Raw genomic sequence first — 72,089 nt, forward strand, 5'->3', positions numbered from 1 at the left:
GATTTATGACTTTAATCATTTTTGAGTACCAGAATTTGTTTATTTTGACTTTGGAGAGGAGAGGATGTTGTTTCCAACTCAATTTTTATGTAGTGAGGTCGCGATGTCATCTTTGCAAAGAAATTCATAATCTTAAATCTGAAATTTTTGCTTTAAAAATTCAGGTTGAAAGGTTAGAGAAGGGAAAAAAAAAATATTGCAGCAAATCCATTTGAAGAATATGATCCACTAGAATTCCATGGATCAAATATTCAGATATTTGAAGGCAAAAAGGATCCTTCTGCGGGTTTTCAAGAAATGAGGATACTTGCAATAGAGTATCAACAGCACCATGTGCAGGTAAACATATGCATCCAAGGAGAAATGTTTTGTCTAACTGCTGTCATTGATTCAGGAGCAGATGTCAATATCCTAAGCACCAAAGTAATACCAGCTAAGTATTGGATGTCTGCACAAAGAAAAGTGATTGGTTTGTGCAACAAAACACTTAACTATGAAGTCCCCAAGGCTTCAATTTATTTTGATAATCATTGTATAAAGTTAAAATTTTTAGCTGGTGACATCCCAGTAAATTGCATTTTAGGTAATATCTTTATAGCAATAGTAGAGCTTCATGGGTCAATCAGGTTGAAGAAAAACAGAGGTGGATATTTCATTACACTTCCAACTTCTAGTGGAATTCCTAAAAGGATCGAGATGCCTTACATCTCAAATCCCAAAGTCTCAACAACGGTACAAGCCATGAAAGAGTGAACAAAGCTGAATCAAAATTACTAGATCTTAAAGATCTAAGATCCATTATTCAAGTTTAACAACAGCTAAAACATCCAGACAACCAGAAGAAGATTGCTGCAATCAAAAAGCAGATTGAAGAAGAATGTTGTGCTAAAGAACCAAATGCTTTCTGGCATCGAAAGCAGTATTCACTACAACTACCATATAAAGTAGAATATATAGGGAGGCCATGTAAAAGCAAAGCCATACCTATGAATAAGGAGTATCGTGATCTCTGTGAGAAAGAAATACAGAGGCTGTTGGAGAAGAAGCTAATTAGAAAATCAAATAGCCCTTGGAACTGCTATGGGTTCTATGTAAATAAAAGAGCCGAACAAATCAGAGGCATCCCAAGATTGGTAATTAATTACAAACCTCTAAACTCTGTTTTAGCTAAAAATACTTATCCGATCCCTCATAAAGGAGATCTTATCAGAAGAATCGCAAGTGCTAAAGTATTCTCCAAGTTTGATTTGAAGTCAGGGTTTTGGCAAGTTGCAATTTCAGAAGAAGATAAATTCAACACTTCCTTCAGTGTGCCAGCAGGGCACTATGAGTGGAATGTGATGCCTTTTGGTCTCAAACAAGCACCATCCAAATTTCAAAAGGTGATGGATTCCATTTTATACCTTTATTTGATTGGTTAATTGTATATATTGATGATATTCTTATTTTTTCCAAGAATGTCCAGGACCATTTTCGACACATACAAATTTTTGTAAATACCATTAAAAGAAATGGTCTTGTTCTCAGCAAAAATAAAATTGAAGTCTTTCAAACTTCAATTTAGTTTCTTGGCCATTCAGTTTTTAATGGCCAGATCTCTCTACAAAAACATGAACCCATACACGAACCTACTAGCACATTTCTCGCTCTGTCGACCTTCTTCAATGACTTCCTTGCCTTACATGGTCTAGTGTCCCTTCTGTGCGTTGGTGAACCTCTGGCGAACTTCTGGTGAACTTCAATACAGAGTAACTCAAGTAGATACTACCTCAACAGATCATTGATAAAGCACAAGTACTCAGACGCAGAAACAAGATAACACTCTTTTATATTAATTCAGAAATGGATTACAATATGTTCAATCCTGAGATAGACTGTGTTCGCATTTACCAGACTTTTGCTATTCAACTAGGAGATAGCTTACTAGAGGTTACCTAGTGAGATCATAGACTCAATCTTTAAACAATCAACACTTAACACCCATATAGATAGACTCTCTAAAGATCTAGCCACTTTAGGTTCTCACCTGTGCCGAACACACAGATGCACAGGCTTCTCAGATCACCTAAGACTTCGAGATCTATTCGTAATGCAAGCAGATCAAACCGAAGTCTACAGTTGCAGAGCAGGAAAATTTCTCAACTCTTGAACACAACCAAAAATATCAAAACCCAACTCCGAAATCCTTGAATGAGCCTTACCCCTTTCTTATATAGGAAAAGGAGGGGAAAATCATCCGACACTTCGACAGACAAGCTCAGTACTAAATATTTTGTCAGTCTATGAGATGTGGCTCAAATCACACCAAAAGTCAGAGAAGTGCTCCGAGTCTTGTGACTGAAGAATCTTCGTACTATATTTACACAGAGGAGATTATAGTGAATCCTCAAAAAATCATATATTTTACGAAGCGAATACTTTTTGAACAGTGAAGCCCACAAGAACACTGGTCACATTCAGTCCGTGACTGGACATCATAATTACATTGTGGATACTTTATGGGAAAAGCCCATGAGAACCAATTATGTAATGGGAATACCAAGAGGGGTAATCCCTGGAAAGCGGATTCTAGGATATATCATCCCATCCCATGCTTTAGTATAGATTCGTCTGACAATCATGGGTTTATTGAGTACATATTGGTGTTTTATTTTAGTCATGACTAGCCATTCATCATGTCTAGCCATGAATTGTTGTAAAGTTGCATGGTCAGGATATTGAAATAAATCTCTGACCTTTTTACATGGTATATGGAAACATTCTACAATATTTCTTTCTCGGCATTTGTCACACTACATTTGGAAGTAACTTTCATAGAAAACTGGATCAATTGCAGTTCTATTTACTCCATAATCTTTCCACCAGTCTCTTAGCCATTCTGCTTGTTGATTTCTTTGCATGCTTCCTGTGGATCCAAATTTAAGCTTTGTGAAATGAATTTCATCTTTTCCATCGACATTTAAAATATCCCACCATAATTTCTTGTAACTGGAAAAATTATAAATGGTATCTGGAAAAATGAGATTTGGATCATTTTTTGGCCAGAGTGCAGCATTATTTCTCATGATTGGCCAATTTGTATTTCTGGTTCTGTTAATCGAGAAAAATCGATGAAAGATTTTTCTTTTGTCTCCTCCTTCTGACCATACCATTGCAATGTCATGGAAGGCATACTATAATGCTTCTTCAGCCTGGTGGGCTATGACCATACTGTTGTTGTACACCATATCATGTATCCACCGATTTCCTTTCGGAAATACTCTTCTTTCAGGAACAAGGTGTAGGATGTCAGTATGAGGCTGCAAGTCTGCATCTAAGACCTTTGTATTTCTGAGCTGCCATGTAGGTTTCCAATTATTTTTGTATTCATCCCAACTCTGATCTTCATTGATTGTTCTCAATACTTCTTGTTGTTGAGCTGGGTCCCATTCTGTCACAATGATCATTACATGTTCTTGATGTTGGTTCTGGATATGTTCTCTACTGAGAAAATCTGGCAGACAATTTTCATCTCCTTTTATATGCTCAACTTCAAAGTCGAAGTTAGCAAAGAGAGCTTGCCATCTTGCAAATTTTTCTTCTCTTGGCTTTTTGATGTCTTTGGTTAAGACTTTTTTGAGAGCTGATGCATCTTTTCTGAGGAGAAATGGCTTATTGACAAGATGTATTTCAAATTTATCTATACATTTCCATACTGCCTTAACTTCTTTTTCTATAGTAGAGTCGTTTCTTTCAACAGTATTCCATGTACCTGAAACAAATTGTACAATTTTCTCTTCATCATTCTTCTTTTGCTTCAGGATTCCTCCCCATCCGATGTCACTGGCGTTAGATTCAACTATCTTATATTCTTCATCATCGAAGATGTGCAAAAATGGGAGGGGATTTAACCTTGACCTTTATATTTTTAATTACTCTGGTGTGTGCATCAGTCCAAGGTTTTGGATTCTTCCTAAGACGCTGATTCAAAAAACTTCTATCTTTAGAACAATATTTATAGAATTTTATAACATAGTTTAGGTATCCAAGGAATCTTTGGAGCTGTATCTTATCTAAAATAACATCTGGAAATTTGCTGGAAAATTCCAGAGCATGTTTTTGCAGAGAGATCTGGCCATTAAAAATTGAATGGCCAAGAAACTTAATTGAAGTTTGAAAGACTTCAATTTTCTTTTTGTTGAGAACAAGACCATTTCTTTTAATGGTATTTACAAAAATCTGTATGTGTCGAAAATGGTCCTGGAAATTCTTGGAAAAAATAAGGATATCATCAATATATACAATTATCCAATCAGAGAAAGGTTTAAAAATGTAATCCATCACCTTTTGAAATTTGGATGGTGCATGTTTGAGACCAAAAGGCATCACATTCCACTCATAGTGCCCTACTGGCACACTGAAGTAGTCTTGAATTTATCTTCTTCTGAAATTGCAACTTCCCAAAACCTTGACTTCAAATCAAACTTGGAGAATACTTTAGAACCTATGATTTTTCTAATAAGATCTCCTTTATGAGGGATCAGATAGGTATTGTCAATTAAAATAGAGCTTAGAGGTTTGTAATTAATTACCAATCTTGGGATGCCTCTCATCTGTTCGGCTCTTTTATTTACATAGAACCCATAGCAGTTCCAAGGGCTATTTGATTCTCTGATTAGCTTCTTCTCCAACAGTCTCTGTATTTCTTTCTCATAGAGATCACGATACTCCTTACTCATAGGTATGGCTTTGCTTTTACATGGCCTCCCCGTATACTCTGATTTATATGGTAGTTCTACTAAATACTATTTTTGATGCCGAAAAGCATTTGGTTCTTCAGCATAACATTCTTCTTCAATCTACTTTTTGATTGCAGCAATCTTCCTCTGCTTGTCTGGATGTTTTAGCTATTGCGAAACTTGAATAGTGGATTTTAGATCTTTAAGATCTAGTAATTTTGATTCATCTTTGTCCAACTCTTTCATGGCATGTACCATTGTTGAGACTCTATGATTTGAGATGTAAGGCATCTCGATCCTTTTAGGAATTCCACTGGAAGTTGGAAGTGTAATGAAATATCTACCTCTATTTTTCTTCAACCTGATTGACCCATGAGGCTCTACTGCTACTAGAAAGATATTACCTAAAATGAAATCTACTAGGATGTCACCAACTACAAATTTTAACTTTATACAATGATTATCAAAACAAATTGAAGCCTTGGAGACTTCATAGTTAAGTGTTTTGCTGCCCAAACCAATCACTTTTCTTTGTGCAGACATCCAATACTTAGCTGTTATTACTTTGGTGCTTAGGATATTGACATCTACTCCTAAATCAATGAGAACAGTTAGACAAAACATTTCTCCTTGAATGCATATGTTTACCTGCACATGGTGTTGTTGATACTCTATTGCAAGTATCCTCATTTCTTGAAAACCTGCAGAAGGATCCTTTTTTCCTTCAAATATCTGAATATTTGATCCATGGAATTCTGGTGGATCATATTCTTCAAATGGATCTGCTGCAATATTTTGTTTTCCCTTTTCTAACCTTTCAACCTGAATTTTTAATGTAGAAATTTCAGATTTAAGGTTATGAATTTCTTTACTTACCTCCCCCAAGGTAAGTGCACGAACCTTGTCTTGTTGTTTTTGCCTTTGAAAGGATTTTGCATTGCATTCAAATGAGGCGTCAATGAAGAGGGGCTTCTTTGAAGCTCCTTTACTGTGGCTGGAAGATTTAAGCTGGTCCATGAATGCTTCAGTAAGATGAGTTTTCATCTCGCCATCTTCCATTGCTCTTATTTGTGACAGGATTTTCATTTCATCCTCTTCTGTCGTGGCCATTAATACTTTTTCTTTTTGTGGCTTGTCTTCTGGTTCATCATCAAAAGAGTCATCAAAAGACTCAGAATCTGTGTTTGAAAAATTACATTGAAATTCTTCAAAATATGAACAATTACAGGCCTGAGCATGAAGATTTAATTCCTCATATTCTTCTTCTGATGTGTAGACAAAACTGGAACTAGAATTTTCAGCAAAAGAATAGAGTAATTGTTGTTGTTGAATCTGAGGATGATCTCTGATCACTACATTTGGACAGTGATCTGTTTTATGTGTTCTAGACCCACATTTCATGCAAAACATTGGGGTCTCTGTTTTTTCTGTTTTTACAGGCTTTTTCTGTGATAGAGGTTGAGACTTTGTACCTCTATTTTTCTTGGACTCTTCTCCTACTGGACATCTATTTGCAGTGTGTCCAGTTTTACCACAAAGCCAGCATGTTAATTTGTTCCATTGTTCTTGCTTAGCACTATGCAAATGGATATCTGATGGCTTGTAGTAGTGAGTCTTAGGGACATACATGTAATATCCCTTTCTTTGTTGCTTCTTAGGCCTGGCAGTTAGGCCTTTTCTCTTGTAGTGGTGCTTGGTTGTATTCTTCATTTCTTTTTTAGCTCTTCTCTTGATCTTTCTTCTTCTGACCAATGGGTCATCAATAGATAATCCATATTTACTACAAATAGATTTACTGTCTGGGAGCTTAGACAGTTTCTCAAGAGATTTGTTCATTTTTGAGCTAGCGCATAGGCCAAGCAAAGCTTTTGTTATATTAGAATAAATCTATCCCCATGTATAAGACTCAATTGGCATTTGAAAAACTTCTTGTAGGTGAATGTAATCAACAAACCTTGAAGGTAAGGCTGCTAGATATACCTGCTTCTAGAGAAGATTCTTTGAATCTTTTACCTCATATATGCGTTGCATCCAATCTCGATGGAAATCTTCAAACTGGGACATCTTATTGCATTTTAAGTTCATTAAGATGACTTCATGTTTATCAGCCATCTCTGCTTCTGAGCCACACCAATGCTCTACGATCATGGAGGTCAATGCTCCAATCATGTTATTCTGAACAGTCCCATCAGTGTTGTGTATAATATTTCCTTGCTCATCTTTGAGCAATTGTTCTTCCATCTTGGCTACTAAGTCTGGAGAAGACTCAGTTTCCCACCACCTTAATAGTGTTCCTGTGAAACATTGGATTATTGTTTTACAAGCTTTTATTTCATTTTTCCCTCTTAAGCACATGAGCTTATACTCAGTGAACATCATGTCCACCATCTGCCTAATTTGACCAACACTAAGGTTGTCAATGTTCCACTCTTTATGAGAATCTGCAAAGAATGTGTGGGAATCTGGGAGTTTGCCTTTGCCTCTTAGATCTGGAGCAGAGTATCTGTTGTACTGGCTTTCTAAGGGCTCATATATTGGAAGTACTTCTGCTTCCTTTTCTTCTTCTTTGAATAGAGATGCCAAGGAAATAGGTTCTTCCGAAGTAGAGGCTTCAGTTTTCTCTTTCTGTGTAGGTGCAACTTCTTTGGGAAAAAGATGGGGAAACCTATCAACAGGTTTGACAGGATCTTGTATTTTTACACTTCTTTTGTACAAAAAGGAGGATGGAACTGGTTTATCTTCTTTTGATAAAGACATTTTATCAACTTTTCCTACTAGTTCATTTATTTTTCCTGAAGTGGAATCAATATGTTCTACAAATTTTTCTTCCACATTTTCTAGTTTCATCAGAGATTCTCTGACATAACCTCTGACCACTGTTGTGGAATACTATACATCATTCAAAGATTTATTTATATCATTAATAGAAACTTGAACAGTATTGAACTGTTCTTTTACTTCTGCATATTTGGCTACATTCATCTCTAGCCCTGTGACAGCTGTGTTAGTCCAGTTTAGTTGTTCACTAGCTTTTTGTATTCTGCCATCAATGCCTAGAGCATTGTCATCTTTTAATACTAGTGGAATGGCTTTAGCAGAATTCTGGCCTTCTCCTAGGACTATTCCTTTGTAAGGAGGGAATGTGGTTGGAGTTTCAACCTTGTCACCATTTAGTGCTGACCAGAAGTGTTTGGATGATGTAGTTGCTTCGGAATCAGTCATCATGATTATTTCTGACTGTTTCTTCTGCATCCATGAATAGAATGAAATCCAGGTATTGGTGTCTTCCATGAACTGTTTCCATTCTTGAGACAGTCTGATCTTATCTTCAACAGAATGACTTAGACCAAATTCTTCAGCCCTTGGATGGGTAAATATGTCCCAATTGAGCATAGCCTTCATCCATTTAGCACTAATCTTGTGCTTTGGACATCCATCCATTAAGGTAAAGAATTTCTGCATTTCCATGACTGCAGGCTTCTTACAGTCATCTGGTATTTTGCCAAATCTTGAATCTGGAATTAAGCCATTGGCTTGCTCTAAGTATCCTAGCCCATATCTAGGCTTTGTTGGCCTCAATGTGCTAAATATTGTTGTTAACCTTGGATCTTAATTTTCCAAAGAAGTTATCTCATGCATCATTAGAATATGCTCAGACTCATGGGGAAATGGAATATCTAAACACTTAGGATTTGGACAAGGATTTATAGAAGTAGATGGTGAAGCTTCTCCTATCCTAGGATGATGATTCTCATGCATGACCATTTCAGCAAGATGGCTAAGATTTACAAAGCAATGGCATTTTGGACATTTTACTTCAAGTGAAGAAAAATTTACTATTTGTGCAAACTCACATAATGAAATATGTTTACAATAATTTGAACTGGAGCTAGAGCAGGTTGTATCTACAAGCTCAAGGTTTCTGTACAATGATGAACTTCTGCAGATCTGGTCTATTCTTCTTCTATCAATAGTTGATCTTCGAGGGAAAGAAAGAATAGCAGAAGAAGGTTCTTCTCTAATATCAGCAGAAGTAATTTTCTTTATAGCTAGAGGCTTGGGATTAGATACCACCCAGTGTTCAGGGAAAGTGAGATCTTCCCATCTTATAGTTTGGTGTTCAATCTTTTGATTTCTAGAATCTGTTAACATCACTACACTTGCTTTTGAATCTTTGTTGGGGGCATGTAATACTACAGGATAGAGGGTGTTGGTATGATGGAAGAAACCTTTAATTTGAATAGAAATATTGTGTCTCCTTTTGGCCATGTCAAACCTAGTTGTCTAGATTTGTAATTGAAGAATTCTTTCAATTGTTTCATCGAAAACATATATAGAGAAACTAGGATAACAATTGAAATAAACAGGGCCATTAGATAGAGGAGCTACTATCCCACCTATCAATGAATCAGTATATTTGTTATGGGTCAATTCTCGGAAAGTGGCTAAAACAAATGTGTTTAGACCCTGATGCGTTAAAGCATGAATACTAATGCGTATGCATCCCAAATAAAGATACTGAGTTTTTAATATTTTTTCCTAGGTCTGGAGTTGTTTGGAATTTAAAAGAGGAATGAATGTACACAGTCAAAATTCTCTTGGATTTGACTTGTAGATTCCTTAATAGAAATTCTAGTTGCGGCTTTCAAATGAAAAGCAGACAGGTCTGAGTAAACTTCAGATGCATTTATTTTGGGTAGCTGCCATCTAGCAGAGGGCTGCATTTCTTCATATTCTAATTTAATAGAATTTAAAACACGGCTAGATGCTGATGTGAACATATCCATAAGGGGATTATCATGAACAAATGATTCTTTCTCTTCTATTTCGCGGAAAGAAATAGACTTTGAATTTGGAATTAAGCCATTGCCTTGCTCTAAGTATCCTAGCCCATATCGAGGCTTTGTTGGCCTCAATGTGCTAAAGCTTTTTGTTAACCTTGGATATTCATTTTCTAAAGAAGTTATCTCATGCATCATTAGAATATGCTCAGACTCATGGGGAAATGGAATATCTGAACACTTAGGATTTGGACAAGGATTTACAGAAGTATACGATGGATCTTCTCCTGTCCTAGGATGATGATTCTCATGCATGACCATTTCAACAAGATGGCTAAGATTTACCAAGCAATGGCATTTTGGACATTTTACTTCAAGTGAAGAAAAATTTACTATTTGTGCAAACTCAAATAATGAAATATGTTTACAAGAATTTGAACTGGAGCTAGAGCAGGCTATATCTACAAGCTCAAGGTTTCTGTACAATGATGAACTTCTGCACATCTGGTTTATTCTTCTTCTATCAATAGTTGATCTTTGAGGGAAAGAAAGAATAGCAGAAGAAGGTTCATCTCTAATATCAGCATAAGTAATTTTCTTTATAGCTGGAGGCTTGGGATTATATACCACCTAGTGTTCAGGGAAGGTAATATCTTCCCATCTTATAGTTTGGTGTTCAATATTTTGATTTCTAGAATCTGTTAACACCACTACACTTGCTTTTGAATATTTACTGGGGGCATGTAACACTGCAGGATAGAGGGTGTTGGTATGATGGAAGCAACCTCTAGTTTGCATAGCAATATTGTGTCTCTTTTTGGCCATGTCAAACCCAGTTGTTTGGATTTGTAAGTGAAGAATGCTTTCAATTGTTTCATCGAAAACATATACAGAGAAATTAGGATAACAATCGAAATAAACAGGTCATTAGATAGAGGAGCTACTATCCCACCTATCAATGAATCAATATATTTTTTATGGCTCAAATCTCGGATAGTGGCTAGAACAAATGTATTTAGACCTTGATAAAACTAGAAAATGTGGAAGAACAATTTGTAGAACATATTGATTCCACTTCAGCAAAAATAAATGAACTGGTAGGAAAAGTTGATAAAATGTCTTTATCAAAAGAACATAAACTAGTTCCATCCTCCTTTTTGTACAAAGAAGTGTAAAAATACAAGATCCTGTCAAACCTGTTGACAGGTTTCCCCATCTTTTTCCCAAAGACGTTGCACCTACACTGAAAGAGAAAATGAAGCCTCTACTTCCAAAGAACCTATTTCCTTGTCATCTCTATTCAAAGAAGAAGAAAAAGAAGTAGAAGTACTTCCAATATATGAGCCCTTAGAAAGCCAGTATAGTAGATACTCTGCTCCAGATCTAAGAGGCAAAGGAAAACTCCCAGATTCCCACACATTCTTTGTAGATTCTCATAAAGAGTGGAACATTGATAACCTCAACGTTGGCCAAATCAAGAAGATGGTGGACATGATGTTCACTAAGTATAAGCTGATGTCCTTAAGAGGGAAAAATGAAATAGAAGCTTGTAAAACAATAATCCAATGTTTCACAGGAACACTACTAAGGTGGTGGGAAACTAAGTCTTCTCCAGACTTAGTAGCCAAGATGGAAGAACAATTGCTCAAAGATGAGCGAGGAAATATTATACACAATACTGATGGGACTATTCATAATAACATGATTGGAGCATTGACCTCCATGATTGTAGAGCATTGGTGTGGCTGAGAAGTAGAGATGGCTGATAAACATGAAGTCATCTTAATGAACTTAAAATGCAATAAGATGTCCCAGTTTGAAGATTTCCATCGAGATTGGATGCAACGCATATATGAGGTAAAAGATTCAAAGAATATTCTCTAGAAGAAGGTATATCTAGAATCCTTACCTTCAAGGTTTGTGGATTACATTCGCCTACAAGAAGTTTTCAAATGCCATTTAAGTCTTATACATGGGGACAGATTTATTCTAATATAACAAAAGTTTTGCTTGGCCTGTGCACTAGCTCAAAAGTTAACAAATCTCTTGAGAAACTGTCTAAGCTCCTAGACAGTAAATCTATTTGCAGTAAATATGGATTATCTATTGATGACCCATTGGTCAAAAGAAGAAAGATCAAGAGAAGAGCTAAAAAAGAAATAAATAATATAGACAACAACCAGTATGGGAGAAAATGCCTAACTGCCAGGCCTAAGAAGAAACAAAGAAAGGGATATTATAGGTATGTCCCTAAGACTCACTACTACAAGCCATCAGATATTCATTTGCATAGTGCTAAGCAAGAACAATGGAACAAATTAACATGCTGGCTTTGTGGTAAAACTAGACACATTGCAAATAGATGTCCAGTAGGAGAAGAGTCCAAGAAAAATAGAGGTACAAAGTCTCAATCTCTATCATAGAAAGAGCTTGTAAAAATAGAAAAAACAGAGACCCCAATGCTTTTCATGAAATGTGGGTCTAGAACACATAAAATAGATCACTGTCCAAATGTAGTGATCAGAGATCATCCTCAGATTCAGTAGCAACAATTACTTTATTCTTCTGCTGAAAATTCTAGTTCTAGTTCTGTCTACACATCAGAAGAAGAATATGAGGAATTAAATCTTCATGCTCAGGCCTGTAATTGTTCAGATTTTGAAGAATGTCAATGTAATTTTTCAAACACAGATTCTGACTCTTTTGATGACTCTTCTGATGATGAACCAAAAGACAAACTGCAAAAAGAAAAAGTATTAATGGCTGCGACAAAAGAGGATGAAATGAAAATCCTGTCACAAATAAGAGCAATGGAAGATGGCGAGATGAAAAATTGTCTTACTGAAGCATTCATGGACCAGCTTAAATCTTCCAACCACAGTAAAGGAGCTTCAAAGAAGCTCCTGTTCATTGACATTTCATTTGAACGCAATGCAAAATCATTTCAAAGGCAAAAACAACAAGACAAGGTTCGTACACTTACCTTGGGGGAGGTAAGTAAAGAAATTCATAACCTTAAATCTGAAATTTATACATTAAAAATTCAGGTTGAAAGGATAGAAAAGGGAAAACAAAATACTACAGCAAATCCGTTTGAAGAATATGATCCACTAGAATTCCATGGATCAAATATTCAGATATTTGAAGGCAAAAAGGATCGTTCTGCGAGTTTTCAAGAAATGAGGATACTTGCAATAGAGTATCAACAACACCATGTGCAGGTAAACATATGCATTCAAGGAGAAATGTTTTGTCTAACTGCTCTCATTGATTCAGGAGCAGATGTCAATATCCTAAGCACCAAAGTAATACCAGCTAAGTATTGGATGTCTGCACAAAGAAAAGTGATTGGTTTGGGCAACAAAACACTTAACTATGAAGTCCCCAAGGCTTCAATTTGTTTTGAAAATCATTGTATAAAGTTGAAATTTGCAATCGGTGACATCCCAGTAGACTGCATTTTAGGTAATATCTTTCTAGCAGCAGTAGAGCCTCATGGGTCAATCAGGTTGAAGAAAAACAGAGGTGGATATTTCATTACACTTCCAACTTCTAGTGGCATTCCTAAAAGGATCGAGATGCCTTACATCTCAAATCCCAAAGTCTCAACAATGGTACAAGCCATGAAAGAGTTGGATAAAGCTGAATCAAAATTGCTAGATCTTAAAGATCTAAAATCCACTATTCAAGTTTCACAACAGCTAAAACATCTAGACAACCAGAAGAAGATTGTTGCAATCAAAAAGCAGATTGAAGAAGAATGTTGTGCTGAAGAACCAAATGCTTTCTGGCATCGAAAGCAGTATTCAGTAGAACTACCATATAAAGCAGAATATACAGGGAGGCCATGTAAAAGCAAAGCCATAGCTATGAATAAGGAGTATTGTGATCTCTATGAGAAAGAAATACAGAGACTGTTGGAGAAGAAGCTAATTAGAGAATCAAATAGCCCTTGGAACTGCTATGGATTCTATGTAAATAAAAGAGCCGAACAGATCAGAGACATCCCAAGATTGGTAATTAATTACAAACCTCTAAACTCTATTTTAGCTGACAATACCTATCAATCCCTCATAAGGGAGATCTTATCAGAAGAATCACAGGTGCTAAAGTATTCTCCAAGTTTGATTTGAAGTCAGGGTTTTGGCAAGTTGCAATTTCAGAAGAAGATAAATTCAAGACTACCTTCAGTGTGCCAACAGGGCACTATGAGTGGAATGTGATGCCTTTTGGTCTCAAACATGCACCATCCAAATTTCAAAAGGTGATGGATTCCATTTTTAAACCTTTCTTTGATTGGTTAATTGTATATATTGATGATATTCTTATTTTTTCCAAGAATGTCCAAGACCATTTTCGACACATACAGATTTTTGTAAATACCATTAAAAGAAATGGTCTTGTTCTCAACAAAACGAAAATTGAAGTCTTTCAAACTTGAATTCAGTTTCTTGGCCATTCAGTTTTTAATGGCCAGATCTCTCTACAAAAACATGCTCTGGAATTTTCCAGCAAAATTCCAGATATTATTTCAGATAAGACACAACTCCAAAGATTCCTTGGATGCCTAAACTATTTTAGCAACTTCTATAAAGACTATGCTAAAGATAGAAGTTTTTTGAATTAGCATCTTAGGAAGAATCCAAAACCTTGGACTGGCGCACACACCAAAGCAGTTAAAAATATAAAGGCCAAGGTTCAAACCCTTCCCATTTTGCACATCTCCGATGATGAAGCATATAAGATAGTTGAATATGACGCCAGTGACATCGGATGGGGAGGAATCCTGAAGCAAAAGAAGAATGATGAAGAGAAAATTGTACAATTTGTTTCAGGTACATGGTATACTATTGAAAGAAACTAATCTACTATAGAAATAGAAGTTAAGGTAGCATGGAACTGTATAGATAAATTTGAAATACATCTTGTCAATAAGCCATTTCTCCTCAAAACAGATGCATCAGCTCTCAAAAAAGTCTTAACCAAAGACATCAAAAAGCCAAGAGAAGCAAAATTTTCAAGATGGCAAGCTCTCTTTGCTAACTTCGACGTTGAAGTTGAGCATATAAAAGGAGATGAAAATTGTTTGCCATATTTTCTTAGTAGAGAGCATATCCAAAACCAACATCAAGAACATGTAATGATCATTGTGATAGAATGGGACCCAGCTCAACAACAAGAAGTATTGAGAACCAATGAATATTAGAGTTGGGATGAATAAAAAAATAATTGGAAACCTACATGGTAGCTCAGAAATACAAAGGTCTTAGATGTAGACTTGCAGCCTCATACTGACATCCTACACCTTGTTCCTGAAGGAAGAGTATTTCTGAAAGGAAATTGGTGGATAAATGATATGGTGTACAACAGTAGTATGGCCACAACCCACCAAGCTGAAGAAGCATTACATTATGTCTTCCATGACACTACAATGGTATGGTTAGAAGGAGGAGACAGAAGAAAAATCTTTCATCGATTTTTCTCGATCAACAGAACCAAAAATACATATTGGCCAATCATGAGAAATAATGATGCACTCTGGCTAAAAAATGATCCAAATCTCATTTTTCCAAATGCCATTTATAAATTTTCAAGTTACAATAAATTATGGTGGGATATTTTAAATGTCGATGGAAAAGATGAAATTCATTTCAAAAATCTTAAATTTGGATCCACGGGAAGCATGCAAAGAAATCAGCAAGTAGAATGACTAAGATACTTGTGGAAAGATTATGGAGTAAATAGAACTACAATTGATCTAGTTTTTTATGAAAGTTACTTCCAAATGCAGTTTGACAAATGTCGAGAAAGAAATATTGTAGAATGTTTTCGTATACCATGTAAAAAGGTCAGAGATTTATTTCAATATCTTGACCATGCAACTTTACAACAATTCATGGCTAGAAATGATGAATGGCTAGTCATGACTAAAATAAAACACCAATATGTACTCAATAAACCTATGATTGTCACACGAATCTATACTAAAGCATGGGATGGGATGATATATCCTAGAATCCACTTTCCAGGGATTACCCCTCTTGGTATTCCCATTACATAATTGGTTCTTGTGGGCTTTTCCCATAAAGTATCCACAATGTAATTATGATGTCCAGTCACAGATTGAATGTGACCAGTGTTCTCATGGGCTTCACTGTTCAAAAAGTATCCACTTTGTAAAGTATATGCTTTTCTGAGGATTCACTGTAATCTCCACTATGTAAATATAGTACGAAGATTCTTCAGTCACGAGACTTGGAGCAATTCTCCAACTTTTGGTGTGGTTTTTGCTACATCTCATAGAATGACAGAATATTTAGTACTGAGCTTGTCTGTCCGAGTGTCAAATGATTGTCCCCTCCTTTTCCTATATAAGAAAGGGGTAAGTTTCATTCAAGGATTTCAGAGTTGGGTCTTGATCTTTTTGGTTGTGTTCAAGAGTCGAGAAATTTTCCTGCTCTACAACTGCAGACTTCGGTCTGATTTGCTTGCATCACGAAGAGATCTCAAAGTCTTAGGTGATCTGAGAAGCCTGCACATGTATTTGTTTGGCACAGGTGAGAACCTAAAGTGGCCAGGTCTTTAGAGAGTCTATCTATATGAGTGTTAAGTGTTGATTGTTTAAAGACTGAGTCTGTGATCTTGCTAGGTAGCCTCCAGTAAGCTATCTCCTAGTTGAGTAGCAAAAGTCTAGTAAATTCGAACACAGTGTATCTCAGGATTGAACAGATTGTAATCCATTTTTGAATTAATATAAAATAGTGTTATCTTGTTTCTGCATTTGAATACACAAGGGATGTTTTTATTAAGTTAATTTAATTATAGTGATTTTGGAATGTTTTTTTTTTTCTGTTTTTTTATCACGGAAATACGATTTTGAAAAATAATAATTGGACTCTCTTTTCTTGAAGTTGGATAGACCACATTGATCTTAGTAAATTAAATAATTGCTAAATACTGATAGGTATCAATTCATGATAAGCATCAAAAAACTTATTTTATTATACATCTTGCATTGCCTAAATTATAAAATATATAAAAGTTAACAAATTTATAACTTTATTTTAAATAATTATTATTAATAATAATTATAAAGACATTAATATTTTTTTTCCTTGGAAAGAGCATAATTTTCATTAAAAAGATAAGAAAATTACATGTTGTATGATACTGCAAATATGAAATGTTGTCAGCAAAAAGGGAGTACTGTTTAGAGCTATTATAAACTTTACAAAAACTATTATGATGCTTACTAATAATAAACTTCTGAGAAGTCCAGTAAGTTTCTGAGAATATGAGTTTTGTCCAAAAATATACTGAAAACTAGTAAGTTATATACATAGAAGGAGAAAGTAAAAGAAAAGTTGTTGAATGATCTAGCAATCATTCTGATAGGAACTAATCATGTCCATAAAAGGATGATGATAGTAACTATAGAAATTGTTGCTCCTGTATTCCTGTATCTGTCATTGACCTCTGTTCAGCAGCGCTGCCTCTTTGGATAAACAATCATCGATCTCATTCCTTTCCCTGTATATATGTGAGCATGCAAATGAATCAAATTAGGACTTTAGAGAAAGGATATCAGTCAGAATATCTCTAATCGTGTGCAAGTGACAATGATTAACTTCATTTGTCCAATTAATTATGAGTTGTGAGTCTTCGAATATCTGAAGTTGTTAGCAATTTTGTTCTTTTACAAAAAGGAGAAGGTATTTTAGACTGCTCAATTCAGCATAGTTGTTGGTGTCGCTGCGAAGGCTGACATTGATTCTATAAGACACTATATTATCCATAGGCAGCACCACCCCTCCACCATAGCCTTCAGCTTGTGCTGAGCCATCAAAATAACCCCAGGTGGGAGTTTATGTATATGGATTCCTAGGTAATGATCCAAGGGGGTCAGATGTCCTGGTCCTTCGGGAGTGAATTTTATAAAGCCAATAGTGAAATACTTGAGGCGTCCCAATCTATTTTGGCATTCTTGAAAGTGGATTTGTTCCTGTTAAGAAAAATTCCCCAGCAAATTAGCAGTGGAAGGCATCTAGTTTTCTGAGAGTTGGCTTTTATCCACCATCTTTGCCAAGCCTCTTCAATATCTCATCCTGACCAATCAATATGTAGATATAGTGAAGTGAGGGTCCTTTGCCAGAAGGCTTTCAAGATAGAATAGGTAAAGAAGAGATGAGATATTAAAGAGGCTTATATTACTTAAGGATGTATATATTTTTAAAAATATGTAACAATATTCTTAATCATGGAGATTTATTCCTAGTTAAATGTATGACATTTTTTTAATTAATTAATTTGAGATCCTTGATAGTGGTGTTAACAAGGGGGAAGTAAGGGGCTTTAGAAGTAGTGTCTACTACCCCACAGGATGTGATGGGTAATTAAGAGATGAGGATGCAGTTTTCCATCGACATGCAACGTTCTAATTGGCATCTACTATTAATTGAGGTTGCATGGAGGGTATAATATATGTTGTTTAGGGTTCGACTGGAGGCAAGGTTTGGTCTTCAGCCTCATGTTGCGTGTATTTTGTTTTACCTGTGTCATTGAAGAGCTTGGAATTGAAACTTAAGTCAAGAATTGTGGCAGAGAGAGGTGAAGGTATTATTGGCCTACAAGGGTGGTGGAAGAAATGATGAAGATTCTTTGGCATTTTGGTCCGTGTATTGTTTTTGCGAACTTTAAAGTCTAGTGGGTTAGTTTTGATTTCAATTTCCCCTTCCTTCATGGAATCTCAGGTTGTTTTCTTTCATTACTTGGTTATTCTAGTCATTTTGTTTATTTGTAGTGTTGTGTCTAGGTTTGAGGTCTTAAAGTATTTGTATTTGTGGTTGGAGCCTAGAATTGATCAAATTCTAGGGAGTCTCTTATTGCATGGATTTAGGGCATTACCATGTTAAGCTTATAGTGATGTTGGAAAGACCTCGGTGGGTGTTGTTTAGGGGTTTTGATGCATCAAATAGGCTATTGGGGCTACAGGCTACATTTGTTTCTCTTACTATGTTTAATGGTGTCAGGTTTGATTCCTTTGTAAAGGCTTCTAAGCCCTTTTCCTTTCATGATGGAGTTTATGCCAAGTTTGAGGTTTATGTTTTGAGGCTTCGGGGATGATATATTAGGGTGGCATCTTGGTATTGTTACTGGTGGATCTGGTTTATTTTCTTATTTATTTGTAGGGAGAGGAATTCATAGCAATTTTTCTAGGTGTACCCCTGAAGTTATAACTATGTCATCAAGGAAAAGAATGTGATGTAGATGGGGTGGTGGGGGTGGGGAGGTGGTAGTGCTCCTCGGGATCAGAGAGTAGTGAGACTCTTCTCTCATGACTCAGTTTCCACCTATTTCAATTCAGTTCCACCATAAAATAGGAAATAAATTTGAAAGCTTGAAACTCAAGTAGGGATTGAATGGCTGTCTCATTCGGATTTTGAGATCATTGAGGATATATTAGCATGGATTCCTGACCCCAGGCACACAAGAGGTAAGAAGAATCAATACTTGAATTATATGGATTTTCATTGGCAGCTGAAGACCTCTTGGTTCTAGTCTTGAAAGATAAGCAAGTGGAGCAGTATAATGTCTTATCCTCGTTAGAAGACATCAAAAGGATGCTTAGAAACCAATGTTTCTTCCTAGACAAGATTGACTCCCATTAGGTGCATGTGGAAGGCCATATCGTTTGTGAATCAAATAGTGGTGATTTAATGGACCCTTTCGGCTTTGGTACGAGCGTCCTTGCAACAATCTCCTGATTTGACAATGATCAATGAACAAGAAAGGTGGCTTAGAAGTTTGGTGGATTATGCTTCGATATGCATCTCAAGTAGCAAGTGTAGGTTTTAACCTTGTGCATAAATTACCTGCAAATGAATTCTTAAAAAATAGAAAATATACAATGGTGAGAAAAACAAAACAAATACATAGAGATTTTCCCATGGATCCCAAAACTGGGACTACCAGATTGATTTTTCATTATATTCCTTTCAATGTTATAATACATATATATACACATTGAAGCATTCATAAACCCCAGTCCATTAACCCTGGATTAGAACATAATCATAGTTCCCTTAACCGGATCTACAAAATACCATGGGAAGAAAACCATCATTCCTAAAACCATATGCTAAACTCATGCACAAAACCATAGGTAGGTACGCCCACCTAATTGGGGATCCAAAAAAAAATTCGTGGGGCACCAGACCCTCTACAAAGGGGCTACCGCCTGCCTAAAACCCCCTGACAAGGAGGGATACACCCTCCCTTTGACCCCCCTTTGTACATGGCACAACGAATAGGAGGGGTTGTCACCCCCTCACGCATGTGACTAGTAATGGAAAGAATATAAAACACACCCAACAATAGGGTGAATGTTTAATATTTTGAAGGTCTTGACTTTTGTTTGTTTTTCTTGCTCATCTTGGTGTATTTTTCTGTGACTTGTTTATTATTGTACCAACTATAGCTTTTACATGGGTCTATTTTGATAATTATATTTTGGTAGAAATGTAGTGTTTGGTGGGTTAAGTGTTATATTGCCAACCTAGGTGCTTTGTGTTATTATTAGCAAGGTGTTAGCTATGGCAAATATGTGGGTCCTTTTTGATAATTTTATTTGCTAGCAATGTGATGTCCTATGCTAATGATTTTGTCTCTGTCTTGGTTACACAACTATGTATGGGTTCTTTTTTACTTGGGATTGAATGTGGACTTTCCAATTTAAGTCTTGTCAGTCGATGTGTGTCAAGGAGAACAAAACTCCTAAGGGAGTAATCTAGAAAAATTATTTATCTATGTTTTTTCTAGTATTACAAAATCCTTAATTTACAAAAAATAAAAATGAGATAAATTAATTAAAAGAACATAATTATCATGGAGATAAGTCTTAACCCTTGATTTATGAATACTACTATAAATATTCCAACATATTTCATGGAAGTTAAATTTATACCATCCACCTAATAATTACAGATAATTAAATTAAGATTGTGGAAGACCTGTTTTGAAATTAACACATCTACATAATTAATGATAATATTTTATTAATATAATAAATGAATCCTTTATATTATTTTTGCGATTAAAAATTAAATATGTTAATTTGAAAACATTCAAATAAAGACCTTTTATGCCTCATGGGAATTGGTTAAATTATATTAAAAATCAAACTAGTTACATGGAAATTTTCAATGGGTTACTTTTTCTAGAGAAGAAAAAACATGACCAATATTCTATTAAACAAAAATTGATTACATATGCAAAAATATAACATCTGAAAATGAATAAAAATAACTATATGTAGCTAGTTCACTATATGTATCACCGCTGCTCAAAAACATATAATATGACTGAATATTAGGGGAAAGTTCACTAAAGAGAAAATAGTATAATGTTAAGAAAGCCAAAATTGAAAGTCTACAATAAATCTGAAGGAACAAGAAATTTCAGGCATAACAATTGAAATCGTAAGATGGAAAAGGTGTTGGAGCTATGAAATGTGTCACATACCATTACTCGGAAATGCATGATTCCAACTATACAAAGTAGGAACTGCTTGGAGAGTTCATTTGCCACAATATTTTGAGACCTGTACATATGAGAGAAGCTAATCTCTTTGAACCTAGAATTCAATTGTTTGACTCGACACATCTGACTGCAAAGTTGTAGAGGGGTGAAATTGGAGTGCTCATTAATCCATTCTATGACAACTAGCAAGTATCCCAATCTTTTTGGCGGAGTGTAATAAAACCCACAAAGTGGTGATCTTAGCCCATGAGTTGGATCCCGGGCCATAAGAACAATTTAAATATAGTTGTATGTTTTGCCGTAGGATAATGTGCACCCACATCCACTGCCCAAGGCATTTTCTTCTCCATCAAAATAACCTGCAGTAAAACAAAAATTATGAGAAATATGCTTATGCACACTACAACGAGGTTTGTCTGACGATTGATCATACTCCGCGAAATGTGAACAAATATTGAAAAACAAGTAATCAATATCAGATGGCTAGTCCTCAAATAAAGTAGTGTTGTGAGAGCGCCAAATAGCCTACCATATGAAAAAGAGGATTTTTCTAAGAGATCTATAATTGGACTGCCATTAGATGATACATGATTCAATAGAAGGATAAAATTCAAAATTGATTAAATGGAGAAATGAAGAGTGACCTTATATCATATATCCCTAGAGATTGGGCATGTGATGAAAAGGTGATAAGTATCTTCTCTAGAATTCCCACAAAGACAACACCTACCTGGTTCGTGGAATCCTCTTCTACGAAGATTGTCCCAGGAAAGAATTTTCTCCTTCAAAACGAGCCAACAAAAGATATTAAATTTGAGTGGCATGTTCCACTTCCAGAATGACCTGTAAAGACATGTTGACTGTGATAAAGTTGTACATAGCGAGATGTAATTATATATTTCTTTGACCAAAATATTGGAATGAATGGATCAACCATCCCATTGAAGGGAGATAGGAATTGCGTGAATCTAAATATTGCCCAAATATTGATTGTTAATATAGTCCTCCCAGTTAGTCACCCAGTTACCCTCCAAAACTAGGATCGAAGCAAGTTTACAATACTAATGAGAAGAAAGAATATTTGAAAGATGATACATATGCTTGATTCTCATATCATGTAGCCAACCTATGATTTCAGCAGGCAAGGTATGGACTCCTAAAAAACCACAAATTGGATCTAGACCAATCTCAACACATGTCCCATTGTAAATTGTCGAAGAACCATACCTTATTTTTTGTGAATCTTGACCAAATGATTGAAATAATGTTTGGAGAAAGGCCTCCCTCCCGAATCCATGATATGGGATTCTAATTTTTTAAATACTTATCCACTATGATTTGTTGCCAAATTCCTCTCCCACAAATGGCATGCCACAACCTCCTGATTAATAAAGGCCATATGAATTTGTCCAGATGCCTCAAGCCCCATCCCCCCCATTCCTTCCATTGGAATATTTCATGTTATAATCCTATTTTCCTCTCCATTATAGTGAGAGAAACCCAATATCAACTTACCCCAGTTGTTTGGCTAAAATGCATCCCCTTTTCACCTTTTCTTTTACTAATGTGATATTTATCCCATGTTAAAAGGGTTAAATTACATAATTCAACAATTTCTCTTAAATAATTTGCCAAAATATTATAATTATGAGATAATAATTATTTCATAATTGAGAAAAAGTTCATAATTACGATAAATGTTTCTAGATTTTTCCATTCCCAAGGAGGCCAACTTGACCCACTTGTGTATGAGTTGGCTAGGGTTCCATTATTGTAGAAGTTTCCTAACTTCACAAGCCCCTAAGTGTCTAGATACATTCTCACAAAGGATAGAATGAGCATATATAATCTCACCAAGAGGAAAGGGGGCTAGATCTAGTATCCACACTATAACACGAGAGCTCTGCTGTATTGGGAGAGGAGACCATACTACAAGCCTTAGTAGAGGATCACCTTTACTAGAAGGTATACATTTTATTTACTTTCATTTTGGATTAATAGACCTCTTCTATGTCCATGTTTTGAATATTTTTTATGCTTGCATATGTTGGTTTTAAGCTAATAGGTCGTCTGCAAAAGGGCCATTATTTGCTTATTCAGTGGTTTTGTGTGTAAGGTCTTATTTTATTACAGGTGTAACACTATCTTCAAGAGTAAGTGTGCCTCCTCTACATCAAACACAAGAGACTTCACCGATTTGCGAGGATACCAGGTTGCAGCTCCTCATATCCATCTTATCATGTGCAAGTGTGGAATGTATTTGTTTGCATAGCAAAGAATTAGGGTTTAACTCTTTGATATTTTTCATGATCGCGCACAAATATGGGTAGATCATTCTCTTATCTACTAGGTTAAAAGTAATTAGCTTGCTCTATTAAAATTTTCTCATAACATTTCATCCAAACTAGCCAGATGAAATTTCTGATTTCCCCTTGATCTTAACAAAATAAAGTTTGAAATGATGGCGTGCCTAATTATCCTAATTATAATATGAGGCAAAGAAAATAAATGGATTCAATAAACTATAGTATTTTGTAGAACTACTTGAGTGAGAATGAACATGCCGTCACTCATTAACCCCCTGTGCGACCAAGAGGTCAAGCTGTCCTCAATTTTTTGACAATCCACAACCATTCCTTAACTAAATATATGTTTTACCTTAGGAAGAATCCACGATATTTGAATCCATGATCCAAAGGAACTATATCGGTTCCAAATATTTCAGCAATATTTAAAATTTGTGATTGATCCATGGAGGAAAAGATAATCAGAGATTTTGTTTTATTCATGATCAACCTTGAAATATCACCGAATTTCTAGATAATGTGAAAGAGTTTGTGTCATTGGTCAACTGATACCAGCCCAATAAGGAGGACATCATCTCTAAATAGTAGATATGAGACTGAAATGTTTCTAGAGATCTTTAATCCCAAAAAAACATCATCCACCTGTGCCCTATTTATGAGTCGACTCAACCCATTAATTACCAACAAAAATAAAAGAGGTGAAAGGGAACATCCCTGGTGCAAACCCCTTTTTGTCGGGAAAAAATTCAAAGGAATGTAACACAGGGTTATCCCTACTTTACCCACAGTATGCATATAGACCTATGCATAAACCATTTTCTACCCAGGAATTTATATGACCATCCGGTCAAACATTCATTATAACTGAACAATGGGTTAAGGCCCCCTTAATTAGAATTCATGTGGACTGATTTATTTATTAACTACATAATCTAGCCCTTCCAATCCTTTCTATCGGGACTTAATACATCCTCATAAACCTTTATTAATTCATATGGCCATACATATATCCAAACCCCGCTTTATAACTTTGGGTTATAATTGGAAAACCATTAAAACCCTTCTATCGGTGCTTTAATCCATTATAATTCTCCTATAAGAGAATACATGTAAAAACATGCATAACATACCTTTTTTTTCCTTTAATCAGCCTTTGCACATTTCCCAAGAACTTCCTTTATCACAATCTCTCATCGCAGTTTACCATGGTCATACCACATATATGCTCTTATCACCGCTCCGACTCTGATATGAGACTATTAGAAGTGTTTAAATAACGTTTAAGCCTTAAAGGACCCGAGCATAACACTTTAGCAGAATACAAAGGAAATACATGAAATCACACTCTGAAACACATAATCGGATCTAAAAATCTATACACTCGCATTCATATTTATCGTTAGGTCCACCCCTCTATATTAAACCTTCCGCTATGCTACTCCTCCTCCTCCTCCGATCTATCATTATCGACTATCGGTTGATCCTTGCACTTGACTCTTCCACTTTAAAACTCTGATCCGACATGTATTTCGGAACCGATGGGGTTCTAGGTTACATTTGATAAGGTTTCAGGTCTGGCTATGCATTGCATGTCACAATTGCACTTCGCTTCCTCTCTTTGAAAGATTGCAATGCAATCCCAATTTTTCCACTCTTGTGATTTAATCCTAGCCGTTGATCTATGAGATCTAATGGTTGTTGTACATTGACACTTTACTCCTCCGCTATTATGTTTGCTTATGATTTTACACTATTTCTTCAGTGTTTCTGTGGTTCCGAGTTTCTTCAAGGTTCTGATCCCTTGGCTGTTTTACTGCACACTTCCTCCTGAGCTTTGGCTTTGATCTTTCTAATGGATTCAACGACCCATTATTATCCTCCTCTTCATGTATTTCTCTGTGTAATCATCGAACTTCGCTTGCAACTCTCTGTTACACCGAATATGCTACTTCATTCATTCATCATTCAATATTTGATAACATACTTATACGAATTGGAATTTGAATCTTTGTGCATATATATATATATATATATATATATATATATATATATATATATATATATATCAACAAACAATTACATAGTGAGACTCTCTGTCTCTCCTTGGCCTGATCTTCTAATTAATGGCCTCTATTACATCATCTTCCCATAGGCTTACAAACACCTCTATCTATATAATTATTTAACTTTCTCTCTCTGTCTCTCTCTCCTATCTATGCATTTTAGGCTTACATTTATACAAAAGGGAATTCTAAAACCAATTCTTGGTTTAGATCCATAAGCTTCTCAACAAAATCCTAAAATCTCTTTCTCATCCCTAAGGATTCTCTCAAATCCACAAAATCATGAACTAACTCCTAATTTGGATTTTACAATCAATTTTCAAATCCCTCAGTTCTCTCAAGTATCCTAAATCTCTCATATTCTCCTACGTTCGAAAATATTTATAGTTATGCCTCACCATATTCAATTAAATCCTATTCTAGCTTCTCTCATTAAAATCACTCAAAACTTTTAGTAATTAAATTAATTCAATAATTAGGAAACCAACTTCCTTGAAACACAAGACCCCCTATGTCTACTAGAATACAATAATGATGTTGAGTTGAATGCTCCTGCATCAGACTCCCCAAGTAAGAAAATTTATGACCTCCTGGTCATAAGTCTAGATAATTGATTCCTCCTGGGTCCGAGACTTTATTTTGTAACTTGTCTTTTCTTGTCCATTGCTCTATTGCAACTATTGTTTGTTGCTGCTCTCTAGGTCTCCATACCTTATGCTGCAATGCTCCACTTGCCCTACTTTCATAGTCTGTTGTTGTCTCCCTCTTGTTGTTACTCCTCTCTTTTCTTACTATTGTCTTCTTCTCAAACACTTTCATCATTAACCTTCTTATCAATTCAATTTCTCTATCTAGTATATCCTCAGTTTGCTGATTGTTTTCATGTCTTGATTGATGAACTCTCCTTTTTTCTTGTTCTTCACTTATTTTGATTGCCTCCTTTTCATCCTTACCCTCTTCTTTACTGTTATCTTGCACCTTTTCAGCTGCTACTATATTGGCTTTCAGAACAATTTCCTTCTTTTGTTTTCTTTACTTGTTAACTTCTTCTTGATTATTATTTATGACAACTTCTTTGTCATCCTTCTTCAACAATTTATCCTAGACATTTATCCTCTACTCTTCTAGCTTCCTCCTTTGAAAGTCTAATTCCCTATATAACTCAATGATTTTACTTGGAGTGAACTTTGGAAATTTTACACAATCTCCCATTTCTTCATTTGTTATTGGTCCATCATCACACGGTCCTTCTTCCTCTGTTAAATCTTTATTAACATCCTTCAGTAGATGTTCTTCCTCTTCTTCCTTGATTTGGTTGTCCACCTGTGCCAAATATGTTCCAGTTTCTGCAACAAAATCTTCAATTATAAGACAATCATCATAATAAAAAATATAAGGCCTCTGTACCTCTTCTTCCTTTGGAAACACTTCAGTATGTTGTTTTGATCTCTCTTCTTCTATCAACATATCAAGATCCTGATTCGAACTCAAAGAACTCTTGAGAATGTTAGCTAGTCTCTCCTTCTCATCATCTGTTTCAATGATGTCTTTCAACACTTGTCCACTATAGTGAACTAATTCTTTTCTAGTCTCCTTGTCATATTCTGCTTCAAAACTTTCATCTTCTAGAAGGTATTCTTTCATGTTTTTGACAGCTTTAAAAGACTGCCTATCTTCTTCCAAACCTGCAATCATACAAAAATCATTAATTTTAAAAATACAAGACCTTCTGGTCTCACTTGATGCTTCAGTCATCAAGTCTTCTAGCTGCTTTGAATCATTCATATGATCCAACTCCTCTGGCTCTTCATCACTTTCAAAAAGTAATGGTCCACGTTCTAGTTCACATATCGAAACTTCAACATCTTCTTCAGCATCTCCCTTTTTCTCTAGCTCAACTCTTTCGAGCTTATCTATCTTCAATTTGGCATCTATAATCTGTTTAAGTTCCCTTAGCTCTTTTATTATCTGAAAATTCACCTGTTGTTCCCTCTTCCCTTGTAGCCTCTGTCACTTCATTTTCTTTCTCATGACATAACCATATTTTTGGTCCATCTCATTTCTCTACAACATTTCCATTAATACTTCAAGATGAACTGCTATCTCAGCCTTCTCCCTCTCATATTCTTCTTTACTTAACTGTCTCTATATGCCATTTGCCTTGGCATCTCTTTTCTTCTGTCCTTGGCTGTGGTTTCTTTCAGAACCTCTGTTATGACTATCACTAGTCATCATCCTCTTTATCTCTATGAGTTCCTCACTTACTCACTATGAGCTACATTAAATCCTCTACAACAGCGAGTCTACCCTGCTACCTCCTACCTCACCAAGTTTTCCTCTATACTCAGTCTTTTGGAAAGAAATTGGTTTTCTATCTTTGGAACCTCCTTTGAGCACTCTTCTCTGCTCCTTCTAGGCTTCAACACATTTTCACCTCTCAGGAACACAACTGTCCTCTTGTATTTCAATCAGCATGAAATACTTGGTTCTGATCACTTCTTCTTTCAATTAGAAAGTCTTACCAGTTTTCCTTCATTCCTTAGCAATTCTACCCACATCCTTTGTGGAATTGCCTTTGTGATCTGCAACAATACCTTTGCAGTAACAAGTCTCCTCCTTGCTACATATGCCTCACTAAGCTTCTCTCTTCTGAGCTTAGTCTGTTGGCATTTCTCTGGTTCTTTCCTTTGGAACCAATTGAGCACTCCTCGCTCTAGGTTGCTGCAATCTTCTCACCTTCCTCTGTTGCTATCTGTGCATCAATATAAAAACCACAACTCCCCAATTTTCCATTCAAATTAAAATAAGAACATATCTCCTCACCTTTAAGATCTTTGTCTGATCTTGTCCTCCCATTCACCTGCACTTTTGAATGGATTGTTCTTTTCACTAGCCTTCAGCTGTATCTTCAAACTCTGTTACTTTAAGAACTTACAAAGTCCCTATTACAATTTAACTATTGTAATCCTGCTCTAAAACTTCACTCATTCAATATCTGCTAATCATTAGACAAATTTGCATACCGTCACCTACCTTCAAGATCTCACCATTTCTTCAAATCTGTTTCAGCAGATCTTTATGCTTCCATTGCACAAATTCTCAATATTTAGCTACTCTCAATCAGATTTAGAATCTGATTCTTTCTTCCAATCTTTCGGCTTTATCTTCGCAAAGCTTAACTATTGACAACAATTTCTCCTTTACTGAGTTTTCTTCCACTCAGAAATCCTTACCAATTTCTTTCATTACTACTTCTTAAGACTTGATCCTCTTTTGTTGAGATACTTCATTAGCTATAACTATCAATCTTCAATCTATCTCTTTATCCAACAAAACTCAAATCAGAGTTAAATAAAACAATACCTGCATGATTTCACAAGCAGTCTCCATCCACTCTTCACATTCGAGTGAATCTCCATTCTTCAAGACATCGTTGTGGATTCTTTATGTTTCAATCTCCCAGCTTAACTCTAGTCGCTTAACTGTCATATTAGAATCTAGTCTCCCTTGCCCGCATACACATCTTTCCACATATCTCTGTTCTAAATTCTTCCAAAGAAACTTTCACACATAATTTCTTTGTTAAGCTCTGCTACCAAATGACGCAAGGTTATCCCTGCTTTACCCATAGTATGCATATAGACCTATGCATAAACCATTTTCTACCCAGGAATTTATATGACCATCTAGTCAAACATTCATTATAACTAAACAATGGGTTAATGCCCCCTTAATTAGAATTCATGTGGAATGATTTATTTATCAACTACATAGTCTAGCCCTTCCAATCCTTTGTATTGGGACTTAATACATACTCATAAACCTTTATTAATTCCTATGGCCGCGCATATATCCAAACCCTGCTTTATAACTTTGGGTTATAATTGGAAAACCATTAAAACCCTTCTATCAGCACTTTAATCCATTATAATTCTCTTATAAGAGAATACACTAGAAACATGCATAACATACCTTTTTCCGCCTTTCCTTAGCCTTTGCACATTACCCAAGAATTGCCTTTATCGCAATCACTCATCGAAGTTTACCATGGTCATACCACATATATGCTCTTATCACCCCTCCGACTCCAATATATAACTATTGGAAGCATTTAAATAACGTTTAAGCCTTAAAAGACGTAGGCCCCCCTTTAACATAATACAAAGGAAATACATGAAATCTCGCTCCGAAACATATAAGCAGATCACAAAATCTACACACCTGCATTCATATTTATCGTCAGGTTTGCCCCTCCATATTAAACCTTCCGCTACGCTACTCCTCCTCCGATCTCTGATCTATCGTTATCAACTATCGGTTGATCCTTGCACTTGACTCTTCCACTTTAAAACTCCAATCCGACATGTATTTCGGACCCGATGGGGTTCTAGGCTACATTTTATAAGGTTTCGGGTCCAGATATGCATCGCATGTCGCAATCGACTTTGCTTCCTCCCTTTGAAAGATTGCGACGCGATCTAGATTTTTCCACTCTTGCAATTTAATCCTAGCCATTGATCTATGAGATCTAACAGTTGTTGTGCATTGACACTTTACTCCTACGCTATTCTGTTTGCTTATGATTTTACACTATTTCTTCAGCATTTCTATGGTTCCAAATTTCTTCAAGGTTCTAATCCCTTAGCCGTTTCACTGCACACTTCCTCCTGAGCCTTGGCTTTGATCTTTCTAATGGATTCAACGATCCATTATGATCCTCCTCTTCATTTATTTCTCTGTGTAATCACTGAACTTTGCCTGCAACTCTCTATTACACAGAATATGCTAATTCATTCATTCATCATTCAATATTCAATAACACACTTATACAAATTGGAATTTGAATCTCTGTGCATATATATATCAACAAACAATTACATAGTGAAACTCTTTGTCTCTCCTTGGTCTGATCTTCTAATTAATGGCCTTTGTTACATCATCTACTCATAGGCTTACAAACACCTTTATCTATATAATTATTTAACTCTCTCTCTCTCTCTATCTCTCTCTCCTGTCTATGCCTTTTTGGCTTACATTTATACAAAAAGGAATTCTAAAACCAATTCCTATTTTAGATCCATAAGCTTCTCCACAAAATCCTAAAATCTCTTTCTCATCCCTAAGGATTCTCTCAAATCCACAAAATCATGAACTGACTCTTAATCTAGATTTTACAATCAATTCTCAAATCCCTTAGTTCTCTCAACTATCCTAAATCTCTCATATTCTCCTACATTTGAGAATATTTACAATTATGCCTCACCATATTCAATTAAATCCTATTCTAGCTTCTCTCACTAAAATCACTCATAACTCTTAGTAATCACATTAATTCAATACTTAGGAAACCAACTTCCTTGAAACACAAGACCCCCTATGTCTACTAAAATACAATGATGATGTTGAGCTGAATGATCCTACATCAGAATGTCATTGATGTGAACAATGTAACTTACCGAGGTAACACATGACATGATCCATTCAACCACGTTAGTAGAGAGACCTATTTTGTGTAGAATCGAGTGGAGAAAATCCCATTCCACATTGTTGTATGCCTTATATAGGTCTTGTTATCACTCTAAAATTTCTCTAGAGTTGTTATGGAAGAAATAATAGAGGTAACCACAAGCCTACTTTTAAGATCAGGATCTAGCCTTCCTAATGCTCAGAGACGGCTCTCTCTTTATGATTTAACTTTGTTTAATCAATTGTTTTTAGGCTAGTTATTTAAGCTTTGATTGGGTTTTGATTTTGATTTGGTAGTGGAATCACTGACATAGATGGATAGAGGGATGTCTTTTACTATTGGGCTATGGGGTCACATGTCAAGAATCCAGGACTGAATCAAGTTCTAAAGATAGTGTTTACAGGGCAAGGTAGCTAAGTAAATTCAAATCTTTTAGGCTAGATGGTGAAGTGGTTTTCAATCGGGGTCAAGGAGAAGTTAAGGGTTCCTCAAACCGGATAATGACGGAAATGGTAGGGGTCAATCGAAACGAGGGAGCAATGAAAGATTCCCTACTCTCGATATCAGAAGAAAACACTAAAATGATTAACTATTCATGACAGAGTGTACTTAAACAAATTTTGTAATAAATTTCCAGTTATTTCATTCAATTTAGATAACATGCAAGTTTGTGAAACACTTAAGAAAATAACAATTTGAAAAATAGAAAATACTTCACTGAAGTGGCCCAACACATGAATCCTATAATGCAATGTCTTTATTACTCAGTCCAGTCTCCTGACTTGAAAAATGGTACAATGAACCCTTAGGTTTTAGATCAATACAACTATAGAAATGTCAAGCAATCCACACCCTACACTTCTAATTATGAAGTATTTATTCAAAACTTATTACAAAATATCCCAAATTGTTTTGGGAATTATTCAAGGAAACAAAAAAATCTTCATGAAAGAAGATAGAGATAGATATGTAACTGTTGCAAGTTGTCCTGTTTATTAGGCTCTGCTATCAGATATTTTGCTGCATTTTCTCATTTGCTGTTTGTCTTCTACGCTGGCTGTCACTTTACTTTGCTCTTTGACTGATACTCTTTCATCTAATACTCTATGACTAGCTGATCTGTTGCTTTTCTTTCACTACTTTGTATTTACTATTTACCTTGCATATTTACAGTAGATCTTTTAATTTTTCCCAAGTATTTGTATCTGGTAATTTAATATTTACCATTCTTCTGTAGGCTTCATCTACTTCTATGTATTTTGCAAAGGTCGGATTGTTTACAAAAAGATGTTTTACCTCATGCTTGAGGTAAAAGAGGTTCTCAAATGTCTAGTACAAAACCTTTCCTATAGGAATCCCTTTCATAGATGAACTATTGGCCTGTACTCTTGTCACTTCTCTAATTTTCCTGTTATAGTCTTCATGTGGCATCAACTTGCCATTTATCACCAATGGATTTGGCAGACATTTCTACCTTAAAGCATCAAATTTAACCATGAACCTGCCTATAGCCAACTCCATGGTTTGGCATTTGTCCTCAAGCTACATCATTAAGTTCCTCTTGGTGAGTACTTTCTTCACCTCTAGTATAGTGCTAGTCCTGTTAGCTATGTCCAACTCCTTGGAGTTAAGGAATTGGATTATTCTTGAGGCTTCTTCTGGCATATCTCCAAGTTCGGCCTTAACTCTCCGAATTACTTCAATAGCCTCTTTGATTAAATCATTTTGTTCAAATATGACTTGTATAGATGGCCAAATATCATTGACAGAGTCAATGATATTGGCCCATAGATATTGTTTAGCTTGGGCAAGTGTCTCCTTCAATGTTAACTCTTTTTCCAAATTCTTCATCCTCTTAGTCAACCTATTTGACTTTTTTACTTCATTTTTGTGCATAATTTGGGCCAGTTTCTTCTCATCCTCTAGACTCCTTATCTATTCTTTGAGTCTATTTATTTCAGTGGTCTAAATGGACATGTCCTCCATGGCTTTGACTAGTTTACTTGCCTCATCAATTGGCCGAGCTGCTACTGTTGTTGAACTTGTTGTTGATGTAGTTATTGTTCCAGCTGCAATTGTTGTGGCTAGTGGAGCTATTGGGGCCAATGAAGTTGCCAAAGTTGAAGGAACTGCTGTAGTAACTGTAGGGATAGCAGTGGCAGTAGCTATCTCAAGGCTGGCTTGTTTCAACTAGATTAAACTGTCCAATTCATTCTTCATTTCTTTCATTTGAGAATTTAGTTGAAGAATGAGATCCATCATTTCCTCCTGCTGGGTTTGGCTCTCTAGGACCTCCTTGGTTTGTGGATGTTCTGAATGAGGCAGCTTCAGTTTCTTCTTCAAAGCAGCAATATCCTCATTTTTCTTCTTTATTAGTTTTTCTGCTGCCTTGATGTCACTTGGATTATATCCAATCTCAATCACCAAGTCTTCTAGTGACTTGATTATGTTATCCTTGGCCTGTGAGGATGCCTTTTCCAGCTTATGTTGTGTTTTGATGTTCTCCAGTGAGCTTTGAAGTTTTTGCATAGTCATTGCTTTGTTTGTCATGGTGGAATAAATCATTTCACCGGCCTGTTTATGGAACTCAATTTGGTCAATAGGGTGAACATCCCTAGCCAAAACTTCAAAATATGTTTTCATGTAGTCTGTTGATGATCTAGGTTGCTGGACTGTAGGCTGCATAAAGTTCATTTGCATCTTACTAGTCTTAATGTCAAAGGCTGACATTAATCTATTTTGATTGGCAGGTGTTTGTTTGAAGTATTGGGCATAAATTTTAGCCTTTAATGCCTCATTCCTCAACTTGATTTCCTTGTACTTTTCTTTTATATCTTTCTCTTTATCCACTGGTTTGTTGGATGAAGAGACTTCAATGCTAAGCTGTTTTTCAATAAGTTGAGTGTTTGAGGTAGAAGGCTGATGAGTTTCCTTTGAAACTGTTGGACCTTTACTCCTTCCAACCATTGTGTCAGTATGAGTGATTTCAACTATCTCAATGGTGTCTTCTTGCTCAGTTACAGGATTAAGCCTTGGCCTCTTCTTGTAACTGATCTCAAACCTGTCATCTGTAGTGTCCATCCAAAATCTAGAACCTTCTTCCTTGGTTCCTTTTACATTTCTTTCCTCGTTGGCTATAGTCTATAGAATGGGAGTAATACCCATCTATTCTGGTAGGGTTGGAACCTACAAAAAGGAACTAGTATCAATCTACTTTTCCACATCTATTAAAGTATTCTCCACACTTATCAAAGTATTCTCCAACCATTCTGACTAGTTGGCATATCTTTCAATGTCTAGCTTGGGCTCATTTATGAAAGGATTTAACTTGAATTTGAGCCTTACTTTGTTTATGACTCCACTGGGGTCATACTTCCACATGACACTGCTTTTGAAGTTCATTTGTTGTAAGATTTTCTCTGCCTCTTTTCAAGCTTCTCTATTAGTACAAATAAAAGGGCCCAATTGGTTTTTGATCTTAAACTAAGTTTTCTTCCTAGATGACAAAAAATTAACCTCATCAGAGTTTATGATCTGCCTGAAATACTCTAATGAAAATATCCTCATGGGGAGGTATTTGGGCAGCTTGTAGGGAGTGAGGTGGCATCCATATATCCTGATTTCTATGTGGTCCTGGTATAGATACCAGTCTCCCACTCTATTGTTCTTAGCCAAATGTAAAACTCCCTTAATCTCCTCATTGATCCTGGGATGATAGCTAGTGGTTAGCATGTTTATAACTGGATGAACAAATGAATCAATGAACTCTTTATAACTAAAAATAGGGGAATATCTTTGGATCAATGGTGTCCAAAAGACGATAGATCTTCAATGGCCCTTAGTGTCTAACTTTTGGATGCTGACTGGAAATTTGTCTGACTGAACATATAGGAACATGTGAAACAATACAGATGAGTATTTGAATACTCTCTCATTTGGTAATCTGATAAATTGTTCATGGATTCTGTCTGCCAAGAACTGAGAAAAGTTGTAAACTGTCGCTAGAGGCTTGCCTAGGCAAAAGATACAAAGGAAAGCAAGAATAACCTCATCCACATACTCATTAGTGGTGTATCTTAGAATTCAAGAGAGCATGGTTATAATTCGTTTGCCTCTCTCAAAGAAAATGGTGGCAGCATATGGAGGACTATCTGTAGGAGTATGAGACTCTTCTATGATGAAAGTCTGAAAGATTTCAGCCTTCTTGGGAAGGTCTAGCTTTGTGTAGAGTTCAAGTAAAGCTTCAATGGGAAGGGGGATCTCATTTGGGCTTGGTTGGATCTGCAACATTTGATTTATAGACTCTACAGTAATAGTGAATAAAAATTGTTGGTGAGGGGAGACTATGGCTCTTTGACTTGGGGCATAACAAGATTGATAGAAGTGGATGATTTCTAGGAATAGGTGTACCTGTGGGAACAAGTACTTGGGAAAATTTGACTCCCATAGGTGAATGTCATCATTCTGGTTCAGGAACTTATCTTTACTCCAGCAGTGGAGGTTCAATAGGTAGATAGGGAAAGCAGTGTCTTTAATTTGAAATTCTTTGTCAGCTAATGGGAGGTGGTCAATATCCAAGTGAGTGGTTTGCAAGGGTCTTACATCCAAAGAGCTTTGGGAAGCCATAATTTTGTTTATTCAATTGAATTACTCTTTTTGTGGCTTAGGAGTAAGGTCAAAAGGTCTGGAACAGTAGGGAGGGTATTTATAGTTTGTAGAAAAGGGGTTTGGATGCATAGTAAGTTTCTCTTCAATTTAGCAAGGTTTTTTTAATTAATTTAATTAATTAACCTTTTAATAAGTACAATTCCTAGCTCAAATTTACAGGGTTGTTTTGGTTCTTTCAAGAATACTTGGAAATTAACGATTTGGTGTGCAAGCAAGGTTCAGTGGTGGTAGTAGAGGTTTCTGATGCTTCAATTGTCTAATTGCTGCTTCAATTTGGTGTCTGCAACGTCTTCTGGTTGAAAAAAGTGGCTAAAAAGGTTGCACAGAGGTTCAAAGTTTCGGAATTGGTTAACAGAGGTTTGCAATGAAAATGAGTGAAAAGAGCAAAAAGGGGCGTTTTTAGCCTTTTAACCAATAACAATTAGATTTTGGCGCGAGATTTAGTAAATGAACAGTGGGCAATTTTTCTTTTACGTGGGGAGGCAGTTTTGTACCATCTCACACCGCTTTTGGGTGGGGAGCAATATTTTTTGCGAGCACGTGATATAACCTGGTGCCACCACTCGGCCAAATAGTGCTCGGCCAAATCCACGAATCTTGCATGCTTTTGGACTGTTAATTGTCAGATGATGAAACTGCGCAATATGGATATGCACCATTGGATCTAAAGGTGGGAGATTAGAGGGCTATCACGTGGTGAAGTTGCACGAAAAGAGTTGGGATGTGCTTGGCAAGGCCCAGGGTTTAATTATAAGGAAATGTGATTAATTAAAAAGTAATCACGGGATTTTAGTATAAGCAATGGGTTAATAAAAGGTGGCGAACATGGGATATATGGCAGAGGTTTTAACTATCCACCAAGGTTACGTGAGTTAAAAGGGTCTCAGGAATTATAACATGGGGTACTTTAATTACATAATGCAGGGGTATAGTTTAGGAATTAACTTAGGATAAAGGGGTTTAGTGGGTTTTTAAGGGAAAAGGGAAATTATTAAGGGGGAATGGGTTTCACACTATGGAAAGGGGTTTTGGGAAGGGGGAATGACTTTTCAAGGGCAATGTCTAGGGAAATGTGTGAAACCAAGGGGAAGAAGGTCAAAATGAAGGGAAAGGGTTTTTACAAGTAATGAAGGGGTAATGAGGGGGTTCTAGTGAGATGAGGGGAAATTAGTAAATAAGATTTAGTGAATGTTCTTTCTTTTTGACAATTCTTCATGCACATGAAACATAGGATTAAGCATGATGAAAGTGCTTTTTGACTTAGCAACCTTGTGCACTTGCAAAACTTCTTCTACCTACCCTTTATTTACGCTAGCATTTTCTCTTCATTCATTGGGTGCATTTGAGCTTGCTGACCCCTCATTTCTTTTTCTTTGACAAAGAAACTATCTAAGTCTAACCTTATAACTTCCAATGGCTCAGATTAAACTGATGAGCTCATTATTATTCTCTACCTAATTACTAATCTGCGAGGATTAAACAATTTGGCTAGATCTTTATTCTCTATCTATCAACATGAAATTTGAAGCAAGAATGAATCAAGATTAAACTATTTGACCATCATCGTTTGTGGCAATTTTGACAAGCTGCACACAATATTATTTTTCAAAGTAAAGTAAAAGTAGTGGCATTTGAATTTGCACACTTTCATGATCTGTTCTTATCTCCTTTTGTGGGGTTCATATTTTATACTTTTTTTATCTTTTTCTTTCTTTTAGTCCTTTGATTATTCTTTTAGGACTTATTCTCTTTACATTTTTTATTTTAATATGGGAAAAGTTTTTGCAGAAAGCAAAAGTATGTATAATATTACAAGACTAACCATAGCCAATTCAAAATTATGAATCCTATTATTATAGGACCTTAACAGTGGCTCCACATGGGGATGGCATTTCCTGGTGAAATTTCAAGAACTTTAAGATCAGTAGCATTTGAAACTTTGACTATGGTTGCCTTGTAACTGCTCCTTTGTAATCTGCTTTATTCATACAAATGATGGTACACCTTTCAAAGCTCAGGGCCTTCTCTTCCGGCTTCAACCTCAAAAGATTACCATCCAATCCAATCTAAACTTTGCAATGGTATATACAATGAGCAAAGTAAACAAATGAATTAATGTTAATCTATGGATAGGTAATGCTTCAACATTCTACCATTGACTAGTCCTCCTAGCAGATCTGTTCCATCTAACTGCCTCAAGAAAAATGCATTGTTACCTATGTAACCATAAATGATACAAGGGCCTTGCCATTTGAGCTCAAATTTACCATGTTTACCCTTTTCTTCTCTTCTAGAATCCCATTTGAGTACTTTGTCACCTATGTAAAAATCATCAGCTTTGGTTTTCTTATCAAAAATGTTTTTGATTTTATCCTGGATCACTTGTGATTTGACATAGACTTGTTCTCTGGTTTGTTGCAAATGTATTGTTTGAATTATGGACGTTGGGATATCATTTTGTTCTACTTGCAACTGTTGAATCATTTTCATCATTGGTACTTCTAAAGAGGATGGAAAAATAGCATCCATTCCATATACTAGTTGATAAGGAGATCTACCAATGGATTTTTTGGTAGTTATTCTGTCTGCCCATAAGGAATTAACCAAATTTTTTTTCGAGGTCTTCTTGTTGTCTTCCACCAGTTTCTTGATGATATTAACAAGGCTTTTGTTTGAGGATTTTGCAAGTCCATTACCTTGAGGGTAATAGGCAATGGAATGGCCAAGGGTAATGTGATATCTATTACAAAAGTCTACCATTTTCTTGGATTTGAAAGTAGCTGCATTATCAGTAATGAGCTTTTGGGGGCATCCAAATCTAGAAAGGATGTTGTTCTCAAGGAATGAAATGATGGCAGATTCTGTGGCTTATCTAGAGGGATGGTTTCTATTCATTTACTAAAGTAATCAGTGGCTATCAAAATCCATTTATGTTGGGCTGAGGAGGATGGGTGAATTTCCCCAATGAAGTCCAAACCCCATTGTTGAAAAGGCATTTCTGTGGAGATGGGTTTGAGAGGTAATGGTAAGAGTTTCTTTTTGCCTTAAAATATTTGGCACTCATGACAGTAGGTCACTTATTTTTTGACATCTACAAAAAGTGCGGGCCAGTCAAAACCCGCCCTTAAAATCTTATCAGCAGTTGTTTTCTAGTATAGGTGTCCTCCATAATCTCCTCCATGAAATTCATGCATAACTTTGTGAGCTTCATCATTTAATAAACAATTCAATAAAATGCCACCATTATATTTCCAAAATAAAGCATTGTCTATGATACAATATTTCATTGATTTCATTTTCAGAAATCTACCCTTAGTTCTAGATAAACCAAGAGGAGCTTGTAGGTTTAGTAAAACAAATATGATATCTGCATACCAAGGTGAATCTATGAAAGCTTCACTGGTCTGTGGAGTTGTCATCTCTTCCTGATCATCTAGGGCACCAATGAAATTTATATCTAAGGCCTGACAGTTCGATTCAGCCATGTGTTTAGCTAAACCTTGGCCTTTGATAAGTTTTGTAGGCTTTATCTTTATGTCATATTCCAAAATGATTCCAATCCATTTGCCTCTCTTTCCTTCAGGCCCATTCTGTGTTAAAATGTCCTTTACTACTTAATTTAGAACATATGCAATGATGTGTGAGTATAAGATGTACACTCTGAAATCTTTAATAGCTTTCACTAAAGCAAGTTCTTGTTTTTCCATTATGTTGTACTTTAGTGTAGCATCTCTCAAATATTTGCTAAAAAATGCAATATGCTGCTCATAGCCTTGATCATTCTTTTGAAACAAGACTACTGCAATAATATGTTCTAAAGCAAAAGAAAAAATTATAAAATATTTTTTGAAATGAGGACTTATGAGGACTAGTGTTTTAGTAAAGTCTTCTTTAATTTCCTCAAAAGACTATTTAGCCTCTACTGTCCACTTAAGTGCTAAATCTTTCTTTAACATGTTATTTAATTCTCTGATTAATTCTGCCAAGTTAGAAATGAATCTTCTAAGAAAATTTATTTTACCTAAGAAGGATTGTAATTCTTTGATGTTTCTAGGATGGGTGATGTTTAGGATTGCCTCTATTCTAGCTAGATCTATTCTAATTCTATCTTTTGATATTATGTGTCCCAAGACTTTACCTTCTTCTAGCCCAAAGAGTGTCTTTTTGGGATTCAAGGAAATACCAAATTTTCTACATTTAATAAAAACTCTTCTTATGTGATCTAGATGTTCATTGGAAAAGGTTAAGGAAGAGCTCTGCCATGGATCCGCGATCTCCCAGCTTCACTACCGTTTTTTCTTCCCAGTTTCGCTGGGAAGACTGGGCAACTGGCTCGGTTTTGGGGGCTTCGTTAACTTACGCTGCGGGAAAGGAAAAGGATGGGGCCGAGATCGAGGCCGTCAAGAAACCCTTGGGGCTCCGGCAACCCACAAACAACCCAGGGAGTATCGATGCCGCGGGAGACACAAAGCAACAGATCTGCATTTCGAGTCGCAGCCCGTCCATCAAGATCTTTCTCCGCCTCAGAAGTTGGTTACACCAGAAAGGCTGGGCCATCGGGCTTTATACTGACGGGGCCGATCACATTAACCCCCTTCTTGAAATCGCTCGCCAAGGAGGGCTTCGGGGGCTGATCTCTGATGCCCTGGTTAGGTTGCATACCACGAATACCACCGCCAACACTCGGCAAATTAAGAAGGGGAGATCCTTAGATACAGATCGACGCCCTAATGTAGCCAAGGGTTTAGATTTCGGGCTACAGACAGAGCTATGCTCTGGATCTGAAGCGGAACCTGATTTAGAGCTTTCCTCCTGCAGATCATGGCTGATCCACAGTCATGCTGTTTTGAACAGGACAGAGATTGGCCGAATCAGAATAGGGCTGAAAGGACTCAAAAGGAAGGTAGAATGTATAGCCGGGAAACAGAGACTGCCAAATACAAAGAACACCCCGGATCCTGGTACGGCCAAAGGAGCAGAAGCAATCGAAGGCCCTATTGTGGGAAGAGAGGATTGCCAGACTGGACCCCAAGCCCAGATCGCAATCGCTGGATCAGTTCCTCATAGACTACAAATCTTCCTCAGAACGCCAAAAGGGAATTCAGTCTTAATCTGGATTACTGAAACAGATAGTGTTATAGATCTGAAAAATAACATAGCCAAACAAATGGGCTACCCTACTGCCATACAACACCTAATTACAGGGGGAAGATCGCTACAGGACCATAGAACCTTGGCGGAATACAATATCAAATCAGGATCCACTGTCATACTCAATATGAGACTATGCGGAGGTGCAGCAACCAGCAAATCAACAGGGGGCAGTGGGTACAAAACCAACCCAGAACACCAACAACACAGCAATGAAGGAACATCTTACAAGAATATTTTACAAAGGGGAAAACCTCCTCCTACTATTCCAAAGCAGACCGGAACTGATCCAAGCCCTTATATAATGGAGCAAATGCAGCACACACCAGAACTAACAATATAAGCAGAAGAAGCAGAAAAGGTACGTGACAGCTATGAAAAGCAAGCCATAATATGTCGTTTTAATGGTTTTTGGCCAAAACCCTTAGACTTGTATCATTGGATATTCACAAAATGGTCTCTGAACAGTGAGATCCATCTCTGCTCTAAGGGGTTTTTTATAGTTAAACTCCCGTCACCAGAAGTCAGAGATGCGGTGATTCAGAACGGACCATGGTTCTGGGGATCCTCGGGTCTCTTTATCACTCCATGGTTCCCGGATTTTGATGCAAACAATTATGTTGTTTCTAGGATGCCTGTATGGGTACGTCTCCATAACCTCCCTATCCATTTCTGGGATCCAAAGATACTTGCATGCATAGGTAATTCTATTGGCAGATTTATCAAAATGGATACACAAAGAACTGATGAAGGAATATTTACTTTCGCACGTATATGTGTAGAAGTAGACCTTAGCAAAGGGCTACCGGAAAGTATTATACTAAAACATAAGGACCTCAGTTGGCTTCAGTCATTAGACTATGAAAACACAGCTTTCAGGTGCAGAGTATGTCGGCAAACTGGACACTTGCAGAATGCATGCCCAGAATATAAAAAGAACAGTGGGAGGAAGAAGAAAACAGGCAACCATAAAAAAGGATGGAACTTCCCCCCCCCAGATCCGGAAGAGGAGGAAGACAAAGAGGACGATGAACCCACCCCAAACGAATGCAATCAAACAGAAACCCAAAAGACATCTCCTCAAGAGCCCATGGAATCACAATCGGAAGAGAAAACAAATACAATGGAAAACAGTGGAATCAAAAGGCAGCACACACCAGATACCTCTGATTCAGATAGAGAAACTTCTCGACCCGGTGAAGACAATCCACTTCAACTTGTTCCCATAATTTCGTCCCAAGGAGAATGGCGAAAAGTTGAGAAGAAAAAGGGGAGGAAGACATGATCTTCCCAAATATAGAAGTTTTTCCAGCTATGGTTTTTTCTCATAATTTTTTTGGTTTTTTCTATTCTTTGAACTCACCTGTATGAGCTGCTTCAAGACTCCCTGCGTGGAGAACAAAGAAAACCTTCTAGTCTTGTTAGGCAATCTGCCTCCATATGCATATGCTTTAGCATCTACAAAATGTAATTTCTTCTTATTAATAGAAATTACGAGTTTTTCCAAGGGAAAAAAAAAAGATCTAGATGTTCATTATCTGATTTGGAAAACACTATGATGTCATCTTGGTAAACCACTAGAAAGTGATGGATTTCTTTTGCAAAAGCTATGTCCATTGCTCTTTGGAATGTTGCTCCAGCATTCATTAATCCAAAAGGCATCTTTAAATACATGAAAGTACCCTAGGGAGTGGTAAATGTAGTCTTTGCTTGATCCTCTAGTCGTACTAAGATTTGGTTGTATCCAGAGAATCCATCAAGAAATGAAATTCTAGATGACCCTACCACCCTCTGGAGAATGTGGTCCATTTTAGGGAGGGGATAGTTATCTTTTAGTGATACTTTGTTCAAGTTCTTGAAATCAACACAGAATTTGATTTCTCTCATTTTCTTTCTAGTAGTGACTAAATTAGAGACCTAGTATGAATATCTAATTGGTGTTATGATTTTTGCATCATACATCCTTTTTACTTCTTTTCCAATTAATGGCATAAGAACTGGATTAATTCTCCTAAGATTTTGTTTAAAGGGTTTTTGATCTTCTTTGATGGGTATCTGATGTTGAATAATGATGGTATCATAAGACTTAAGGTCCTCATAACTCCAGGCAAAGACATCTGGAAACTCTTTGAACAGACTTATGTATTTTAGCTTTTCATCTGGAGGTAATGGTATCGATATTTTGATAAGCTTGGGTTTTTCTTATGTTCCTGTGTTACATTCTTTTATGTTTGCTCTTAAAGGCTCCATTTCTGGTTTCCTAGCTACATCATTTGAATCAAACAAATCTTCTAATGGGACTAATCATTTAGGAAAAAAGTTATTTTTAAGGTCTAAAATCACAGAATCATCATTGATTATTTCTACTATTTCTACTTTTTCTAAGTTATCTACTTCTACTTTAGTGAATTTAGTGGGTTTATCTATATCTAAAGAATTTATATCTATCTCACCATTTATGATGTTATCTACTGTACAATCAGTATCTATGTTACAATTTTGAAATTCTCCCTCAGCATTCATGAAATCATAGATTTGAGAATCTTGTGAAAAAAATTGCCAATATTTCCTATTATCAGGTATTACAGGTCTGTGTCTTACTTAAACAGTGTACTGGTGGTTGGGCTGAAAAGGTAATTTACAAGTTCTAGCAAAAGTAGCCAAACTGTCAGCTTGCATGTTCTATTTCCTAGGAATAGTAGCAAAATCAGTTTCAAGAAGTTCCTTAATCAGATCTAGAACAATCTCTTTGTATTGTCTAAGTCTGGGATTATTGACAGAATATTCTCTTTTAATTTGTTTTATGATCAATTCCAAGTCTCCCATGATAGAAACTCTCTTGGCTCCAAGTTTTCTTACAATTTGCAGTCCTAAGGTTAAAGCTTCATATTTTTCCATGTTGTTTGTGCATTTAAATTTTAATCTAAAGGCATGACCTTCAGAATGATTATTTTCCATGTTATGAATCCAAACTCCTGCACCTACTACTAATCTATTGACAAAGCCATCAAAATCTAAATGCCATAGAGACTCATGAAATATGTTTTCACTCTCAGTTGCTTTGTATTTTTCTTCTACAGCCGTGATCTCATTTTTTCCATTGTCTGAATTATACAAGATAAATGAGTCCATATGAGAATGCATGGAGTATATAGGGTAATTCTGTGGTTTTTTTGAACTACTTACCATGTATTTCATCAATGTTTCTCTGTAAATCTTTCTTTGCTGACCAAATACAGAGATGGTGGCATATGACATGTCTAACTGTAGAGATCCCTACAATTTTTCTCCCCATGAGTGAGATAATAGCATTCCATACTTGGGTGGGATATCAACAACTGCTATGTCCATAACAATACTCTTTATTAGGCACTAGACTAGAGTCACACACAAATCTTTAATCAGGCCAAGGCAATTGACTTAACTAGAATCAAAGGAAAATAGGTCCTTATAGGGTCTGGTGATATCTAAATTCAATATTTCCATGATTGCTTTAGGAATTAGGTTATGGGATGCACCTGAATCTAACATAACATTATGTAAGATTTTATCATGAACATTTAAGCTAATGTAGATTGGAGGGATACCCCCTTGTTGATGTTTTCCATTTACTTCTGGACCAAATAATAACTCAGGTTGATCATCATTAAGGTTTACAGCATCTTCGCCTTCACCTATGTTTAGTGTTTTAGTGATTTGTGCTTTGTATGATTCATTTTTCACTAGATCTGTCAAAGGAATTGATATTTTCAATTTGGCTATCTCAGTATTAATGTTGAATGATAATTGAGTTTTGCCTAATTGTATGAGATCTTCTTTATCGATTATGGTTTGTGTACTTTTATCTTCTTTATCAGCACTAGGAAACTCAGTTTGTGTATGAGAAGTTTTGTTTTGAATTCTCTTATTCGGAATAGTCTGAGTAATAGTTGAAGTTTGAGTTTCAGCTAAAGTTATATCTACAATTTTTGGGCTGGAAGTCTCTTGAGTTCCTTTAGGGAGAATTTGTAGAACTTTGGTCACAAGAGATTCTGTTATTTTTTTAGTTTGGGTTTGGACTAATTTTTTAATGGGAATTTCAATATTCTTTTTGCTTCTAAGGCTATACTACTTGTGAACTTCATATATAGTAGATTCATAGCCTTGTTTGTAGTCAAAGGACTCTCCAGATTCCAATTGTAATTGTTGTAACATGTACAATTCATGTTCTTCAAGAGTAAGAAAAATAGCATCTTCATTTTTAATCCCTAATAGGTTTATCTGGGTGTCCTCCTCTTCTTCATGGTTTTGTGAACCTTCAGCATAATTTTCCTGGAAATGTGGTCTAACCTGTTGATCAGGTATAACATCTCTTGTTTTTCCAGTATTAGGATTTTTCCTAAAGTTAGGGTTTCTTATTGGGGGTCCTTGTTGATTTTCCCACTGAGTTTTTCTTTCCATATTTTCTAATCTATCCATTAACCTTTATACACTTTTAGCTAAACTATCTATCTTACCATCTGAAGTGGATGGTTCCTCTTTAATGGTAACTCTTTTCTCATTTCTCATCCTAGATTTCTTAGCTAATAAATTGGCATCTACACTAACAACATTACTTTGCATATGTTCCAATGTTTCAGGGTTTATTTCTCTCAATTAGTAAGACATATTAGTGTAAAAAACATTAGGAAATTTGATTAGTGCTAAGTCTAGTGGAGGTTTGATATTTGCAGGGATTGCATTATAGATACTATTGAACCTAGTACAATAGTCTTGAACAAATTCATTAGGATATCTTCTAATGTTTTCATATTCAGACATTATTCGTAAAGGGTTTTTCTTTCTTTCCCATCTATCAATAAACAATCTATGGAAAGCAGCTAAATCAGCAATATCATTAGCAGGTAAACCTTTGAACCATTTTTTAACATCCCCTACTAATGTTTTGGGAAAATAACCTCATTTTCACATCAGATTCATTAATCTCATGTAACTCAAATTAATTAGCCATTTTATTCACATGTTGTTGGGCAGTATACTGATTAGTAGCATCAAATAGAAAGATTTTACTTTGGTAGTCTTAGGGCATGGCATGTAGTTGAGCTGGAAAGATGAAAGGTGCATATCCATCTACCATGGTTGAGATTCTGGTTTGACTATGCTATTGGCCTAAATCTACCTCAGGCTGAAGGAAGGCAGGTCTACGGTAACATCAAACCATGCTTAACCTGGTAGCTAGCCCTACTAGGTTAGGAGAGGGCTCTCTCCTTGTCAATCTCAGGAAAATATAGCAAGTGAGGCTTGAGATAACTGATGTAAAGACTAATTTTAGGCTAGGTATATGCTCATAGGAGTTTGATTTAGTTTTATGGTTGATTGCTAGATCAAAAGTGAAAGGCAGTTTTGGGTCCGGGGAATGGACTTAGTCTTGCAGAGGTTTCTGTGGGGTGGGGTGAGAAAATTCTTTAGTACTTTGAATTAAGTGAAATGGAAAGTCTTAAGATTGGTGAAGAGTTGGAGAGGGCATGAAAGTATCAGGAATCCTCTTCAAACTGTTGAAAACATATAAAACTAAATAAACCCTAAGGTAGAGCACTACAACATCAATGAATTCCACCTTTATACTTGATTCATTTAGTTAAGCTGAAAAGAGAGAGATGATGGCACACATAAACACATGTAAACTTGAATCACAGAAGGAAAAACAATACTAAATCACCTGGCCACAAGAATCCCACAAAATGCTGCAAACCCTAGACCTAATCAGACCTAAAACCCTAAAAATGGCTTTTGCAAATGTACAGACAAAAGATGACTGTAAATGACTTAAACTTGTGAAACTAGGCTAGCAGGTAAAGGTCATGAGGTAAATGTGATAATATGCCACTACCATCAGATGATCCATGATCCTAATGGAATGCAGGTGATCAGATGAGACACCTAAAAATGCATGCAAAAAGAGAATTTTGATCATTGATGGAGGGATGAAGATACCAACACTAATAGACTGGGAGGCAAAGTAGTGGTGCTTGGAGAAGAACCTGAGATGGTTGTAGATGAACTAGATGAACTTGAGATGTTTTTTTGGGGAGGACGCTGAGGTATGAATGGTTTTTGGGAGTGAAGTGTGGTGGATATTATAGGTGAGGTGGTAGTGAATGAAGGTGTATTTACAATTTTAAAAGACTCTGTAGAAATTTCAGGGGTAGCAGCAGTGAGGGCAGCTAATTCAACTGATTGTTGAAGATAGGCTTTGTCTATTTGCCTTATCAAAGTAGAGGTTAAAGCTTCTATTTTATCAAAAGTATCTAAAACATGTTGATCTAAATCAGGATTTATAGGAAACTTTTTTGATTCAATAAATTGAATAAAATTGGGGTCTATTACAGTATCATGAATTGAATTTTCAGATTTAGTTCTAAACAAATAAACCTCAAATGATAGATGAAATTGAATATCCTCTAAACTTTATATCTCCTTAGGGAGTGAATTTTCTTTAATTAATTAACTACTACTTCCTTGAGTTTCTACATTTTTTTATTTTCTTAAAATTCTGTCAGGATCATCAACTATTGTAGCAGGGTTTGGATTTGGATGTGTCCTGGTATAGTGTGTTCTTTTGGAAGCCAGAATTTTAATTTTTTAATTTTTTTAATGAAACTTTTTTAACAACTCTAAAATGACCTTAAGGTGCAAAAGATGAGATTTAAGATTTCCTTAAGGTTTTATTAAACTAAGGACTAGTCCCCAGTATGGTCATCAATATGTTATCACTCTAAAATTTCCCTAGAGTTGTTATGAAAGAAATAATATAGGTAACCACAAGCCAACTTTTGAGATCAGGATCTAGCCTTCCTAATGCTTAGAGAGGGCACTCTCTTTATGATTTAAATTTGTTTAATTAACTGATTTTAGGATAGTTATTTAAGATTTGATTGGGTTTTGATTTTGATTTGGTGGTGGAATCACTGACTTAGATGGATAGAGGGATGTATATTACCATTGTGCTATGGGGTCAAATGTCAAGAAAAAAGGACTGAATGAAGTTCTAAAGATAGTGTTTACAGGGCAAGGTAGCTGAGTAAATTCAAATCTTTTACACTAGATGGTGAAGTGGTTTCCATTCGAGGTCAAGGAGCAGTTAGGGATTCCTCAAACCGGATAATCATGGAAATGGTAGTGGTCAATCAAAACTAGGTAGCAATGAAGCATTCCCTACTTTGGATATCAGAAGAAAACATTACAATGATTAATTGTTCAAGACAGAGTGTACTTAAACAAATTCTGTAATAAATTTCCAGTTATTTCATTCAATTTAGAGAACATGCAAGTTTGTGAAACACTTAAGAAAATAACAATTTGACAAATAGAAAATACTTCACTGAAGTGGCCCAACACATGAATCCTGTAATGCAATGCCTTTATTACTTAGTGCAATCTGCTGACTTGAAAAATCGTACAATGAACCCGTAGGTTTTAGATCAATACAACTATAGAAATGTCAAGCAATCCACACCCTACACTTCGAATTATCAAGTATTTATACAAAACTTATTACAAAATATCCCAAACTATTTTGGGAATTATTCAAAGAAATAGAAAAATCTTCATGCAAGAAGATAGAGACAAATATGTAACTACTGTAAGCTGTCCCTGTTTATTAGGCTCTGTTGTCAGATATTTTGCTGCCTTCTCTCATTTGCTGTTTGTCTTCCATTCTGGCTATCTTTTTACTTTTCCCTTTGACTGATACTCTTTCATCTGATACTCTTTGACTAGTTGATCTGTTGCTTTCCTTTCACTGCTCTGTATTTACTATTTACCTTGCATCTTTACAATAGATCATTTAATTTTTCCCAAGTCTCTGTATCTGTTAATTTAATATTTACCATTCTTTTGTGGACTTCATCTTCTTCTGTGTATTTTGCAAAGGTGGGCTTGTTTACAAAAATGTGTTTTACCTCATGCTGGAGGTAAAAGAGGTTCTCAAATGTCTGTTATAGAACCTTTCCTGTAGGCATCCCTTTCATAGATGAACTATTGGCCTACTCTCTTGCCACTTCTCTGATTTTCCTATTATGGTCTTCATGTGGCATCAGCCTGTCATTTATCACCAATGGATTTGGTAGACCTTTCTGCCTCAAAGCATCAAATTTAACCATGAACCTGCCTATAGCCAGCTCCATGGTTTCACATTTGTCCTCAAGCTGCATCATTAAGTTCCTCTTGGTGAGTACTTTCTTCACCTCTAGTATATTGCTAGTCATGTCAGCTATGTCCAACTCCTGCAATTCATATTTTTTCTTGGAGTTAAGGAATTGGATTATTCTTGAGGCTTCTTCTGGCATGTCTCCAAGTTTTGCCTTAACTATATGAATTTCTTTAGTAGCCTCTTTGACTAAATCATTTTGTTCAAATATGACTTGTATATATGGCCAAATGTCATTGACAGAGCCACTGGTATTGGCCCATAGCTGTTCTTTAGCTTGGGCAAGTGGCTCCTTCAATGTTAACTCTTTTTCCAAATTCTTCGTCCTCTCAGTCAACTTGTTTTACTTCTGTACTTCATTTTTGTGCATAATTTGGGCCAGTTTATTCTCATCCTCTACAGTCCTTATCTTTTCTTTGAGTCTATTTATTTCAGTGGTGTGAATGGACATGTCCTCCATGGATTTGACCAGTTTACTTGCCTCATCACTTGGCTGAGTTGATGTTGTTGTTGAACATGTTACTGATGTAGTTGTTGTTGCAGCTGGAAGTGTTGTGGCTAGTGGAGGTGTTGGGACCAATGAAGCTGCCAAAGTTGAAGGAAATGATGTAGTAATTATAGGGATAGCAGTGGCAGTAGCTATCTCAAGGCTGGCTTGTTTCAGCTAGATTAAACTGTCCAATTCAATCTCCATTTCTTTCATTTGAGCATTTAGTTGAAGAATGAGATCCATCATTTCCTCCTAGTGGGTTTGGCTCTCTAGGACCTCCTTGGTCTGTGGATGTTCTGAATGAGGCAGCTTCAGTTGCTTCTTCAAAGCAGTAATATCCTAATTTTTATTCTTTATTAGTTTTTTTGTTGCCTTGATGTCACTTGGATTATATCCAACCTCAATCACCAAGTCTTCTAGTGACTTGATTTTGTTATCCTTGGCCTGTGAGGATGCCTTTTCCAGCTTAAGCTATGCTGTGATGTTATCCAATGAGCTCTGAAGTTTCTACATAGTCATTGCTTTGTTAGTCATGGTAGAATAAATCATTTCACTGGCCTGTTTATGGAACTCAATTTCGTCAATAGGATGAACATCCCTATCAAAAACTGTAAATCTATTTTCCTGTAGTCTGATGATGCTCTGGGATGCTAGACTGTAGGCTACATAAAGTTCATTTACATCTTGCCATTCTTAATGTCAAAGGCTGACATTAATCTATTTTGATTGGCAGGTGTTTGTTTGAATTACTAGGCATAAGTTTCAGCCTTTAATGCCTCATTCCTCAACTTGATTTCCTTGTACTTTTCTTTTATGTCTTTCCCTTTATCCACTAGTTTGCTGGATGAAGAGACTTCAATGCTAAGCTGTTTATTAATAAGTTAAGTGTTTGAGGTAGAATGCTGATGAGTTTCCTCTAAAACTGCTGGAACTTTACTCCTTCCAACCATTGTGTCAGTATGAGTGATTCAACTGTCTCAATGGTGTCTTCTTGCTCAGTTACAGGATTAAGCTTCAGCCTCTTCCTTTAACTGATCTTGAAACTATCATATGTAGTGTCCATCCTAGAGCTAGAATCTTCTTCCCTAGTTCTTTTTACATTTCTTTCCTCGTTGGCTGGAGTCTGTAGAATGGGAGTAATACCTATCTGTTCCTGTAGGGATGGAACATGTAGAAAAGAACTAGTATCAATCTGCTTTTCCACATCTATTAAAGTATTCTCCACAACTATCAAAGTATTCTCCAACCATTTGTATTGGTTGGCATATCTTTCCATGTTTGGCCTGGGCTCATGTATGAAAGGATTTAACTTGAATTTGAGCCTTATTTTGTTTATGACTCCATTAGGGTCATACTACCACGTGAAATTGCTTTTGAAGTTCATTTGTTGTAAGATTTTCTCTGCCTCTTGTCTAGCTTCTCTATTCTTACAAACAAAAGGGCCCAATTGGTTTTTGATCTTAAACTAAGGTTTTTTCCTAGATGATAGAAAATTAACCTCATCAGAGTTTATGATCTGCCTGAAATACTCTAACGTAAATGTTCACATGGGGAGGTATTTCGGTAGCTTGTAGGGATTGAGTTGGCATCCATATATCCTGATTTTTGTGTGGTCCTGGTATAGATACTGGTCTCCCACTCTACCGTTCTTAGCCAACTGTAAAACTCTCTTAATCTCTTCATTGAACCTGGGTTGATAGCTACTAGTTAGCATGTTTATAACTAGATGAACAAATGAATCAATGAACTCTTTATAACTAAAAACAGTGGAATATCTTTGGATCAATGGTGTCCAAAAGATGACAGATCTTGGATGGCCCTTAGTGTCTAACTTTTGGATGCTAACTGGAAATTTTTCTAAATGAAAATATAGGAACATGTGAAAGAATACAGATGAGTATTTGAATACTCTCTCATTTGGCAATCTGGTAAAATATTCTTGGTTTCTGTCTGCCAAGAACTGAGAAAAGTTGTAAACTGTAATTGGAGGCTTGCCTGGGCAGAAGATAGAAAGGAGAGCAAGAATAACCTCATCTACACGCTTATCAGTGGTGTATCCTAGAATGCAAGAGAGCATGCTTATAATTTTTTTGCCTCTCTTAGAGAAAATGGGGACAGCATATGGAGGACTATCTGTAGGAGTATGAGACTCTTCTATGATGAAAGTCTAAAATATTTGAGCTTTCTTGGGAAGGTCTAGCTTTATATAGAGTTCAAGTAAAGCTTCAATGGATAGGGGGGTCTCATTTGGGCTTGGTTGGATCTGCAACATTTGATTTATTGACTCTGTAGTAATAGTGAATAAAACCTGTTGGTCAGGGGAGACTATGGCTCTTTGAGTTGGCACATAACAAGCTTGACAGAAGTGGATGATTTCTAGGAATAGGTGTACCTATGAGAAAAAGTACTTGGGAAAATTTGACTCTCATAGGTGAATGTCATCATTCTGGTTCAGGAACTTATCTTTACTCCAACAGTGGAGTTTCAGTAGGTAGCTAGGGGAAGGAGTATCTTTAATTTGAAATTCTTTGTCGGCTAATGGGAGGTGGTCCATATCCAGGTGAGGGGTTTGCAGGGGTCTTACATCCAGAGAGCTTTGGGAAGCCATAATTTGGTTTATTCAATTGAATTACTCTTTTTGTGGCTTTATGAGTAAGGTCAAAAGGTCTGGAAAGGTCGGGAGGGTAATTACAATCTGTAGAAAAGGGGTTTGGATGCACAGTAATTTTTTCTTCAATTTAGCAAATTTTTTTAATTAATTTAATTAATTAACCTTTTAATAATTACAGTGCCTAGCTCAAATTTATAGGGTCGTTCTGGTTCTTTCAAGAATACCTAGAAATTGATGATTTGGTGCACAGACAGGGTTTAGTGGTGGTAGCAGAGGTTTCTAAGGCTTCAATTTGGTGTCTACAGCATCTTCTAGTTGCAAAAGGTGGCTAAAAAGGTTGCACAAAGGTTCAAAGTTTCGGAATTGGTTAACAGAGGTTTGGAGCAAAAATGAGTGAAAAGAGAAAAAGGGGGTTTTTTGGCCTTTTAACCAATAACGGTTAGATTTTCGAGCGAGATTTAGTAAATCAACAGTGGGAAGTTTTTCTTTTACGTGGGGAGGAGGTTTTGTGCCATATCACACCGCTTTTGGGTGGGGAGCGGTATTTTTCGCAAGCACACGATATAACCTGGTGCCGTCACATAGCCAAATGGTGCTCAGCCAAAACCTCGAATCTCGTGTGCTTTTGGACTGTTAACTTTCGGATGATGAAACTGCGCAATATGGATATGTGCCGTTAGATCTGGAGGTGGGAGATTGGAGGGCTATCGTGTGGTGAAGTTGCATGGACGTAGTTGGGATGTGGTTGGCAGGTCCCGGGGTTTAATTATAATGAAATGTGATTAATTAAAAAGTAATCATAGGATTTTAATACAAGCAATTGGTTAATAAAAGGTGGGGACCATGGGTTATATGGAGGAGGTTTTAACTATACACCAAGGTTAGGTGAGTTAAAAGGGTGTCATGAATTATAATGTGGGGGACTCTAATTACATAATGGGGGGGTATAGTTTAGGAATTAACTTAGGATAAAGGGGTTTAGTGGGCTTTTAAGTGAAAAGGGAAATTAATAAGGGGGGAATGTATTATTTGTGATGGGAATGGGTTTCACACTAGGGATAGGGGTTTTGGGAAGGGGGAATGGCTTTTCAAGGGTAATGTCTAGGGAAATGTGTGAAACAAAGGGGGAAAAGGTCAAATATGAAGGGAAAGGGTTTTTACAAGTAATGAAGGGATAATGAGGGGAAATTAATAAAATAAGCATGTGGGGGTTCTAGTGAGATGAGGGGAAATTAGTAAATAAGCTTTAGTGAATGTCCTTTCTTTTGAAAATTCCTCCTACACATGAAACATAAGATTAAGCATGATGAAAATGCTTTTTGACTTAGGACCTTGTGCACTTGCAAAACTTCTTCTAACTACCCTTTATTTACCCTAGCATTTTCTCTTCATTCATTGGGTGCATTTGAGCTTGCCGACCCCTCATTTCTTTTTCTTTCATAAAGAAACTATCTAATTCAAACCTTATAACTTCCAATGGCTCAGATTAAACTGATGAGCTCATTATTATTCTCTACCTAACTACTGATCTACCAAGATTAAACAGTTTGGCTAGATCTTTATTCTCTATCTATCAAAATGAAATTTAAAGCATGAATGAATCAAGATTAAACTATTTGACCATCATGGTTTGTCGCATTTTTGACAAGCTGCACATAATAGTATTTTGTAAAGTAAAGTAAAAGGAGTGGCATTTGAATTTGCACACTTTCATGACCTGCTCTTATCTCTTTTTGTGGGGTTCATATTTTATACTTTTTTTATCTTTTTCTTTCTTTTAGTCCTTTGATTATTCTTTTAGGACTTACCCTCTTTACATCTTTTTTTTAATACGGGAAAACATTTTGCAGAAAGCAAAATTATGTACAATATTACAAGACTAACCATAGCTAACTCAAAATTATGAATCCTATTATTATAGGACCCTAACAGGTCTAAGTTTAATATAATCGCCTCCCTATGCCTATATTTTATAGAACGGAGGCATTCCTATGTAACTGCAACAACGTCTTAAATTTGCCTATTTGAGAGAAATTTTGAATTGTCCAGGAGAGATGTGATATGATAGTCACACCTTGAGCCTCTTGGCGATAATCATATATATAAGCTTATAAGAGATATTGGAAAGAGAAATTATTTTGAAGTACTTCTTAGGCTTTAATCATTTTAGTATGAGTGCTAAAAAAGTAGCATTAATGGCCTCGAACATTTTGTGAAATCTTTGAGACTCCTCAACCATACTCAACAAATTAGCATCCATAAGATCAAAGAAATGAGTGAATAGTTCCATGGTCTAGCCATCTAAACCTGGACGTTTATCCTAGGTGAAATATTTGAGGACATCTGAAACTTCCTGTAAAGTGATAGGCTTACCCACAAAGGCATCATCCAGGTCAGAGTAAATCTTGGGGAAGGATTATATGCATGCCAATTGATTTTTCAAGTCCACATCTAAGCGAACACTGAATAATTCCTTGAAGAATCTCACATTACTTGAAACATATTTCTCTAAAAGAACCCTCAAAGCCACACCTTAATGAAGCTTTTTCTTGACATGGTAAAAAATTTTGGTTCACTTTGTGAGACATATTTCTTTGCAAATTCCTACTTAAAACTATAACTTAATTAACATTTCTTTTTTTACTATCTAACGATGGTCAAGATAAGGGTCAAACAATGGACCTCTATAGAAATTATGGTGTATATTTGCAACTTCTCATGAAGTTTTAATCAAAGTCACAAAACAAAAAACTACTCTACTGCTCTGCGGAAGTTAATTCATAATTTAGAACAAAAATTTCAGGCATGCAATAAAAAATAACATATATGCACACAATATTTTTTCTTAGGGAAAGAAATTTGCTAAAAACCCCAATTCTTGCTTGGATTAATATGATGAATAAAGACTTATTACAATTTCTTTACTCAACTGAGCACAACTTGCAAGTGAATAACCTATCTTTATGCTCATTTAGAATATTTGACCCATAATTAGTCAATTTCAACCTCTACTTGAGCCCCTATTTCATTGCGTAATTCTTGAGGAAATTAGGACCCTATTATTTAGGAATTTCTCCAAAATGGATTGCACAAATCCCAAGGTTAATCATATGATTGCATGCGACACTTGTACACTCAAGTCTAGTCTACAATTGATGTTACATTGCCTTGGAAATCCAACAACAGCTGGGAAACTCGAATTCTCTACATGCACTAGCTATTTTGGGATGATTTTACCAATTAATTGGATGATTACTGAGTTTGATTGAAGTCCCATTTCACAATTGACCTTCCACTAGTTCCTCCAATAATTGGAACTAGTTTAACTAAAAACAACTTGAGATAACTAACCCTATAAATTAGCAATCACACATGCTTAACTGAACTCTAACTCCTCCAACTCGATTTTACTGAGTAAACTCAGTGACACAAGACATATCACACAAGTTAAATGCATCCAAGTTGTCTACTGATGTGGAAATTCAAATTTTCTCAATTTAATCAAGGAAAAATAAAATTGAGAATTTCTTGCATGCACCTATGGAACTCGAACTTCCCTCTTGACAAGGCTTGTCAAAATGTCAACATCTTGTTCCTCTATCAGAATGCAATGTAGCAGCATTATCCACTTTTGCACATAGTTCTGTAAACAGTGATACCAGATATCTATATGATTGGGTCGATCATGAAGTACATGATTTTCAGAGAGCTTGATGCAACTATGATTATCACACTAGATCACAGTTGGATCCATCATCTAACCAAACAGTCCCACAAGTATTTTTCTCATCTAGATTGCCTAACATGCTACTTGACTTATTATGCTTGTGTCGAGATAAGCACCATAGAGCTTTGCTTCCTGTTGTACCAAGAAATAGTTCTGACCCAACACTGAAAATTCCACCTGATGTACTCTTTCGATCTGATGGACTCCCTACCCAATCTACATTTATGAAGCCACACTACTTCACTCCCTCTATCCATTTGTACCATAGTCTGAACTGGGTAGTGCCTTTAAGGTATCGTAAAACATGCTTAGCTTTCTTCCAAAATAATTTGGTTGGCCCAACCATATCTTGGCTTAGCTAGTTGATTGGATAGCACATATCGGGTCGTGTGTTCACAAGATACATTAGAGAACCCACTAACTTCTAATAAATGGTAGAATCCACTTCCTCACCTAAAATGGCATCCTCCTTCCTTTAGTTGGTCGCTAGAGGTATCTCCATGGGTTTACAACTCTCCATGTGGAACTTCTATAGTATCTCATTTGCATACTTTCCTTGAGACACAAACAGTTCCCCATGACCTCGCCATACTTCTAACATGAGGAAGTAGTGCATGAGACCCATGTCCTTCATTTAAAATTCCTTTGCAAGGTCCTCCTTGAAAGATCTAATCAGCTGCTCATCATCATTTAAAATCAAATCATCAACATATAAGGCAATAATAAGAAATTAACCTTCTACCAAGATATGATAGATTTTTTCATCTTCTTCACTTCTGGCGAAGCCAAAACCAATGAGATAGCTATTGATCCTGGTGTACCAAGCACGTGGTTCTTATTTGAGACCATACAATGCTCGCTTGAGTCTACACACAAGAGACTCCTAATCAAAAGTCTCAAAACCTTCTAGTTTCTCGATATACAACTCCTCCTCAATAACCCGATTGAGAAATGTTTTTTTAACATCCATCTACTGTATCTTCCACCCCATCTCCATAGCTAGTGCAAGAATTGATCTAATGGATGAGTACCTTGTTATAGGAGAAAAGGTCTCCTCATAGTCAATTCCCTCAACTTGAGAGTACACATTGGCCATAAATTTAGCCTTATACTTCTATGTGCTTCTGTCTGCTCCCTACTTCACCTTGAAAATCCATCTCGAACCCATTACTAATTTATCTGCTAGTCCTGGAACCACTTCCTAGACATTATTATTTACAATGGATTCATATTCCTCCACTATTACATCAACCCATATAGGTTTCTCTGATGCTTCCTCGAAAGAGGATGGATCAGTCTCTACAAACTCAACCTTTAGAGCAATGTAGCTAATGTGTCATTCATGTTACCTTCTCTTCTTGCATAAATTTGAAGGAGCTCCCACATTCTCCCTCACATCCTGCACAAGTATTTCAATTTCCTTGGTTATTTTTCTACTTTCTTTGGATGGTTCTACTTGAGTGGCTTTCTCCACTCTCTGCTCCTCAATTTTTTGTTTCTCCAAAACTTCTTGAGGCTCCTCCTTTGGAGCTAAAAGATCCTCTTCTAGTGGGATTTGTAGCTTCTTCTCAAGATAGTACTTCATGGCTTCCTCCTCATCAAAGTTTACATCCCTTCACACAACTGTCATTCTCAAGGATAGTAAGTAGACATGGTAGTTGTGAGGATTTTTTGTGTAACCCACAAATGCCCCCAACTCTGATGTCGACTGAAACTTCTTCATTGATTCTTTGGAGACATGGCAGTAAACAAAGGCTCCAAAAACCCTAAAGTGTGATACATTCATTTTTCTCCCTGAGATTGCCTCCTCTAGTGTAATCATACCAAGAATCCAATAAGGACTTTGGTTCTACAAATATACTTCTTTTTTGCTGCCTTAGCCTACAAATGTAGAGGCGGGCCTTGGTCATGTAACATAGCTCTTGTTTCTCCCACAATGGTATGATTCTTTCTCTCAGCCACCCCATTCTATTTTGGGTTGTGGGATGCTATCAACTCTTGTCAAATGCCTTCTTTTTCACAGAAAGTTTTGAATTCATTCAACATGTACTCACCTCCATTATCGCTCCTGAGGGCCTTTACCTTCTTGTCAATTTCTTTCTCAACCAGTGCCTTAAATTCTACGAACTTCGAGAATGTTTCATATTTCTTTTGCATGAATAAGATCTAGCACTTCCATGAGAAGTCATCAATAAAAATAGAAAAATATTTGTGTCTAACAATGGAGGTTGGCGAAAAAGGTCCACAAACATTAGAGTGGATCGTTTCTAGGACTGCATGTTCTTTACTGTCCCAATCATGGAATGTGTATTTTTTATACTTGCCTAAGGTACATCCTTTTCATACATCCTGCTTCTCAAGTCATCGTTCGGGAAGGCCGATGGCTATTTTTTGTAGAATCTTCAAGGCACCATGATGTAAATGGCCAAGTCTTTTGTGCCAAATTTCACCAATGTCGCGACTCTGCAATTTCTTCACCTTAGTGTTTAATGTAGCACAATCTTCCACATCTAGCTTATACAAGTTCTTCACAGGAACTCCGATTTTCTTCACCTGTCCTGTGGATATGTGTCTCAAGAATGCTTTCCCTTTGCTAAAGATCACATTATAACCATGGTCTTCGAAAACTACTTCATCGATGACATTTTTCTTTAGGCCTGGAACAAAAATGGCATCCTTGAGTCTGATAGGGGAGCCTGAATCCCTTTGAAAGGTGACCGTACCAATCTAGGTTGCATTTTACATTCCGTCATCCCCTAACTCAATGTGAATCTTGAGATATTTCTCCTCCAGGTCACTAAAAATGTCTCTACACCCTATCATCTGGAACGAGGCACTTGCTTCCAAGTACCACATGCTCCCCATCATTGTCTTGGTCATGCATGTGATAAGGGTAAATTCAATCTTTAACTATGATCAAGGCTTCACGTGCTTCTCCTCCTGAGGTCTTCTTGCTTTCCCTTTTGTGTGGAGACTTTGTGGCATAGTGCCCGAATTCATGACAATGGAAGCATTTAATTTTGGAAAAATATTTCTCCTTGCCCCCTTTGATGGATTTTGGTTTGGTTTGAGATTTCTTCCCTTTTCCTTTATTTCCTTTTCCAACCAATGCAATTTTTTCTTCATCCTCGCCCTTGGATGAAGTCCAATCTCTAGTATTTTACCTCATTTGCTCCTATACCAAATTAGACCATAAGTGTTCCCAATTCAGTAGTTTCTCCCTCTGTTCACTGAATCGTGATAGCTATGCGAGCTCTTGGGAAGGCCCAGAAGGGCTAGGCTTACCAATTTATCCTCTAGAATAGTAACTTCAACTCCTCCAATCTCATCACGAACTTGTGTGAATCTGCTCATATACTATAGGATAGTTTCATTCTTCTGCATCTTGATATTTCGAAGTTTACCCTTGAGCACCATCTTCCTTTGGTCACTACTATTATGGAACAGATCTGTTAGTGCCTACCACATTACATAAGGAGTTTCTTTCCCATGGAGATTGGTGAAAATGTGGTCCTGTACTCCCTCCAATATTATTCTCCTCACCTTGGCTACATCATTCTTCCACTAAATAAGGTTTTGGGCATCAAATTCTACTAGTTTTGCAACATCTCTCTTGATGTATTATGGAATTGGGCATCAAATTCTACTAGTTTTGCAACATCTCTCTTGATGTATTATGGCAATCCATTGTCATCGAATACCACCTCCATGCAATTAAATTAGAGTTTCCTTCCAAGGAATATTCTATCCTCAACCCATTGAAGGTCATCTTCTCTATTCTGAAGAGATCTTGCTTCACTAAATTGTAAATTTGAACCCCCTAAGAAATAACTTTGAAATTACTACTCTAATTTGAATCTTGCTCTAATACCATGTAGAAATTATGGTGTATATTTGCAACTGCTCTTGAATTTTTAATCAAAATCACAATACACAAACCTAATCTACTTCTCTACGGAAGTTAATTAACAATTTAGAACAAAAATTGCAGACATGAAATAAGAAATAACACACATGCACACAATATTTTTCTTGGGGAAAGCAATCTGTTAAAAACCCCAATGCCTACTTGCATTAATATGATATATATATCTATATATATATATATATATATATATATATATATATATATATATATATATATATATAGATATAGATATATATATATATATAGATATATATATATATTACAATTTCTTTTCTCAATTGAGCACAACCTGCAAGTGAATAACCTCTTTCTTTTCTCACTAAGAAGCTCTGACCCAGACTTAGTCAATTTTTTCCTCTTCTTGAGCCCCTATTTCCTTGTGCAGTTCCTAAGGAAATTGGGCCCCTATTATTTAGGAATTTCTCTAAAATGAATTGCGCAATTCCCAAGGTTGATCATCTGATGACATGCAACACCTATACACTCAAGACTAGTCTACAATTGATGTTACACTACCTTGGAATCTCCACAACAACTGGGGAACTTGAATTCTCTGCATGAACTAGCTATTTTGGGTTGATTTGATTAGTGAACTCGATGATCACTAATTTTGACTGAAGTACCACTACACAACTAACCTTCCACTAGTTCCTCCAACAGTTGGAACTAGTTTAACTGAAAATGACTTGAGATAACTGGCCTTGATTGCTGCAATTAGAAATCACACATGCTTAACTGAACTCTAACTCTGCCAAATCGAATTTACTGAGTAAACTGGTTGATACAAGCCATGTCACAAAATTTAACTACATCCAAGTTGTCCACTGATCTGGAAATTAGAATTTTCTCAATTTAGTCAAGGAAAAATCAAATTGAGAATTTTTTGCTACATTATTCAACAACCTCTTTGTTGACAGTCTAGATATTCTAGAAATCTACAATTCATATAAGGATACTCTTCTTCTTCCAATTTTATTAGGTGTATTTTTCTTTTTAATTTTCTAATAACTCTAAACAACAAAAAGTTACTTTAGAATGAAGTACCTTAGTTGCATGAAACCCTTTCTACTCAAAATCATAGTGCCACAAACTCAGCAATCACCAGAGCCTAATAAGCACAACTTAACTTAAAAATATGACACATGCCTCATAGAATCCAGAGTGAGGGATGTCCATCAAACTTCATCAATCCATCCTTAATTCTCTCAAAGTGAAGGCTCCACAAGAAGCACCTAGACCTTAATTGATAGATGTCCGATGCAAGTCTAAGGAGGAGCCTTCCCATAAGAATCTAGGAACACACTATTGTTCAGGTGGCGATCAAAACACAATTCTAAGTGTCAGCTCAAAAGGAAAAGCTTAATTTCCATGAGGCCATAAGTCATTTAAACTAGATGAACAAGTACATAACATAATTTTGGGGCAGAGGGATATTGGGATGAAGTAGAGAAACTGAAACATAAGGCACTGGTGGGTAGATAGGTTTTTGATAGGATGTTCTACGAATAAGTGAAAAAATGGGTGGAGTCTTGACGGCTACCAATTCTGAAATATCAACCAAGGATCAACATGCTCCAAAAAGGATGGTTCACCTTCCACTTCACGCACGCAGAAGATGTGGATAATTTTTTGTGAATTCCCATGGGTCACAGGAAGAGGATTCCTCTCCTTACAATGATGGAAATTTTGTTTCGACTTAGAAAAAGATAAGACAAAATGGAACATTCTTTGGGTCAAGCTTCTGGGCTTGCCATTGGAGCTTTGGACTAAGGAAGAAATCTCCACCAATGTGAGAAAAATAGGGAAACTATGCTACTTGGAAGATGGAAGTCTTGTCAGGCTTGATAAGTAAACAACATGAGTACTAGTGGAAAGAAACTTGTCTGGTGGGCTTTGGGAGAAGTCAACACTTACTGGGTCCCCTGCTCTCAGAGATAGGTGATTGATTACAAGGGAATTTCATTTCATTGCCTTTGTTTCCATAAAATAGGTCATCTAAAGGTGATATGTCTAGATACACACAATTATGAATATATAGGTGGTGGGGCGCAGAATAGGTTCCAAGAAAATTATACTAATCACAATCTAGAGTATGGAAATGTCTCTCCCTCTCCTTCCATTTCATAGGGAGATAATACCACAAACATTATCCAATGCTCCTCTCTCTTAGCTACAACTCCCCTCCAACCATTCTCTAATCCTAACATGGGCAATGACAACTTGGCTTTTTTAGCACTCTTTCGTTCCAACCGGATCATCAAATCATCTACTAGACCTACTTAATATCCTATCTCTGTAATTCTTTCCAATATAAAAAAATCCCACAAAAAACACACTACTTAAGACATCAAAGTTATTAGATCACATGAAGAGGAAGCCTCTTTGCAATACTACAATTATCCAATCAAATGTGGGGCACCTTCGGGTCATACTTTCTCTTTGTTCTAAGGGGACATGGAGTTGGAGGATCTCGCCCAAGACACATTGAGTGGCCTGGAACCCATTTCCATCAATCAAACTTCTTTTTTTCCAAACAACATCTTTAGGATGCCAAAGATTCAAAAACATGCTACCACAAGGAAACAAAGCAGGGAAAAATACAAGAAGATCTCCAATTATACAATTGTTCCTTCAAATCTCTTAGCTCAATTCAAGACTCCATTGGGAATGAGCCTCAATATAAATATCCTACCAATTTCAAAGATGGACACTCTCAAGTAGTAGTTCCAAAGTCACAGGTCCTTATAGTGAAGACACTTGTACAGTCTCTTCTAGAATGACCATTTTGACTCTCAATATTTGGGGCCTAGGATTGGCCCACATAAGAAGATCCCTCAAAAGTAACATACACATACACAAACCTCAAATTGTTCTTCTTCAGGAAACTATTCTCATCAAAGAGAAGACATGGGAGCTCCTTCTATAAATATGTCCAAACTGACATGTTTGTGCCACCAGTGCCTCTGGAATGTCGCAAGGTATGGTTGCATTACGGAATCCTGAGATCTTTCAATTTAAAGCCTTTAATTACACAACTAGTATACTCCTAACTGTTACTTGCAAAGGTTTCTCTTCCAGTCTTATCAATGTATACACACCATATCAAGACAGGAACGATCATTGGATTTGGGTTGAAAACAATGGTATCCTTGACCTTGAATCTTCGATCTTGGCAGGAGACTTTAACCTCACTCTAGAGCCTTTTAAGGCATGGGGAGCTCAAAGAAAATCAGTCACTCTCAGTTTACATTTCAAGGATTTTTTCATAGAAACTTACTCAATGAGATCAAGCATAAACCAATTTTCCCAACATGGAAAAATGGCCTTTGGGGCTCACAAGGCATATAAAAAAGACTTGACATATTTTTCTTGAAAGATAGACTCACATCTCACCTCACAGACCTATGTTCGTGGACCTTCCCATCACTCATCTTTGACCACTTCCCCATTTTCTTGAGTGGGTTGGGCACCAAAAATGGGAAGGTTCCTCCCTTCAAGTTTAACCATTTATGGCTGAAGGAGCCAAAATTTAATACATTGGTCTGTTAGTTCTAGCTAAAAATGTGTCTAATCATAGGGGACTCGTCAATGGACTAAATCAACATCAAGTTGAAAAACCTTAAAGATGAGGTTTAGAAATGGGCTAGAAACCATAAAAAAATAAAGACACGTGAATTAATTCAGATCGATGCCCAAATTAAGCTCCTAAAGGACCCCCAATCAATGGGCTATTTCTTTGAAAGTTCCAAACAATAATTAACTGACCTACAGACAAAAAAAAGACAGATTTTGATGCGCATAGCAGAAAAATGACAACAGAAGAGTTGGAAAATGTGGGTTGAGGAGGGCAACAAAAACACCATATTTTTTCATAAGCATGTATTACATCGATGAATGAATAATTCAATCTAGAATATTAGGAATAGTACAGGAGAAACACTAAGTTATCAACAAGAAATAGAGGAATAGGCCCCTAGATTCTTCCAATCAACTTTAAGAGAAAGGGTCAATGCTCCTAGCAACAAATCAATAGAATTCATGTCTCCTTACCCACAAATGGTCAATGTAGATTCCAGAACCCTGATGGAGGACCCAGTTACTAAATAGGAGGTCATGGAGGCCCTTAAAACATTGGACAGAGATAAGAGACCTGGTTGTTTCTCCATTTCTAGGAAATCATGATTGATGAAATTACAGAGATGGTTTAGGATTCTCGGCGAATAAGGCAAGTCATAGGTGCATGTTGAAGGGTGCACATTCGTCAACCAAGGTGGTCTCCATGATGTGAAGTCCCAATTAGACCTCACATCGTTTGGAGTAGGATCCCCATCCAGAGTATCGACCCGACTACCATATACCCTTGTAGATTTTCCTTTGCTATAGATTTCAGCACAAGAGAGTAACATAGGTATTTTTGAATCAGCAAGTGAGTATGCCTTGTGAAATGTTCAATTGCAGAAAGTATCAAGTTCCTTCTACCGAAAGGGAAGAGAAAAGTAGGCCCTTTAAAGACAAGTAATAGTAATAATCTAGAAAAGGAACACAAGCACATACATAAGAATGAATCGTTGATCAACGAGCGAAAAGTTCACAAGGAAGCAATTATTGTTAGAGAAAATACAACACACCTTAAACAAGATAAGTACCAAAGCCACTAAACCACTTCAATTTCCTTAAAACAGATGAGAACAACATACATCATAAAAATTCAAAGAACAGTCTTATGATATTCATGACATATGCATGAATGTGTGTCGGCTCAACAAGCTTTTGAATTAAGTAAAAGTTCCAAGATACATCAAGACAACGAACACCACTAGCCCCAATAGTGGAGCATTAGAGAAGTCACTTTCTCCTCCAAAACAACTATCTTCCTCTCTAATGCCTGGTAGGAGGAGCCAAGGTGAAATTCCTTTGCATGTACAATGAGGGTGTATATATAAAAAATGGGGTGATCATTCACCTCCCATGTGACTCTTGGACTACCCTCATGACTATTTGACTTCTCTATGACCTTTCGACTCCCACATGAATTTTCACATTACATGGATGACTCTTGGACTTCCACTTTACATTACATTTTCCAATATAGAATTTACATAATCCACAAATGATGTGGCACATGATGACTCATGACATGACATGACACTAATGACATGGATTGCATGATGACATGGCAATGTCAAGCCACTCTTTGTTGTTTCTTTGTCTTCAATAAGAGATGTGCAATGCTTCATCTTCATGAGAGATATGATTTGTTCTTCATATCCACCCTCCAAAGGGTTGTGAATCAGATGGAGCCTTCATGTGGTCCTGATCTTTGATCTTCTGTTGTAATCTAGTGTTCCTTTGTCTTCTCGCATGATCATCTTATCCCTTCAGCTTCATATGTGTCTTCTAGCATGGTCCCCTTATCCTTTTCCTCCATCATCACCTTATCATGATAATATAGAGTACCCCCAATTGAAAACCATTCATGACAAGCAAAAATCAGTCTAAAAAATGCTAACCTAACATATTTCATGAACTCACGTGTTAGGGCTGGAACTGGTGACTGGTTGAGTGACTAACTAAGGGATTGGCTAGTTCTAGAGGCCAAGGTCCAAGACTGAGGCTTGAGATTACACAATGCACAGTTCAAGATGGCCAAGCTCAAGAGATTATGCAGTTGAGGGGCTTAAGAGCTCAAGGCTAGGGCTTGAGGCTTGAATATTCCCATTGCGTAGTTCTGGAAGGACGGAGGCCAAGGCATTGCATAGCTGAGGGACTCAAGGACTCAGTCTAGATTCTTAAGCCTTATAAATACACAATGCGAAATTCTGGAGGTTGAATAGAGGGATTATGTAGTTAAGGGACTCAACGAATCACGCTGGAGGCTTGAGCCTTGAGTTTTCCCACTGTACAGATCTAAGAGGAAGAGATGCTAGGTGATTGTGCAAGTGTGTAGTTTAGGAGCTCAGGGCTGATCTCTAAGCCTTGAGACTATGCAATGTGAAGTACTGACTCGGGAGGAGAGATAAATTGTGCATTTGGAGGTCAGAGGCTTCACTTGAGCACTTTGATTGTGCAGTGCAAAGGGACAAGGATGCTTCTAAAGGGATGAAATTGTGCAATGTGCAATTTAGGCTGGGCAAAATGAGGTTGGGTGGCCAGGTCGAGAAGTTTTCCCAGTTGGACTAAGTGTTGGATCAGTTAGATCACTTGTCGACATGACAAGGACTACTCAAAACATATGAACAACATGCCTTCCTCAATGCGACAACTTTGTGACGACTCCTACCAAGTGCGACACAAAAGATATACTTTGTGACAAAAGTGGCAACACTTGTGAGACAATGTTTGAAACTTTGGAAACGAGTCCGAAACATGGCTACATGATAGGAAGAAATAATTATCACAAATATTTCCCCTTGAAACAATCCAAAACTCTAGTTTATGTGATAAGAGACACTTCCCATGCCCAAAAATGACACATGAAATATGGAAAGAAAATAGCGAGCGACACTTGCAATATGCAAACAACAGTGGAAGTGACACATGCTAGAGAAAAGCTAACATGAAAACAACACTAATTAGATTCAAAGCAACAAAAATTAACAGTTAAAAACATGAAAATGACACTCGCGAGAGTGAAGGTGCGCAAAAGCGATAGTTTGAAAAACTCACCAAATAGAAATACTAACATAGCCAAAAGTGAGAATTTGTCAATGAACATGCACACTAACTATCGACATGGGTTGAGCATAGCACATGCACAATCTTGACGGACTGTGCTAGGTATGTTCAAGCTTGTGTCAAAGAATGTGATCATGAATTAATTATGGACTAAGCATGTGTAAGAAGGTGACTTTGACACTTGAAATCCAAGAAGGAAGCTCGAAATCTTAACAAAGCTTTATTGGCCAAGAAGTGACTACGAAACAACTTATCGCAAGATCCAAAGTAGGCTCCAAAATTCGAGTGTAGGTAAAATTTTGGAAGGTGTTTATCACAATGAAAATAATGCAATAAACACTACTTTCTTATCTCTCATTCCTAAGTCTATGAAACTGACAACCTTCTTGGACTATCAACCAATCTCACTCTGCAATACGATCAATAAATTGATCTCCAAAACAATTTCCAATCGAGTCAAGCCTCCCCTAATTGGAAACATTTCACGTGAACAATTTAGTTTCCTGGAGTAGCATCAAATCCATGACGCTATTGGTTCACTCAAGAATGCATTCATTCAATAAAAACTCAAGGAATTGATGCATGTCTGATGAGGATAGAACTTTCTAGAGCCTTCGACTGTATTGACTGGGAATTATTATGGATCATATTGATGAAGACTAATATTGGTTCGATGATGGTTGATTGGATTAAGGCTTGCTTAATATCTACCAATTTCTCCATCCTCATCAATGAATTCCCTACATATTTCTTCAAGATAACTATTAGAAGCGAAGTCATGTGGGAGAATCAAAGGTTGTGGGATCACAAAGAACATCTCTCTCACTTACTTTATGTTCGTGGATGACTTCCTATCCATCTTGAAGATAGATATCAAAGAGTGGACAATGATCTACAAGATGCTCTCTAATTTTGGATAAGTCACTGGGTTGATGATGAATAAAGCTAAGTATGTATTGATATCCACTGATCATGATGAGGAAAAAATGTTGGAGATCACTGCACTATTTGAGGTATAGTCTATCTCTCTAGAGGGGGGTTTCAAGTACCTAGGTATCTTCCTAAAACCAAATGAATTTGACAACAACAATTGGTCTTGGCTAATTGAAAAGCTAGAGAAGAAACTCTTACAATGGTCACACAATTGGATTTCTTTGGGTGGCAATATCATCTTATCTAAATCAATCCTTCAATGCACATCCATATAATGGAAGCACATTTACAAATTTCCCATGGGAATCATCAACAAGATAAATTCAATTATCTCCCACTTTTTGTGGGTTGGCTTCCATGGGGAATCTAGAAAAAATCATCTTGTAAGACTGGACAAGATGTCAATGCCCACTGCGATTGGTGGTTAGGGCCTCAAAAATACAGAAGTCTTCAACCTGTCTCTTCTTTTAAAGAACCTCTATTGAGTTGTAAGTGGTGATGGTCTATGGAGTGGGATCGTCAAAGAAAAATATCTACATAATCTAGATCTTGGGTGGATTTGAGTGGGCACTCCAATCCCTTCAAGGATTTCTTATTCATGGAGAAGCCTGATTTCTACAAAACATTGGTTCCTTGCAAATATGTCTTGGAACATTGGATCTAGATCCTCAGCGAAAATTGGTCTAGATATTTTTTCAGGTATGAATGGCTCACACTCCCTATCTTTCTCATTGATATATTTTCTACATGACATGGACATATTGGTGCTTAAGGAAATTTTGGTGATTTCCTCAACACCCTCCTTTACCACTCCTTGGAAATATGCCTACATGCTCAATCTTTGGGCTCATTTTGTCCAAGAATGGTCAGACTACACTAAAAAATTACAACTTGTTGGGATTACATTGTCTCATTGAGAGGACAATCTGTAGTGGAACAATATTTTGCATAAAGGTTCTATCATTTTTAAAGAGGCTTACTCCATCATTAACTAGGTCGCAGTCCTGGACATGTCACACCCTTGGCTGTCTAGGTCATGGAGTTGGCCTATGCCACTAAAGCTCAAATGCTTACTTTGGATGGTGGCACATAATAGGATTTTAACATTGGAAAACCTCATCAAAAGAGGTTTTCATGGCCGAATCGTTGTGGACTATGCAGGGTCCACAGAGAAGATATTTCACACCTCTTCCTCCACTGCTCTTTCTCTAGATTTGTTTGGCTTGGTGTGCTTCGACTTCTACATTATAATGTTGTTCTGAACTGGTTGGAAATCGTCTCTAGTCTCCAGATGTGGTTTGCTAACAACAAGTTTCACAGATCCCTTCCTTTCTTCCTCCTTTGGGGTATTTGGCAGACTCGCAATGTTCAAATCATTGACTTTGTTCCGTCGGCTATTGCTAGGACATGCTCCTTGATCATGGCATACTACAAGGAATTATCCATTGTAGCCTCTTTGCCTCACTACCCCCTTCGAATCCATAAAGAGCTATGGTTCCCATACCCTATTGGGTTCTTTGACGGAGCCTACTCATTTGGATCCTATAGCAACGACATGGTAATATATCTTGAGCCTTCTCACACTTTTAGATATTTATGGCACAGTGAATCTAGAAGAAACACCAGGGCTGAGCTTTGGCATTATGGGGAGTCATATATTGGGCTAACTAGATCGATTTGTGAGAGATTGCAATTTTTGGTGATTATAAGTCCGTGATTGAATGGGTGAATGAATGTCGTGACCTCCAAACACCTTCTCTCCTCAACTGCAAACAGGGAATCTGAGTATTGAAAATAGCTTTTAGGTGTATCTCTTTCGCACATATTCTCTGAACATAATGGAAATGTAGATGATTTGTCCAAGCAAGGATGCTATGCAGCTTAGAGTTCGATTCATTTCTAGCTAGGAATTTGTCTCTGCTTCTTTGTTGTGATCTAGACAGATTTTGATTTGAAGGCTCTGTCTCATTGTTATTATTTAAACTCTGCTTTCCCTAATTCTTGTATTACAACTCTCCTTTTGTCTCGCTATATATTTTATGGATCATGTTTTTGTCTCGCTTTTTTAATATAGACAAGACACTTATAGTACTCTAACCTAAATGTAAATTTGATCTATGACTCTTTTGCATATGTACTGTTAATTTAATGAAAGCGTTTTTTCTACTTAAAAAAAATTAATGGTGAAGTGAACCGAAACCACACTCAACCAACCATTTCAATGAACATTAAACAATTGTGATGTGAGGGGAAACTACACTCAACTTTTTCCATGAACATTAAACAATTGAATCACAATGAAACGGATCAGTATGATAACGCAATCATTGACATTTGACACTAGAAAAATATATGGTGGGCACGACGCTAGTCGGCCACTGAGCCGACAAGATGCGCGAACATCTCTTTTATTTTCTGCAAAATTCAACTCTCACGAGCAGATTCATATTAGGGTTAGGTCAGCCATGATGCTCTAAGGCTCTGCACGCTTAACATTGAAAAAACTATTACATATGTTCGGTGTCTCTATCTAACTTCTCGTCCTGCGAGAAGATATTTATTATTATGGTTGGAGTAATAAGACAGAAGGGCAAAATAATTGGATTGCGTTATAATGCAAAAAATCTCAGGACTGATTTGCAAAGACAAAAGGTACACGAGCCTTTCCTCAGGTTTATCAGCACTGCTGTAGATGTAGACTAAACGTTAATTTTTTATAAATTTTGGCAAATTTTTGGAATCTTAAGTTTAGTGATAGATTCTGAGTCACCAAAAATTTTAAAACTAAAATTTGAAACTACTTATACAATAAAAAATATCATAAAACTATACAACTGTACAGTCAATCAATAAATAAATAAAACACAACAACAACTAGTTAGACTGCTCAAAAGACCAAAGGTATCACTGATGCCACCACAGGAGCGTTTGGTCAGATTTATCGGAACTCTTGCACTGTACTTCTCTGTTTCATATTTTAATTTACGAAATCTATGTGCGCATGCTTGCATTGGATTGATTTCAGCTGTGGCAGCAGGAGGTTTTTAGGCTTTAAAAGAACAAACGTCAGCTTCTCCGAAGCAGCCATCGCCGAAATCCAAAGTCGACACCCTCCTCCATGCATTTATTTATGGAGACCAGATCTGTAAGCGAACACGATTAACAGACTGCTTCCCACGAGTCTAAAGTGGATACCAGCAGCTAATTTAATAAATGGTTTGATACCACTTTACTGGTATAGATTCCGAAACCAAAATATATTTTTATACGCAACTTCAGGTTTGACATTTATAAATAACAAAATGATGAATGATCGGCGCAAATTCAAGAGTGACCTACCTGGTGCAGGTATGAATTCGGTCGACTTGTGACCAGAATCATGTACATTCTACGCAAACTAAACCATATCTGAACCCACATCCAAATCTAGAAACCATCCTTATAATTATATTTATTAATTTGTTCATGCATGTTTGATCAAGGAACTCCACAGAGGCTAAATATTATAAATTATCTTACGTTGATTTTTGCATTGCCAGTGTATGCATCAATGTGAATGAGCAGAAGGGTACAGAGAACATTGATGTCAATCACACAACACATGGAGCAGATAGCCAGGTAATATGGAATTAACCCATGGGAGAGGAGACTAAGGTTGATGGGTGAAATTTTTGGAAGAGACTAAGGTTAATGGGTGAAAGTTCCCATAGCATTTTTTATATACTCAAAGAAAAAATATTAATATTAAGGGAAGTGTTTCAAGATTGGTAGTGTGATAAGTATTTTAAAATTTAGATTTAATGTGAGTATAAGCTACACAATTTAAGAGAAAGTGTTTTTCATTTCCCACTTTTTTAGTGTTGTAAAGGTGACAAACCCTTTTATCCAATGGTGCTTTAGGAAAATTGACCAAAGCCCACTTTCATTGTGAAGCTCATAAGAATTTGTTCTTATTTTTAGCAATGTTTATTTTCTTATTTACACTAGTCTAGAGTGAGATATATTTTGTATTTTCTAGATTTGGGTTGATCACCTTCTTATGATATCTTAATCTCATTTTTCCATTTAACTTTTTATAGCAATTTCTCCTAATATTTTGATGTTTTTTATACTATACTTATTCTGCAACATTATCTAGTTTACCCCTAATGGTCTAGCCAGGACTAGCCATTTTTATGCCATCCCCACTTCAGTAGAAGGTGGTGGTTTTGGCTAGAGATAGAAGCAATTTTAGGAAATATGTCGTCTTACATGTTGTTTAACTTCTTATACATAAGCTACCTAGTCATGGCCATACATTGCATGGGGGAAAGACTTTCAATCAAGAGGATATGATGGAGTGTGTTTCCTTTAATCTTGAGATTGTATGTTATAAAATGCTTTTGGATATGTTTTATTTTCATTCATGATTCTATGGAGATAATGTGACCCAACATCTCACACCTATATCAAATTATGAATAATGAGAATTTAAAAGGGAATTTTTTTTAATCTCAAATCTAAATATATGCCCACTTACAATTTCTTTCAAGCCCATAATAATCTTCCATCCTCAATTTATCCATTTCTCTATGCTATAATTCAAGTTGAACTTGTGATCTATATTGAATATAAGATATTTATATGAAGAAACTTCCTCCAATTTGTTGTCATATATGAAACTATCATATGTGATCTTTTTGGATTTAATTATTATGACTTTTGTTTGTTAGTAATAGCAATCATACCCATCTAGAAATAAAACTCTTATAGGATTCTTAGTTGCTTGCTAAGATTATAATAACTCCTCACTAAAAGAACATTATTGTAAGCACAAAGTAGAGGATTCATGACTATAGAAATAAG

The sequence above is a fragment of the Pinus tabuliformis genome, chromosome Q (assembly GCF_031772625.1).
Source record: "Pinus tabuliformis cultivar Carrire ecotype Pingquan chromosome Q, CPIR1, whole genome shotgun sequence".
Classification (NCBI taxonomy): domain Eukaryota; kingdom Viridiplantae; phylum Streptophyta; class Pinopsida; order Pinales; family Pinaceae; genus Pinus; species Pinus tabuliformis.